The sequence below is a fragment of the Martes martes genome (genome assembly GCF_963455335.1).
Source record: "Martes martes genome assembly, chromosome: 1".
Classification (NCBI taxonomy): Eukaryota; Metazoa; Chordata; class Mammalia; order Carnivora; family Mustelidae; genus Martes; species Martes martes.
Genome location: NC_137888.1, coordinates 108,367,087 through 108,438,747, shown reverse-complemented (window position 1 = coordinate 108,438,747; position 71,661 = coordinate 108,367,087). Strand labels below are relative to the sequence as shown.

The window sequence follows — 71,661 nt, the reverse complement described above, 5'->3', positions numbered from 1 at the left end:
CAGTGGAGTCACGCTGACAGGATGTGAGGGGATCAGGAGTCAGAGAGAGGGAGGAGTTAAAGATGATGACAAGATTTCTATCGTGAGAAGCTGGATAAAAGGCAGGGCCCTTCACTGAGATAGAGAACCCATGAAGAATAAAAGGTTGAAAAGGAGGAAAAACGCTGGCTCGATCTGGGGCATGCTGGGTTTGAAGTTCAGGTGGGTAATCCAGTCAGATGATCTAAAATTGGGAGTCTTTAGAATCTAGATAGCAATTAAAGCCATTAGAGCAGATAAAATTTGCCTGGGAGAACATGTGCAGTGAGAAATGAAAGGGTCAAAGAAAAAAAAAACTTTTAAAACCTGAAGAATGCCAACATTAATAGAGGAACAGAGCCCAAACAGTCCTTCATTGGGACTGGGAAAGAGCATTTAGGATGATAGGAAAGAAAATCAGTATAGTTTGGTGTCAGAAACCAAGGGACATGATCTAGTGAGGACAAGAGTTTCAAATAATTAAGAAATGTCGAGTGCAATAAAGATGGGAGTTTAGACAGAGCCTGGACAGCTTTGCTGTTGCCTTTCATGACATGATGGCAGCTTGGGCAAGCAGAAGGGAGAGAGCTGAAGCAAGGTGCAGTATGTGAGCCATGAATGGGAGATGAAGAAGCCAAGCCAACGCAGCCCATGTAGGAAGGGACTGGGGTAGGCAGGACAGCCGCTCAGAGGGGTGGAGGGAGCTTTCTGTTCTTTCCCTGTCTTCTTTGGAGTTAAGAGAGATTCGATCATGCTTCTACATTAACTGGGAGCAAACAATAGTCTTATTTTAATCAATCACTGGAAAAACTTGACTTCCACAGAGGGCTTCACGTATTTTGTCCTATTAGACAAAAAAAATTCAGTAGCCCAGGGTGTTCTCTTTTTATACTTCGTTTCCAGGAAGCTTGGAATCAAGTTCAGTTCCCCTCGATGTCTGGTAGTATTTCATGCCACTTCCTTCACTTGCTTTCTGTTCTGTTTTATATCTAAATACCTTGTTTTTAAAGAATAATTGTTGTGAGCAGGTTACAAGCTTATAAGCACAGCATCTGTCCCTTATTCTTCCCATGCTTTCCTGAGTGCCCACTGTGGTCATGCCCTCTGCTCCAGGCAGCAGACACAATGTGAGGGGAACAAGACAGTCGCTGCTTCCACAGTCCAACAGAGGAGACAGACGTGAACCAAAGGATTGTGTTCATAATTACAACTGTGGTGAGTGCAGAAAAGGAGAATACTGGAAGCCCTACAAATCTGAGGGATCAGGAGAAGCATGCTTGAGGCTGAAGGATGAACTTGGAGATGAGCACAGTAACCTCCGTTCTGAATGGATTCTTTTCTTGGGAGACATTGTAAGTGATCGTTCATCTCCTACATGAACACTTGTGGTAGTGGGAACCCATGCTGCATTTTTGCACAGTGCCAACAGTCAGGGCAGAATTTGACTCATGCAACCTCCACCCAGATGTCTACACTTGAATCCATGCAAATAAGCTGAACTTCTGTCTCGTAATGTGCTCCGTGACTGGAGATGGTGGTGATAAGCCCCACCTACATATACTTATAGGTAGATATCTGTTTTCTCACAGTTAAAAACAGGTTTTCCAATTTTCCTTTTCCTGTTTCCAGATGATGTCATGTTTACAGAGACTTCTAATGGTTTCCAAATATCCATTTGGAGCTTCTATAGAAATACAATTCCTTGTTCCCATATACAGAATTGTTAGCTAGAAACATAGCTGTCCAGTAAAAAAAAAAAAAAAAAAAAGACTACATCTTCTAGCTTCTCTTGCAGCTAGGTGCTGTGGGTTACTGGTAAATTTTAGCCAGCTTCTCTAGAAGAAAAACACAAAAGCCCTGATTATTATCTGTAGTGTTAATTCTCCCATAGCCAATTTTAAGCAACTCAGCAAGACTCGCGGAACATAGAGCTGGGAGGAAATGTGCACACCAGGCCCTCACATCCCACAGGAGTGAGGACGGTAGTACAGAGCTCACTAGGCAGGACCACACAACGGAGTTCTTAATGGTATATGAGTGGAAGTAATGTATGTCACTGCCCAGTTGTGCCTTCAGTGGAAGTAGGGGACCTCTACTTCCCCTTCTTCTTTTTCCAATGGTCTGGGATACAAACAGGGTAGATAACCTGGTTTATACCCCGTAGATAATGACAACATACTAGAGATAACTGAGCAACAAGACTGGAAAAGCCTGGCTTCCAAATATTATAGCGCTCCCTGACCAGACCTAGTCTCCTTGTGGGTGATTTTTTATGTAAACAAGGAAGAGATTCCTAGCTTGTTTCAGCTATTATCATTTTAGGTCTGTGTTAGAAACAGCTGAACCTGTATTTGAACTGACAGACACATCCATCACAGAACGGCAACCAGACCGTGGCTCTAACATCATGCAAAAACCTGCAATTCACAAGATGCAGGATGAGCAGGGGAAGTAGACACTCTCCCTGCTCCGGGGAGCCCAGCCTGGGACAAGAGATGGCACGTACTCAAGTTGCTGTGAAGCAAGGGGTAGGTCAGGAGTGTTCGAAGGCAGTGCGCGGAGGCAACCACACAGAATTACTATTATTCTGAATGAAGCAATCTTTGAACTCAGTCCTCAAAGATCGTTAGAATTTTAACGAGTAGAAAGGAGTGGCAGAGCTTTCCAGGCAGAGGGATTTTACTTCTCCTTCAGATGGTAGATTCCAATCATTCTGAAAATGTGATCCCTCAAAAAAAATCTCTAGACTGTTATTTCCCCCTCTTGTAACATAACAAATTAATATTGTAAAACTATGACAAAAATGTTTAAAATAGTGAAGAGAATCAATTGTTTTCTGAGTTTCTGATCCCCCTCATTTACAAAGAAGCCCTTGATTTGTTCATTTCAAAGCATTTTGGTGGATTAATTAAAGCATTCCTCTAAGTGTTTTCTGAGGCAGCATTTTCTGGCCTTATTTTGAATGACTAAAGGTGCATAAAGACACTAAAGCTTCACCCCTTTAAAAAAAAATCTATAATGCAAACTTTTCACTAATGCACACAGGCCTCCTTTCCAGTTACTTTTTCCTAAGGGAAGAAATGACATGTTTCTTTTCCGTTGTTTCATGATGCTCAATATAGCAGTGAGCACAAGAGAAGGTCTCAGTAGATATTAATCAGTGTGAAAAGGAGTCACAGAATTTGAGACTATGAGGGAGGACGCTGAGATTGTAGGTGAGGAGAGGACTTCCTAAAGGGCCTGGAGATGGGAAGAACAAGTCTGGTAGGTGCATGGTCATCTTAGGCATGAGCCTCTGAGATCCCCCAGCAGATCCTGCCAGCAAAGCCCCAGTCTCCTCTTCCCTTCTTTGCCCATGTCAGAAAGCCCAGAGGCCCTGGGGAGAAATGGCATTGATGGAAGTGTCAAGGCTACTACATCCTAGAGCCGGCTAGCTTTCTAGTGCCTTTCCAAGTTCACTGATCCTTGTTCTCAATTTGTTTTTCAAAGTTGTGGTACCCAAAAACGTAATTAAAAGAATCCTATATAGTTTTTGGCATGCAAATTCATACCGTGTTCTTTCCTCAGAATATTAAAGCACAAATAAATATATAGTAGTGGGAACAAAGTCACAAATTGAAATTCCAAGGCTTGAAGATGTAAATCCTTTTCATGGGGGAACAAAAAGAATGAAGTTTTGGGGTTCTCCCAACCCATCAGTATATCAAGGTGCAGGGGCACCTGAGTGGCTCAGTCAGTTAAGTGGCTGCCTTCAGCTCAGGACATGATCCCATGGTCATGGGATCGAGCTCTATACTGAGCACAGCATTGACCTCTGCTTCGGGGCCCTCTGCTCAGCAGGGAGCTTGCTACTTACTCCCTCTCCCTCTCCTGTTGCTCTGTCCACCAGTGCTCTCTGCCCTCACTCTCTTTCTGTCAAATGAGTAACTAAAATCTTAAATAAATAAATACATGAAAGACTATTCAGGTGTTTCCTCCTTAAATTCTCCCTCTCTGTAGAGTGAGCAGAAACAAGCCAGGCAGATGGATTCCCCAAGGAAAAGCAGACAGAGCTGAAAAGCTTGAATTCCCATAGAGCCATGTGAGGATAAGAGTGTAAGTCAGAGAAAGAAGAGCTCAAGGAACCAAGATGGTGTAGTCAGGACAGCATAGATGGAAGCCAATTCTTGTGAGGTGCTGAAGGAATGGACAAGCCTGGGGTTCTTAATTGGAGCAGCCATAAACAATCTACTTGAACCCCTCTAATATATTAGCGACAAGATATGTTTATAAGGAAAACCTTTTTTGGAGGAGGTAACATGTGAGCCACGTTTGGATCACGTTCTGGTCCAACTTTAGTAACACTTGGAGAGTTTATCTTCTTTGAGTCTCAGTTTCTTTATCAACAAAATGGGTTCTCTTCCCAGGCTAGTGACCTGTGCCTTTTTCATATGTTTAAGATAACAATATTTACATTCCTGAGAGAAATTCAACTTTTCTGACTACAGTTACTCAGCTTTATGATTAACATCTGCAGTCCTGAGAGTTATTTTCTTTTGCTTCTTTATCAACTTAACAATTGGCTAAATTATTCAGTTCACAGCCCATTTAATGATTCAAGTCATACAAGAACCAAGAAAAATGATATACAATGTGACTTTATTTTTCACAGTTGGAAGGAAAAATTGCCTATATACTTAGCAAAGATAACATTTATTTGCATTACTCTAGAGAGGTAGAAATAGTCACATAATTTAAAATTGGGTGAGTTTACATTTTCCTGAACTCTCATCCATAGTTCAAGCCTTTAAAGACAAATTATCCCTAAATTTGGCCCAGAGATTTCTCTCTATTTTGGGCCAGTGGCATAGACTATTACGGTCCAAGCCACTGTCATTTCAAGCTTAAACTCGTGGAATAGCCTATTTATACATCTCCCTTCTCCTCCCTATACCCACCTCCCTTCGCTGCCCACCCCATCGAGTCTATTCCCCACATAGTAGCTAGGTGCCATTTAAAACCCAAGTCAGGTCATGTGACACCTCTGCTCAGAATGCTCCAGTGACTTCCTGTCTCACTCAAATTCAGAGCCATAATCCCGATCAGGCCCTGACATGCCCAGTAGGCTCCCCTGCTGCCTCTCAGACCTCATCTCCTACCGCTTTCCCTTCATGGACTCTGCTCCAGCTACAATGACTTCCCTGCTGTTCCCAGGACACTTAAGCACATTCCCACGACACAATCTTTACAAATCATGTCCTCTCCACCACTTCCCCTCCAGATGGCAATAAGGACTAAGGTGTGCTCTTGCCCAAAGACCTTGATTTAAATCTCACCTCTACTGAATAGTAACCCTTCACAACCATGGCTTTTTATCTCCCTTCCCCTGTTGCATTCTTCTGCATAGCACTCAGCACCCCGTTATATTTCCTATTTGTGTCTTTTCTGTCCATTTCATCCCACTAGAATATAAACTCTATGGGCTCAGAGATTTTGTCTATTGGATTCATCCTTTCTTATATCTCTAGTGTTTAGAAAAGCATGGCATATAGTAGACATTCAATAAATATTTATATTAAAATATTCAGAGTGAACTACTTCTCTTCACATATTGACTATTTTATTAGACAATATGCCATCTCTCTAACACAATGTTTTGAATTAAAAATTTATTTTTTCTGTCAGATATGGAAACAATGACCACAAAAATGTCCCTCTGAGATCATTACCAAGAATGGCAACTGTGAAAGGGCCAAATGAGCAGTCAACTGGATGAATTTCAGGAAATATGAAGGGCCAGAAGTCCTATTGCATCATCCATCATGGGGCCTTTGCTACCAAGTTGTAGAGCACATACAAATAATGGATGTTTACCTGTCCTCTGGGGAAACCGAAGCAATTTTACAGACAGAAGTACTAACTGTCATCCATGAAAGTGATTATAGTGATGGGAAGATCTTCTTTAGATAGGAAGGGTGTCATATTATTTTGATTCTAGGACTGTTCCCATCATCAGATGGCTTGGGCGCAGGCAGTTTGTATCCTTCTTCAGTTGGCTGAGACATTGCGAGGTGTCAGAAGGACACATAGAAAAAGAACACTGAGAACAGGGCCCAGAGCTTCCGTGGAAGATTTCCAATCTGAGCTCAGCCACCCCACAATGGGTGAGCCCAGGCAAGCCACTTAACTTCTCCAGACCGCAGTCTTCTCTTCAGCAAAATGTGAGTCACAAACAATTCCTGTTTTGCCACCTCATGGCATGAAAAAAGCAGTGTGAGAATTTCTCTAGGTATATAGGACTGCATACTAAGAACTCCATAAATGACTAAATGCCATTACTTGAGTCCTTGGGCTGATTCCTGAAAAGATGGATGGGCATGTCTAAGTAAACGGTCCCACCTTGCCCTGCCCATCACCAAAAGAATGGAACTAGGGAATAGAGAAGGCCCATCTTACAGCATCAGATTTTAGGTGCTCTACCTGGGGATTTATTTATTCACTCACAACACATCTACAGAGCACCTACAATGTGGGAGGTGTTGAACCTCAGATTTTGTAGGGAGAATAGATTCGAATGTAATCTGGTCTTGTTCTTAAGGTGTTCGCACAGAATAGTGGGGAGCCTATCATAGGACATAGAAAGAGAATTGTTAAAAGAAATACCCCTGGAATGAAATCAGTTCATATGGCCTTGGCAGTGACTTCAGTTCTCTGGGCTTTAGTTTAGTATAATAATCACAGGGGGTTATAAGATCAAGATGGGATATTATTTTGTTTAGGTGCTTTATAAACTGTGAGTTGCCATCCATGAGTCGGTTCTCTTGTCTCTCTTCCTCTTCCTCCTCCTACTCTTTCTTTTCCTTTCTTCCACCCACTCTGCTTCTCTCCCTCTTGCTCCTTCTCCTTTTCTCTATCTTCGTTTCGGTAGGAGCCCCACTGTGCATCACTGAGATTTTCTCACAATTAGCTGGATCTAGTGTGATCATTAAAGTGACAGCCCAGTTGAATATCTTTGATCCAGCATGTTTCCTTATTGTATCACATGATAGCTAAGATGTTCATGGATCTAATCCTGGCCTGCTTAGATGACATTTTTTTCCTAGTCTATTGCTAAACATAAGGTATAGAACTGAATGAAAGTGAATAATGATCCTTATTTCCTAAGAGTTTGAATATAATTGGAGGTGGGGGAAGGGTTTAGACTCAAAATGTAAAGTGCTCAATATTTCAAATTAATTAGCATTTAGGGAAAACACAGACACACCTAAAACTTCTGATTTCAACCCTTTCGTGTTTGTTCTCTTCCTTCAGTGAGGTCCTGATTGCTTAAAATTTATGACAAAATATCAAAGTAGAAAGTAATCTTAGAGATCAGAATATTTGATATCTGTCTGTTTTTCAATGGTCAACTGTGGCTCAGGAAGGGGAGCAATCTGACCAAGACCATACAATTGAATTAGCAACAAAAAGTCTAGACTGCAGATCTTCTGATTCTCATCCCATTCTTTTTCTCTACCCTCTCTAGCCTCCAGGTCCAATGGGATGGGTAGCCACAGGCTTGTACTCTTTCTGTAAGTGACTCCTACCCTTCATTTTACCTGGGTTTAAACATTCCTCCCACTTTCCCCGCCCTTACTCCCCCTTTTGAGTCACACCTTCTAAGAGCTAAGACTCAAGTTTCGAAGTCGGGTCTGTGGATAGCCAGATGTCATGTGCCCTGTGTTCCACATTTCTGTCCACACAGTAAGCACTGTTTCATTTAATCTTCACAAAAATCGGCAAGGTGTCATTATTCTGACCTTACAGACTAGCCAACTGAAGCTCAGAGAGCTGTCTTACTTGCCCCAGGTTATACAGCTAGAAAATTGTAGGGCCAGGATGTACATCAGATCTAATGCTGGAACTGACTATTGCCTTATTGCCCCTTTGGCACAGCTCTGATCTTGGAAAAGGAGACCCAGTGGTTTAAGTAAATACCAAGGGGTAATTGACTCCTAGCTCTTCTGCTAGCGGGGGAAGATGACACAATGATCCTGGGCTCCTGAACAGTTCTGAATCTCTTAACTATGTACTGAGCAATAAGAACTAGAGTGAGTCACTTTACTCCCCCTCAGATAGGATAAGTAACAATGCTTCCATAACAAGAGTTGTGAAAATTAAGGATTACAATGGATAATGTTTGGGAAAATATCAGGTAGTCTGCAAAGGACTATATAACTATTTGGTTTGAATAAATAACTCATGATTTTCTTAAACCAAATGTTAATGATGATATTATTTACACTATTTTGTTGTAAGCCTTTTCAAATACTTTGATTAAGTGGGCAGTCTAAGATAATAAATGTATGAATAATTAAAATATTTTTATTAGATTTTTTTGGTCTCACCCCTTACCAAAAAAGAAGTTGGCTTATAGCTTATAAATGCATACATATCATGGTGCCATTCCATTTTCTTAGACAAAAAAAAAATACTGTTGTCATCTTAACAAACATTACTGAACACAAACTCCGTGCTCCAAGACTGAGGTAAATACTCTGTTCCTCATTATTTCTTTTAATTATAAAGAGGTAGGTACCATTACTATCTCCATCTTATAGATGGGAAAATTGAAGCTCAAAACATCTAAGTGACTTGACTAAGATCACACAACTAACTGTTAAGTGAAAATGACAAGTTTGTAGAGGCATATTCAGTATATATGACATAACTTTAAACCACATTTGTCCAAATAAAACTCGTCAAAAACTTGGGTGGCTGGTCATCTAACAAAATAGAACATAGGCAAAATATTAAAAACTGACTAGTAATTTTGTGTGTGTGTGTGTGTGTGTGAGAGAGAGAGAGAGACAGTTAGAGAGAGAGAGAGAGAGAGAGACAAAGAAGCTATAGGAAACAGGCAAAGACACATAGAAACTCATGTGTTTCTGTGAGTTCTATTACAGGTAATAGACCACAAAGTGTAGGTCTGAACTTTTTCACATAGAGAGACAGTGCACACTACTAACTGATTCATTTACCGACAAATGATTGAGCACTTACTATGTACAAGGACAAGTGTTCAAGTTTACAGAATGAGAACACAAAGTCACCGAACCTCCTCCTTGGACCTCATGAACTCCTAGATAAATTGTCAGATAAATACACTTGAATGTGTGTGTGTGTGTGTGTGTGTGTGTGTGTGTGTGTGTGTGTATACCACTTAAGTAAATTGCCTCTGGGGTGTGCTCAAAAGTTGATTCTTATCTGAACTGTTCTTTTATACAACTGCTTAACAAAAGGAACAAGGGAGAATGTCCAACATTGGGAAATAAAAGAATAGGATTTGGAGAAGAAGGTGAGTTACTTAAACTGGTCAAGACATTGGGACATAGATACTTTTATTTTCAGTAGAACTTTGAGCTCTTTGAAAAAAAAAATCCAATGTCCTGAAAGCTAAATAAAGCAAACTGGGCCTCTGATTCCCCAAGGTTCAGATTAAGAGCCCAAATCTTCTGTGGAGGACGGGAGGTATAAGAGACTGGGTTTCCATTATAAATAACCCCAGAGTTCAGTCAATAGCAATTTCTTTTGAAGCCTTTTAAGAAACCTGGGTTGAGGCCAGCAGAGAGGTACCCACTGGGCCAAGCCAGGAGAGAAGGGAAATATCTATAGCTGATTTCACTTTGCATAGCTCTTACTGCTGCATCACAGCAAAAGAAGGCAGCCAGTGGTGGCAGAAGTGTCCTCTGGCTAGAGAGCCCTGTCATCAAAATTTCTCTCCTGCACCACTCAGACAACATGCCCTTGGCTCCCCTCTCATAGTATCTTCACATCCCTCAGAAAACAGAAAGTCTTAGAATTAGAAGACTTGACATTGACATCCCAGTCCACCCAAGCAGCTCTTGGCACAGGTAGGTCATCCTACCTGTTCATGTGCATTTCCTTGTCTCCCCATGTGGCCTACTTCATAGGCTACAGAGTCATTCAGGCAACATATCAAATGCTAAAGGACATTGAGAAGTGATCGAATTTGTAAACAAGAAGGAATAATTTAAAATGCAAAAGGTTTGAATACAGATGTCCATATCCACCCACAGTTGAAAACAGAAATGAAACTAGTGAATTCAGCGTACAAATTCACCAATACACACCCATCTACACAGAATGGAACCCAAACCCCTTGACTGGTTTTCAAAGTCCTCCCCAACATATTCCCAATCCTTCTCTCTATGTAAACTTTATGTCTCTTATAGTCCTGTCAAATTAATCACCAGTGACTCAAGAGCCCAGATTATGGGCTTGTTCTTTAATACTTCCATTTATTAGATATGGTATCTCTACCTCCTAAAATGTCTTTGCCCTATATGGCTATACATCCAAACCTGCTTAAAGGCAGCCTCCTTCAGGAAATAAGTTATCTGTGATTTCCTCCATTGTAAGTCATGTCTACTTAATCAGAGCATCCCTAGCATTTTTATTTGTGCCTCATATTCTAATAATGTATATGCTTGTGATTTGTCAGTTTCCTTGAGAAGGATTATGTCTAAGTCTTCTTCATTTCACCTACCAAGGAAATGATGCCAGCCAGTGGCTAAGATTTATTGAGAACTTAACATGTGTGACTTCTTTTATCCTCACAGCTAACTGAGGATGTTGATACTTATATTTCCCTCGTTTTGCAAATGAGAAAACAGGGAACCAGAGAGGTTAAGAAAGCTGCCCAAGTACACAGATATTAAATGGTCAAGTAGGAAAATGGGTATTTCCAGTAGGAATCCATTTTTTCATGTCTATGTCTTCAATTATTGCATATTCTTAGCATAGGGATTACCTAGTAAATAATTAATAGAGTAAATGAACAAAGGAAGAGAGGAAGGAAGGAAGGAAGGAGGGGAGGAAGAATCGATCTTTAAGCATAAACATTCCTATTCCACGCACAGGATTTCACCTTCTCTTTCAGAGAGTAGCCACTCAGTGAACATTTGCTGAATTAATGACTGAGGGAATTGGTCCTAGAGAAGATGTCTGGGGACTGTTGAGTCCAGAAAGCTCTTAAAGGGGAGTCATTCACTCATTCTTTCAATACTTACTCATCATCCATTCATTCTTTCAATATTTATTAAAGGCAGCTATGTAAAGAGCAGATGGTATAGGAATAAAAAATGAATCATCCATGAGCACTGGTCTTTGGGTGCTTACATTTTGACACCATGAGAATCGACTGGTGTTTTTCAAATCTAAGAACAGACATTGGCAGAGTAAAGATAACTGGAGCTCAGGGAATGACCGATCTAATATTTGGAGGCAACTGTTAAGAGTAAGTCTGGTGCCAACCATGAAGAAGCCTTCCCTTAAAGAGGAAATTCAACTAAAGATCATGAAGAATAAATAGATGACTCACTCATCAAAATAGGAAGCTTTGTCTGGTAAGGAAGATGGTGGCATCTAGGTGGCAGAAACCACAAAGATCCTGCTCAAACACACACCACAGCTTCACCCTGCTCCTTGGGCTACTGTATGTGGAGTGGAGGACTTACCTGTTCACTAGCCAGGGCTGGACAGAAACAGGGCAGCATTGTGGTAGAAGATCCCAGGCTCTGGGAGGCACTGCCTCACTCTGAACAAGAACTCCCTCGTGTAGAAGCTGTGCAAACTTGGGCATATATAAAAGTGGAAGTAATAGCAATCCCTCTTTCACAGAGCTGTAAAATGCATAGGGCAATGCCTGGCTCATAGGGAGCACTCACAAAACATTGGTTATTTTTACTGTCCTCTATCATTGACTCTAATTGTTTTTATATTTTAACTGAAAAATTCCCAGTGATTTTTAGAAGGAAGAGAAGATGCTCATATTTCACTTGGGTATGAAATTAGAGTATAAGTCATACGTCTTGCATCTTATGAAAACTTTGTTCATAAGAAGATAGTTCTTCCATCAGCCAGAGGCTGGCTTCTCTGAACTGCCATATCATTGTTCCCTACAGCAGAATTCCAAACGGATCATGATGTTTCCCATTTGTGTACTTTAACACAAGACTTTAAGAGGACCATAGAGTGATTCGGCTAAAACCGCTCAGTTGTATTTTCTTTTACTGTCCCAGACCATGGCTCCTATCAGGATCCACGATCCATTTTTTTGTATATAAGTGTTACTCTAACTTAGAAAGTAGATATTTCTTTATTAAGGCAAATGTTGACTTAATCCATGTATTTTTTTCCTATTTAAAAAATCAAAAAATACATTTAAACATATATGCATTAAAATTATTTATACAAAGAATTTATAACCAAGCTATAGATATAGCTTTACTCTAAAAAAGTTCTGATTTTAAATTTTGCAGCTACTCTTTTTTTTTTTTTCAGGGATTGGTTCTATTATACACACAAAAAAGGATCTCTCATCTTCCATAAGCTTTGATCAGGAAAACAATGGTTCTCCTACTGGAAACTCTTAAATAGCCAAAATTAATTTCAAAGACATAAATTCAAAAGTAGCAACACAGCTCTTTTGATTTCTTGCAAATCCTGTCAAAGAAAATACAAGATTTTCATCCTGTATATTTTTTATGTTGCTAATAAAGTCTGGTTTTTTTGTTAATTCAATACTTCTGTTGCAAAGAATAAGAATCATATACTAGACAACTCAGACGCTATCTCTTAAAAGATTTTCAGACAGTCTCTTAATATAAATATATTTTAATATAACAGTTTTAAAAATTAGGACTAATGAATAAATACTTTCAGAATGTTATTATTTCTATTTGTTTATTTATGTTTACATATCAAACATTGTAACCTACCAGCAAATGCCTGGGTTTCCCTTTGCCATGTTCTCTATAAGATGCGTTAGATAAGAACACGCCAGTAAATGGGGGAGATACTTCCCAAGCTGACTGATGGGATAACTAAATTGAGTAGTCAAGGAATTCCATGCCTGTATCTCAAATTCATTCCACCAGTGGCAGCCATCTGAAACGTCCGGGGCTTGTCAGTAGGTTGGGCACAGGTGCGGATTTGAGATACGCTGTAGGAAGGTGGTAACTATGGTGAACATGGCACTGGCTTTGGAACCAGGAAGACTGGGCCCCAGTTCTTGACCCTGCCTCACTGGCCCTGTGCCTTCTGAGCCTCAGTTTGTTCACTTGAAAAACCATGATATCAACACCAGCCTCACAAAGTCATTAGGAGCATCAGAATATAGTAGGTGCTCAGTAACTGGCAGTTCTTATGAGGGCGATAATTTTGGTATATTCATGTACAGATGTAATTAAATAGTGTTTGCAGTGTGTTTATGTGTAATGTATAGATTTTTTTTTCCCAAGGTTATCTTTTTTTCATAACATATAATGTATTATTTGCCCCAGGGGTACAGGTCTGTGAATAATCAGGCTTACACATTTCACAGCACTCACCATAGCACATATCCTCCCCAGTGTCCATAACCCAGCCACCCTGTCCCTACCCCCCAACCCCCAGCAGCCCTGTTTGTTTCATGAGATTAAGAGTCTCTTATGGTTTGTCTCCCTCCTGATCCCATCTCATTTCATTTCCGCCCCCACCCCTCACGACCCCCCCAACCTGCCTCTCAAATTCCTCATACCAGGGAGATCATATGATAATGTATGGATATTTTAAAAAGCATGTTACCAATCCTTACTCCACTAGGTTGCCAAATGAAATACAGAAAGGCTGGCACATTCTCTTGTTTCATAAAACTTTCTCTGGTTCCAAAGCACACTGGACACACCATCACTCTCTGTGCATACTCAACGTATTACCTGGGGTTTGGTCCTGGCTCCAGGACCAGGACTGTGACTTGAGCTCTGTGACCTTGGGTCAGTTGCTTCCCCTCTCTGGGTGTCAGTTTCCTAGTTTAAAGATGAGGAAATCACCAGGAAATCTTCTAGTTCTAAAACTATTACTAGGCACCCAAATCTCTGATTTTCTGACTTAGGCAGAGGTTCAAGAAGAAGAAAACCAGTAGAGATGACTAAGGTGTTGGGAGAGATAGACTCATCATCTCATGTCTGAAATAGTGTGATACTGATCTGATTTTTACATGTTCTCTTAAAAGCTAAGATTAAAGTAGATCAGATCAAGTTCCTTTTCTTGTGACCAATGATGACAGGGAGTTGTTGCAAATGCTTCTCTAATCCTAGCAATAGGTGTACACTACGGCAGCATACAATTTTGTCTGTTCACAGTCCTAACCAAGGCCTTATATACGCATTGGAATTTGGAGTATAGTCTGTGGTCATGGATCCACTGAAGTCACCAATCACACATAGCCCCAAATATCTTTGGTAAGTGCTATTTTGATGTGGTGGATCCCTTTCTATTAGCGACCATTAAATAAATCCAAGTTTAAATGGTCCAACTTCTTATCTAACCAACCATGCATGGAATGGGCCACATTGGAAGGAAAGAGCTCCCAGCCTGGAGCTCTCTAAGAAGGAGATCAGTGAGTACTTAGTTTGGCATGTTATGTTGGTGATTCATGGAGTGATGATGTGGAGTGATTTCTAAAGACTTTCTGAATTCCAAAATTTTATGATTCTTCTGGTTTTATTGATTCTTACCAGGCAAATTCTGGGAATGTGTGGGATGAGTTTTACCTTCATATTTACATTAAAAAAAAAAGAAATGAGTTGTTCAACCCTGTTGAGGAAGAGAAAAAAGCCAACTCTATACATAGGGTAGTTGAGTGTTTTAATGTTAATGACACCAATATTCCAGGATTCTGAGCCATGGGGTTTTGGGTAATAAATTTTGATTAAATGTGGATGGCAGCAGTGTGGAAAAAAAGTTCAGTAAAGGTGACTGACATGCCCAAACCTGGACTTGGCAAACGGGAGGGTGCAAGATCACCTTGCCCACATTTATGATAGCTGACAATTACTTGCCTGCTCATTTCTCTCTGGATCCTCTGAGAATTCCTAGACCTGACTCAGTTTGTATCCAACTCAGTACCCATGGCTCAAAGGATTGTTCTATAATTTAATCCAGTCCTTCTCCTTTTGGTCTGCTGCCTGCTCCAACTCAGAAGTTAAAAGGTTGCACTTCCTTAAAATGTAGTATTTCCCAACTGAACTTTCATCAATCAACCGAGTAGTATAATTACACAGGCACTGCTCAAGGCTAAGCCCTGGCTAATGATCCCTGGCTTTGTCTTATTCCAGGCTGGTCTTTCTTGATCCAGCTGAGAACTGACCACTTGAAAGGAGGTGCAAGGGAAGATCTGAAATGCAACTGGGAGAACCCCACGTCCACCTGTCATAGTCGTTTGAAGGGCAAACTTTGCAGCATCTGTCCAGATCTGGTAAGTTGGTGGAGTCTCGGTTTGAACTGCGGGGTGCGAAGAATGACAGAGTGACTCAGGATATAAAGAATGTCATAGTAAAGGAGCTACTGAAGGGGTTTCCCACCTTAACTCTCTCTTCAGGCTCTTTTGAATGTCCTGTAACTCCTGTACCTTCCTTTTGCTGGTTCCCGTCACTCACTGTGGGTTTGTGTTGATTTGCCGGGTTGGGTTAAGGAGTAGTACAGTCTGGTTTGGTAGACACGGCAGCTTGGTCTGTGTGGATCTGGAGGGTTCATAATCTTTTCAGGACTCACCCTGGATCTAGGCAGAAGAACCCAAGGCCAGGGAGATAGGCCCATCCCTAGAAGGACTGTATCTGAAAGGCCAGGTCCATGCTTGCTGCTGTAGAGCTGGGTGTGAAGGCCTGGATCACTCCAGCATTCTCTCTGAAGAACCACAAATGGGTGGTAACACCATTAGCTGGAAAGTAGGGCTCATGTTTCTGCGCCTGTCTGCTCCTGTCTGGGATTGCTGTGAACTTCTTTGTTTGAAGAAAACTATTTGGCTCTAAACTAAACTATAAGTCTCCATAGCCAGGCTCTTTCCAAAGAGTACAGTCCTCTCTCTCTCTTTCTGCCCTCGCTCCTCTCCCTTCACCTCTGTCTACCTTTTGGTTTTAGATTATGGTACATTTTCAAGCAGGGGGCTTACATGTTTCATGAACATTTTGCCAGAGTAGCCCGCACAGAAGAGTTTTGAATCTCTTAGTGAAAGAAGGGAAGCGATACCAGCCCTTGGGTGAGTGGTGAGATCACCGAAGCCTGTGTTCTGTTCCTTGCAGTATGGCTGGGATTTTTCACTCCAAGAAGAGGATTAAATAATAGAGCTTTCCAGGAAAAGAGAGACTTTCATTATTTATTTATTTATTTTTTGCTTCTAACTTCTTTATCCAATCCATTCAGAAATATAAACAAATGATATCTGGAGACCAACTTCATTTTGTGGAGAAAGCCGATGCTATTGAAAACTACCACTAAAACTATGAGGAATCCAAATAATAATACCTGAACGTTTTTTATAGCCACTGTGTTGATCCTATGAATGACACAGCAGGGTTTGAGAGGACAGGTATGGACAATATCACCATTTGTCATGGAGAAAAGCAGGGCCAGAAAGAGAAATGTCTTGCTCAGGGTCGTACACCTGATAGACAGAAGTACCAAAACAGAGCCACTCTTCTGACCTGAGGCTCAGTATATTTTTTTCTACACCTTGCTGCCTCTTCCCACACAATAATCTTTTAAGATTAAGTTTTTGGGCTTGAGAGTTGGGTCCATGGAGTTACTAAAAGGACTAAGAAAATGAAGCTTTGAAAAGATTATGTTCTCATCCTTCTTTCTCTGCACAGTGTCTGAGTATCAAGGAAAAGGATTATTTGTTAAGACTGCTTTGAAAATTCTCTGGCCCATGAGTACTTGACTAGTGCCAGGAGTAAAATTCTGTATATCAAAACCACACTCTTTTTGGCTTTTCTTGGCTCATTACTGTCTTAGCTGAGTGGCAAGCTATGTGTGAGTTTACTGGTAGGAAGGTTTTCTGGGAGCAATGACTGGTTATGAGGTTTCTGTTGAGATCTAGGTAGCAACTTCAGGCAAGTACACATCTGTTACCAGTGAGAGAATAAGAGATAGAACACACATCAAGCAGGTTGGCTCTGCCCAAAGCTTGTCTAGCAAAGTCTAGACTGGGCACCACTTACCTCGATCACCTCTGGAATTCTGGGAGAAGATATAATGATTGTTGATCAGAAGCTGGGTCTACTACTGGGGGAAGTACAGGATCTTGAAGGAAACTAACAAATTTTATGTTTTCCAATTTCTACCAAATAAGAATAGGATTTAAGGGCACTTCCTCCCCCTCCCTCCTCCTCTCTCACTTATTATCAGCATCATAAAATCAACCAGGGTGAGACCCCGGAGAGATCAAGGTATGGTGGATGGCATACTCAGCTGGGATTATGAAGTCCCTGCTTCTCTCCCAGCTTTGCGTGGTCTCAGACAAATGATTTGACTCTGTGGGGTTTAGTGTCTCCATTTATCAAATGGATAGTTGAATTGCATGGTCTTTGATACTTCCAAGCCTGACATTCTTTGATTCCCTCTAGAATATCAGATTCTGGTCTAAACCTGCTTGACCAAGAATGCCAAAAAAATGCCCAAGCTTCTTGTTTTTGATTTGTCTCTTTCTTACCAGAATTGCTAGGATGACATGAGCAGGGGAACTTCCCCCCTTACCCATGGTAGTTAGGTAGAGGTCTCACTGTGATCAACCAGCATCCCCCCAACCCCAATCCTTCCCTCTGCCAGTGACTTTAAGCTATGGTAAATGAAACACACAGACACAACAGGAAAACCCTGATGTGGAGGGCTTTTATTTTAGAGAGGAGAAAGGGAGACAGAGAATATAAGACCCAGTCAGTCCCTGAGATGGGCCTTGATTCTGTGTGTGTGTGTGTGTGTGTGTGTGTGTGTACGCTCACATTTTTTTAAGCTCTCACTTGAATAATATCTTCTTTCAGGACTCTCGGAGTCCAGAGGATTAAGTTTACTAACTTAAATACAGTGATTATCTACCCTGTGTTCCTACTCTGTGTCTATTCTAACTCTTTTTGCCGCCATGCCTCTTTCCCATAATTAGCTTTATAATTGTAAAGTTATTTTAGAGGAAAAAAAAAACCTGTTAGGTAGAGTAAGAAGTAAATGAGCAATAAATATTAACAAATCATTTCTGATTTGAATGTCAGTGTAGTGTAAAAATGAGAAAGCAAATAAGTGGAAGTAAAAAAACCTCTCGTGATCCCATCACTCAGATATACCACTGTGAACATTTTGGCGTTTCCTTCCAGTCCTTTTTCTTATACATACGCGTGCACATTTACTATCAATATTTTGTCATTGGTATTTCAAATGGTTTTTAGGACTTCTCATCACTACATACCTTTGGTCTTTTATCAGTTGTGTAAGATCTAATTCCTATAATTCCATATCATTGTGGTGGCTCTCCTTCCTAGCTGAACCCTGTTTGATACAGAATATGTTGCTAAAACATGTGAGATCTGAATTTTAGAACTGGCTTCCCCACCTGGACATACTCTACAGAAGAATTTTGAGGCATTGGACAGTACGTTCCAAAATAGCTCCAGGGTTTTTAAAAAGTCACCCATTGACTATTACATTTAACATTTATTGAACATCTGCTACACATGGCCAACATTATGGTAAGTGGTATAGATTATATTACTTAATCCTCACTCTCTGGGGGTAAGTATATCTTTGTTTCCATTTTATAGATGAGGAAACTGGGGCTTAGGGAAGCCACACGGCCCAAAGTTGCAGTGCTAGTAAGTGGTACAATCATGCTTCAAACCCACAGTTTGGTTCCAGAGTCCATGCTCTGAGCTCAAAGTTAAGTTACTCACTAACACACCAAGCTGGAGGTGCCTCACCTCTTGGTATGAGGGCAGGGTCTTGGGGCAGTCACTTGGACTGTGGGTATACATGACCTTGTGAGATGAGGCCTGCTGACGAAGGCATCAGGTGTGCTGGAGCGAGAGCACTGGACTAGGAGTCCAACAGACCTGGGCTCCAAACCTACTCTTCTAACATAGAAGCTATGTAACCGTGGCTATGTCACTATTCTGTCTGAGCATCAGTGTTCTCCTCTATAAAAGGGAGATAATACTATCAGTCCTAAAGGTTGTGGTGAGGATTAAGAATGACAACATCTAAAAGCACCTGGCATGTTTCCAGGCATATAGTAAATGCTCATAGAATTTAGTTGAATCTGAATCTGAGCAGAAAGTTTCGAGTTGAGACCTGGTTTTTAGCCTTGGATCAAACACACTTGGTATGTGATTTTGAACAAAGATCCTGGAGCCTTTCTAGACCCAACTTCCTCATCTTTCTAAGAGGTGGTTGGACTAGACGATCTCTATGACCCTGTCTAGGAACGGAGCCTTCAGTTGGTCTTTAGAGAAAGACATGTGGCTGATGGTGTCTTTTCTTCTCCTATTACTCAGAAATAGGAGTACAGGGTTCTCTGAGTACAATGTATTTTTCCTTAGCCCCCCAGCCCTGTGCATGCTCTCGACTAGAGCCATGCACTTGAAGCTTTCTGAAATGTTTAAGGTCTGATGAAAAAAATCACAAATATTTCTTAGAAAGAAGGGGTGAGGTTGTGAGTGTAGGTTGTATTAGCCCTTTTGGGAAGGAGGGTCACAGCTTTACAGCTCTCAATAGTTCTCTCAATAACGAGTGAAAATAGCTCCTTGACTTGCTCCAAAGAATACTGTTGGGAAATCACAAAGCCAGACTATTCTTTGGGTCTCTTGTACTCGGTCATTTTATGATTCAGTTGGAAGACAACCACTTGAGTTTTAACTGAAGGGCTCCTAGGTGCTAGGCTCTGTGGTGAGTGGAGAACTGATAGGAGTCTCACTCTAAAGATGCCTCTCATTTGTCTCCACCAAGGAAACTTCAACCCAGACCTGAAGAGCATAGACACATCTTGTTAGGATCCCATAGAAAAGACAATTAGGGACTGGGGGGCTTTTTTCCCTATTTCCCTGGCCATGTATCATTCTCCTTGGAAGGTGCCTCTTCCTCGCCCAAACCTCTAACTGAGGAGTGTCCCAAGGCTCAGCTATTGGACGACTTCTTGCTCTGTGCTCACTTCCCTGGGGATCTTATTCAGTTTCATAGTTCTAATAAAATCTTAACACTGATAATTCCTGGATTTCTCTCTCCAGCTTAGATTTCTCTCGGGGGCTTCAGCCTCAGAAATCTAGCTCCCACTCAGGCACCACTTTCTGACTGTCTATTTGGGTGCTCTAACTGAGCCATCGAAATTAGAGTTCCTCATGTGCCCTGAACTCCTTCAATTCTGCTGCACCTGCAGTCTTTCCTTTTTGGGTAAATAATAATTCCATCTGTTATAGTTGCTCAGACCAAAGAAAATGAAGCCAGGCTTGATTCCTGTTCCTCCACAACCCACACCCAAACTATCAGGAACAGTATTGGATCTGCCTTAAAAATTATACAGAATACTCCCCAACATTTCCTAGTCCAAGTCACCATCAGCTCTCCAAGATTATTGTAATAACTCCCTGAATTCTCCTGATGCTGCAGCCTTGCCTATCTGCACAGAGTGGCTAGAGGGATTCTGTGAAAATAAACTTTGGATCCTGTCCAAGCCATCAATGGTTTCCATCACATCCAGGGGAATAGAAAGTACTTCCAGTGCCCAGTGGAATTTATATAACATGCCATCCTTACCTCCCTGTCCTCCTCTCTCACTGTTCTGCCCTCCTTCCCTCTGTTCTAGTGGCACTACCAGCCTCCAGGTATACAGCCCCCTTGCTGTTCCTCACACAACAGGCATGCTCTGGCTCAGGGCTTTGGTGCTCATAGTTCCCTCTGCCTGGTACCTCTTACCCCAGATATCAAAATGGTTCTCTTCTTCATCTCTTCTCAGTCTTTTGTGTCACCTGCCTAGTGGCACCTTCCCTAGCACCCTATTTCACACTGCACCTTGCCCAACACACGCCCTGCCACTTTTCCCTGCCTTCTCCTTTTCTAGCATTTATTATTATCAAAACTATTACATATTTACTATGAGTGTATTTTCTGTTTCCCCCTCCTGTTTTAGAGGAAACTCCAAAGCATAGGGGAGCACAGTGCCTGGTATTCAGTAAATATTACTTGAAGAAATGGGTGGGGTGGCTGGCCAAAGGCTTTATGGAAGAACCTGAGTTTGAGTGACCCTCTGAATCACAGGATGATATGAGTGACCAGGGACTGAAAAAGGGGTACTCAGGAGACAGGGATACTGGGCAGAGGCTGAGTGGGGCCCCATGGGATGGATAAGGCTAGGCTAACTGACTCGTTCTTTATCAGCATGTACCTATCTGGTTTTATTTTTTCCAGAGCACCTAGTGTCTGTCTTTAAGTATGTAGCAAAAATCTCATGGCTGCTTGGTATGATAGAAGGCTCATGGATGGAATTCAGAGTCATAGACCTAAATCTAGAAGTGTGACCTTGGACTAGCCACTTGACCTCTCTAAATCTCTACTTGCTTATCTGTCAAAGAAGGAAAACAACACTGGCTTGTGTTCTCATGGTGGGGAGAGGGGCTGTTGTAAAGATCAAGTGAGGTAAAGGATGGAAAGTGCCTCACACTTTGAAAGCTGAACCATGTAGTAGGGATTAGTGAAATGCATGAGTGTATCACTGAAATAGTCACTCAGACTGACATATAGATTATCTACCTCAGTGACAAGGAAAGGAGGAGAGGGAGTTCCAAATTGGTGACTAATTCAAGAAACAGTTCATCTGAGCTTTTGAATAAGGGAGGGACATGGGAGGGGGGATTGGAAGATGCGCCTTCCTGAGCTCATGGCTCATGTCCAAATGAGATGCTATTTGTTCCCTGTGCACCAGGCACTAGCGATTATGTCTTCTTTCGTCCTTACATACATTTGTGAGTTGGGTATTATTACCACTTTCTTTAGAGATAAGAAAGCTGAGGTTCAGAGAAATTAAGTAACTTTCCTAGGGTCACACAAGTATTTGGTGTCACAGTCCAAAGAAGTCAGTTTTAAGAATTTGTTTGCTCTTTCCCTAAACTAGCTTTACAGAGACTTGATGCAATGAATTGAGCAGCTGCCTCAGTAGCCTGAATTTGGGCAAATAAATAACACATGAGTCTAAAACATCAAGGTCCCATAGAGATAACAGACCCTAAGCTATAAAACATAATTCAAAAAGTGAAAAGGAAAGTCCATGTGCCAAGTGTGAATCCAAACTCTTCTCTATGCCACTGTCTTCTGCTGTGAATGGTTTCTCACGGCAGTACATGGTAACCATTTAGAAGAAAACAGGATTTTGAGCTAACCTTTCAATAAGAGCAGAAGACTAATATCACTGCGGAACAGTGATCTTCTTAAGGATTGGAATTTTTTTTTAAAGCAATGACATAAGTAATGACATGCCTAGCATCCCAGACTAAATTTTATTTGTTTGCTTGTTTGTTTATTGGAGTATAGTTGACATACATATTGACATATATAGTTGACATAACATAATAATGTTACATTAGTTTCAGGTGTTAAGACACTGTGATTGGACAAGTCTACATGTCATGCTATGCTTACCACAAGTGTGGCTACCACCTGTCACCATACAATGCTATCACCATACAACATACAATTACAGTACCTTTGACTATATTCCTTATGCTGTACTTTTCATCCCCATGACTTATTTTATTCATTTTAATAACTGGAACCCTGTACCTCCTACTCCCCTGTACCTATTTTGCCCATCTCCCCATCCCCTCCCTTCTAGCAACCATCTGTTTGTTATCCATAGTAATAGATCTGTTTCTGTTTTTTGTTTGTTTACTTATTCATTTGTTTTGATTTTGGAGTTCACATGTAAGTGAAATCATATGTTTTTGACTTTCTCTGTCTGACTTATTCCATTAGCATAGTACAATCTGGGTCCATCCATGTTGTTGCAGATGGCAAGCTCTCATTCATTTTCATGGCTGAGTAATATTCCACTGTGTGTATATATACATATATATCACATCCTCTTTATCCATTCATCTATCAGTGGCTACTTGGGTTGCTTCCATATCTTGACTCTCATAAATAAAGCTTCAATAAACATAGAAATGTCTATATCTTTTTGAATTAGTGTTTTCATTTTCTTTGGGCAAATAATAGTGGAATTATTACATCATATGGTAGTTCATATGGCATTTGTCTTTCTCTGACTGACTTACTTCACTTACTATCATATCCTCTGGATCCATTCATGTTGCAAATGGCAAGATTTCATTCTTTTCATGGCTGAGTAATATTCTATTATCTATGTATCTATCCACCTAACTAGATTACTAATTTTGGGGGGGGAACCTCCATACTGTTTTCCACAGAGGCTACACCAGTTTGCATCCCACCAACAGTGCAAGAGGGTTACTTTTTCTCCACATCCTTGCCAATGCCTGTTACTCTTTTTCTTTTTGATTCTAGCCATTCTGATATGTGTGATTTCATTGTAGTTTTAATTTGCATTTCCCTGATGATGAGTGGTGTTGAACATCTTTTCTTGTGTCTGTGGCCATCTGTATGTCTTCTTTGGACATATCTATTCAGCTCCTCTGCCCATTATTTAATTGGATTGTTTGGTTTTTTGGTGTTGATTTGTTTAAGTTCTTTATATATTTTGGATATTAATCCCATATCAGATATATCATTTGCAAATATCTTCTCCCATTCAGTAGGCTGTCTTTCATTTTGTTCATGGTTTCCTTCACTGTTCAAAGGCTTCTTATTTTGCTGTAGTCCCAAACATTTATTTTTGCTTTTGTTCCCCCTGCCTGAGGACACATCTAGAAAAATGTTGCTAAGGCTGATGTCAAAGAAATTACTGCCAATGTTTTCTTTCTTTCTTTTTTTTTCCCCTAGGAGTTTTATGGTTTCCTTCTCACATTTAGGTCTTCAATCCATTGAGTTTATTTTTGGTTACGGTATGAGTAAGTGGTCAAGATTCATTCTTTTACATGGAGCTGTCCAGTTTTCCCAGTATCATTTGTTGAAGAAACTCTTTCCCATTGTGTGTTCTTGCCTCCTGTTGTAGATTAACTGACCATATAAGTGTGGGTTTATTTCTCTCAGTCTAAATTTTAACTGGTGATACTTATGCAGTAATTCATCTGTTGTCTGCCACATAATGGGATTTAATCAATGTTCACCAAATATATGCAGGTATCTCTGTATGTATGTATAATATGGTAACAGGTTTGGTTTTGGTAATTATGTATTTAAATTTATTTGGGTCAATGGTGGGTATACAGATGGATTGATACTGGGCCCACAAGTTGGAGAAATGCAAAAAGAACCCTCAACAAAACCCAAAGAAAGTTTATAACATGCTGATAGTATACTTGCTTTAAACATTTATGTGCCAGAAAGTTTATTGAGCACCTACTGGCTGCTGGTGGAAAGATATGGGAGGCATATCACTTCGCATTGGCCTCAGGCAGCCATAAGAAAAATATACACAGGATTTTAAATAAGTGATTTTTGTAGATAAAAATTACTTGGATTTGGAGGCAAAGGGGACCCATTGCCCCTTTGGTGTAAAGCACTGATTCCAGTGTTAGGAATGAAAGTGAACTAGGTTAATCCTGTGCACTTAGCCTTTTTAGATTGAAAGATTGAACTTCATAAAAGGAGGGTTACACAGTGATTCATAGACATATCTTTTATATATATATATATATAATTTATATATATAACCCCTACCCTAGCCACTACCATTCTCTGTTGGTCCTATGGAAACCCTGAAAAATGGGTCTTCGCAAGGAAGCAGAAAACGTGGTGGGATGGTGTAAGGCCAAGAGCATGGGCTTTGGATTTAACTCAAGTGGGATTTTAATCCCCCTCATCTACTTATTAGCTCTTTGATCTCAGGAGGCTATTCCCATTCAGAACCTCTGGCCCTTGCCTTAGGAGATGAAGACACCTGCCTATGTCTCCCAGTAGTAAAAAATAAGGTTTTGTTGTAAGGGGCTCAGCAGAGCAGCTGGCTCATAGAAATTCTCAGTAACTCTCCGCACCCCCCACCCCAAACACTCTATCAGCCTTGAACTTCCTCGACGCCCTTGAGTAAAGGCACTTACTGTTTTCTCCCTTCCCCTCATCTACCACATTCAGATATCTGCCAGAGGTTCTGTCCAATGATACTAACTGTCTAGTTCTATTTTTTACCATATGGCTGGGCTAGCCAGACTGTACAACAGCCTACTTTTTACACATTTTATATTAATGAGCCATTGACTGTGCTTCATGGCATTTAATCCTCAAAAGAATACCTTGTGGTAGCAGTAGCCTTCCCTTTGTACAAATGAGCAAACCAAGGCAAGAGGCACAGAAAAAAATCATACTAGACCTCTGGTTTGTCATCCAGTTTGCAGAGAAACTCTTTTAAAAGGGTTGACAACAGCATTACAAAACAAAGCCCTTTATTATAACCCCGTCCTTGAAAATCAAGTTGAAATGTCCCAATTTTCACTCCATCCATTCTCCTTCCTCTTGCTCTGAAAGCTTAAGTCATCTTATCTTTCTTTTTTGTTGCCTCTTTTCAATGACGCCATTCTAGGCTAGGATCGTGACCCTCCTAAGAGTCTTAACCCAACCCAGAAGGCAAGAGGGCTGAACACAGAGTCTTCCATACCTGGTTCTCAGACTGAACATGCACAAATGAGGAGGATGCCCTGGAATCTAGCCTCAGTGCCCAAGTCTATGGCCTGGGCTGTGAATTTTAACTGGCTCTTGCCTGATTGTCTTTCTTTGGTATTTGACATACTTGTCATTGGATCTCTGGTAAAGCTGTTCTCTTTCTCTAGCCCCTGATTCATACTCCCCACAGAGGGGCTAGAATTATGCCCTACACAGCAGGTGTGCGCTGAGCTGGAAATGGTGCCATCAGCCAGATCATTTGCAGATTACATCGAGCCTTTCCATGATTGGGATGCACTGTGGGCCAGCCTGCAGTGTCTGGTCAGCCTTCTTCCCAGCCTTCTCCTCTTAGATTCACAAAGCCCAGTTTCAAATAATTCTTAATAATGCAATTAAATTTTTGGAAACCAAAGCCGAGTTTCATATTTAAATGTTGACTTTCAGCACACAGGAAAGGTTGGCCAAAAGCAAGACTGACTGAAGATTTTGGCAAAGAGATTAATTGGGATTTTCCATTCTCAGTAAAGCTGCATGTATTAACCCACAGGTAATACTCTGTCCTCAGGGGTTCCCAAGGACCAAAGAGCAGGCAAAGCATGAAACTGAAAACCAACATGCCTCATGGGAAATTGTTCTTAAAAAAAAAAAAAGTCAAGTAGAGGCAGACTTGAACTGTTTCCTCTTTTGAAATGTAACAACACCTACCTCTCAGGGCTCTTGTGGGGATGAAATTAGAACATATATGAACAGGCTAGCACAGGGCCTGGCTCAGGGGAGGAGCGATGAATGTATTTACTTGCTAATACTTCAGTCCATGAAAAGGCACTTATCTGCAGTTAAATGACCAGATTTTGAACCTCAAGCTATAGCTACCAGCCCAGCTGGTGCCTTCCCATTCTGGGTCCCCATTTACTCCTCTTTCTAATTAGAATAATAATCATGGCTTCACAGGGTCATGAGGAGAAGCATATTCAGGAAAGGCTGAAGAAGTTCTCTGCAAACTAGACAGCTTCCTAGACAAAATAAAGTACTGTTATGTGTACACCTCATCTCTGGGCCATTCTTTTAACTCTTCTCTGTCTGGAATACCCTCCTTCCCTATACCCCCTCTCTTTAACCTGCTGTAACTCCCTCCTAACCTTACCCATGTGGAAGTTTTGCCCTTTATTTGTAAGGCAGTACAGCATAATGGCTAAAAGCAAAGACTTAAATCCCTAGGGTTCAAATCCCAACTCTGCTGTTTGTTAGCTGCTCGATCTTAAGTAAGTTACTTGACCTTTCTGTGCTTCAGCTTCCTGGCTGTAAAGTAAGGATGACAATACCACCCCTTTCACAAGGCTGAATTAAGTAAGTTCACAAGAGTGAACATGTATGTATTAAAACAGTACATACTAAGGATCATATATATCTAGTGTTCATTATTTCAAAGCTATGCTTATACTTTTGATGTCTATGTCAAGAATACATTCATTACCTTACATTATTTTGTTTTCTTGTTTTTTTTTTTTTAATTTATCTATTTTCTTTAGAGAGAGAGAGAACAAGGGGAGGGGCAGATGTCCCACTGAGCATGGAATCTAACACAGACTTCAATCCCACAACCCTGACATCATGACCTGAGCTGAATTCAAGAGTCAGATGTTTAACTGACTGAGCCACCTAGGCGCCCCTACATTATTTTATTATGATGTTCAAATTCTACCCCTCTAAGAAACTTTCCTAGATCTCTTGGTTTGAAGCAATCATGTTCCCATAGTCAATCAAAAGAAACCGGTTGCTGCTTAGTGACAGCCCTTATCATTGTGTGTTTGTCGATATTGCTCTCCTGCACTGGTCTTAGAGCCCTGAGTGACAGAGGCTTCCTTTTGCACCTCTGTACATATGGTCGATGTGCGTTAAATATTTACTGAATTGGATGGAAGGTATGCAAATGTACACCTAAATATACTGGACAAGAGCTAATAACAACCCCCATATAACTGTATTTTAAAGACTGAACATGACTGCAACCTTTTAGCACCATATCTGACACATAGTATGTGCTTAGTAAATGTATTTCCTTGGAAGGATGGAAAGACTACTAAAGGTAGGTTGAGTCTAACAAAAGGCTTCCATGGATTGGGTCCCTCTCATTGAAAACATGTATTAAATGGGTAAGTCACTTTTCCTAGGAGCCAGGGCTGAATTAGGATACCAAGGAGAAAAAAAGTAGCTCTTGAAATTCAGGCACTCATATTCAAGAGGAGAGAGGGTCCAGTTGCTAAATAATCACAGGGGCTGTGGGCGCTAAGCTGAGTAGGCTGGAGCTTCACAGGGACATCCCTTCAGCCCCTTGGTCACTGCTCTAAGCCTTAGACTTCCTCGATATTAAATTGCACAGGTATGTCCACTGGAATGGTGGCAACTTCTTTTTCAGTAAGTAGGGAACCAGGAGAAAAGGTTCTATGTTGGGTGCCTGGGTGGCTCAGTTGGTTGGGCAGCTGCCTTCGGTTCAGGTCATGATCCTGGTTTCCTGCATTGGGCTCCCAGCTCCACAGGGAGTCTGCTTCTCCCTCTGACCTTCTCCCCTCTCATGCTCTCTCTCACTGTCTCTCTCTCTCTCTCAAATAAATAAAATCTAAAAAAAAAAAAAAAAGGTTTTATGTTGGCTAGAGGAAGAGGGGAGCAAGTTAGTAATGAGCGTGGGTGGATCACATGCGGCAGGTGAGACTATAAGCTAGGGGAGGTGACACCATGAGTCACACCGATAGAGCTATACAGATTCCTTAGTCTCAACCATTTTGATGTCAAATGTTGACAAAACAATGTAAAATAAACCAACAAAAGTGCTAATCCCGAAGGAAGAATTAATCTATCACTAACTCTACTTCCACTGATAGCTTTATTTCTTTAACTTCCTGTTTGCTATGGGGTGAGAAGTGAGTTTGGACTGGACTATCTCTAAGGGTCATTCCACCTTTACTGGTTTTTTTATTCTATTTTTCATGCCTGGCCTGATATGAAAACCAATCCTCTCTCCCAGCTTTACATACTATGTCTATTTTGACGAATCCCAAATCTGTACCTCCAAACCAGACCTATCTTTTGGGTTCAGACCTTGCATATCCAACTCCCTACCTTGACATCAGAGACATCTCAGATGTACGATGTTCAAAACCAAATTCTTGATTCCCAGCATCTGCCATGCAGAAACTTTTACTTCGCAGTGTTTCAACTCAGTAAATGGAAACACCCACCCAGATGCCCAAACCAGAAGCTTGGGATTTGTTCTTAGTAACCCTTCTCTTCTTTACCACCCACTCTTGATCAATCCAATCTTTCTTTCAATCTTGTCAATTCTACCCTCAACGTATACCTCAAATCTTTGCCCACCTCTCCACCTACACCGCCATCTCCCTTCCTCTCTCACCACGACTCCTACTGTAGCCTCTTAAAGAATCTACTCTCACCCCTTTCTAATGCACCTTCCATGTGATAGTTGGGGTGCTTTTCTCTAAATATAAATCAGATCATGTCATCACCTAGCCTAAAAAACTGAAGTGATTTCTCAATATACTTAGAATAAACTCTCAATTCCTGCCCATGGTCTACAAAGGTCCCTGTGGTTTAGCTCCTGTTTCTCCCTCCAAATCTTCTACCGGTCTCTCCGTTTGTGCCATGCTGGCATCTTGCAGGTCTCTGACCATGCTGGGGGTTTAGAGGGTTGTTTGACCTCTGTTCACTCTGCCCAGTACACTTTACCCCTCACTCTTGGCCTGGCTAACCCATCCTTCTTTTTCAGCTTAAAGCCTACTTTAATAGAGAGGCTTGTACCCTGAGCAAATGATGTCCTTCCCCCACTTCATGGTACCGTACATATTTCCTGCATCTCAGTTATCATAATTTATAGTAAATATTCCTCTGCGGATTTACTTGTGTGATGTTTGTTTCCTCGACTAGACTATGGGCTCCTCCAGGGACAAGTTTGTCATTGTTCTTTGTATATGCAAAGTCTAGCCCAGTGCTTAGCACACAGTAGGTACTATATTTGTAATTTTTGTGGTTGCATATTGATCAGACCTGAAAATATCAACAATGCTTATCCCATGCTAAAAAGGTCCAGCCAAATGGGTGATAAGATAATGAAATATATCCAACTATGTCCTGTTTCTTCAAACTTTTTAGTTTGCTAGAACCTTCCAGCACTCTTCCATTTTCTTACTAAAACTTTCCAGTTTGGGGAGTTGAGAAGTATTTTGGTGTTATGTTCCTTTACTTTGCCTCCCTCCCCTCCCCAGACACATTTAGTTTTGTGAGGAATGTGGCTTCTACAGGTATGGTTGGGTGAGAGGTGTTGGGAACAGGAGGGGTGGAAAGGGAAAAAAAAGGAATCGTATGGGGGAGGTGGCTGCCCTTGCACAGCTTGGACATCGTCCCAGCTCACCCACGTTGGAGTTTTTTTTTAATGCCATATACATCCAGTATTCTCTTCTTCCCACCTCTAAGAATCCAAAAATAAATGAGCTGTTGATCAAGGGCTTGGTGCTGGCAAAACTGGCAAGTACGGGCAGACAGGCTCCCAATTCTAGAAGTTTTCTCTTGCCACTACCACCCGCTGCCCCCGGCCCTCTGTTGAGATCGTTGAGCACCTATTTCTACTAAGTCCACTGGATATTTCGTTCCATGTAGGTTCCTATTGTTATAGACTGCAGGAACCAGGATATGGGCTTTTGAATAGTTTTGACTTTAACAAAGGTCTGTTGCTTCATCTGCTGAATTATTGCTTTGCGCAGTTATTAGAACGAAGGCCTTACTTCTCTCCAGCACCTGTGCTCCTATTTTTCTCTCCTCCTCCCTATCAAGGACAACTTGCTCCAAATCCCTTTTTATATTCATCTCATCATTCATGGATCCACTCTGCATTTGTTATGGAGATGGGAGGGCTAGATGCAGGGATTCTCTTAGGAGGATGTCATTGGCCCAGGGCTCCTCCTGTCACTCGGGTCAACCCTTTGGTAGAAAGTTATCAATCATCTTGTTGTAGTAACTCGCCCATCAACTCAATTGCTTGAAAAATGTATAGAAATCCACCTTGTTGATCCTAGAAAACAGCCCTGATTCATTTGGACTTTGTTTATACCTTTTGCTAAGATTGAAGTTAACTCAAAACAAATGATTTTTTCCATTTGGGTGCAGGGGAGGGTTAGGGAGGGGCTAAGGTAGAAGGAGGAGGAAGAAAGAGGAAGAAGGTACTGAAAAGGAGGATCTAGTACTGGATTTCAGTTCCCACTACTGGGAAAAGGTTCATTTCCAATTCTGCATTTCAAGAACAAAAAGACTTTCTGATGATCTTTTTTATTCTTTTTGGATCAGTATGAATCCTTAGCAGTTAATTTATGTCTTCCTGAACTTAAAAGGTTAAAATATTTTGGGAAGTGAAATGAATATATTTAAGGATGGTTACAAAGTCAAGACAGGGCACTTTAAATCACTGTTCCCCAGACGTAATCTGAGTCACAGAATCTGTTAGGGAATAACCTGAAGGTTTTACTTAACTATGATAGTTCACTCATTAGTTTGTCCATTCATTCAACATTCAGCAACTATTTTGACCTGTGCACTGTAACATCCAAAGTACTTTTCCCCACCCCATTGTCCTTAATTCTCATGAGAACGCTGTAAGGTAGTCCTTTAACAGAAATTACCATTTTAGAGAACAAGAAACCGAGACCCACAGAAGTTAGTCAGTTATGGAACTTTAACTGGAACCCAGATCATTGGACTTCGCATCAAATTCTCTTTCAGTTCTACCTAACTCGAACTTAACCAGCATTTCTTAAGTGAGCAATGTGTTGGGCACAATTGTCGGAAAACAAAAATGAGATACTCTTACCCTTGAGGAGCACCTAGCCTATTGAAGAAAGGCAGAGATCGAGGCAGGGGTGTGGGATGAGGTAAGTGCATGGGTCCTCGGAGTCTGGTGTAGAAAACGGTTGTAGGAGGCAAGACTGGGAAAAGTTAGAGGGACTTAAGCACTTGATTTCTCGATTTGCCATCACCACCACCAATTTTTCTTAATCTGCCGTCACCAAGTGTGGCTTTTATTACTATCAGAAGTTATCTTTTTCTGTCCCCGCTTTCTTTTGAGTATTTGGTTAGCATTGTAGTGCCAGTGTCTCCAAAGAGTAGGGTTATTCTTGGCACCCTGAAGTTTCCTCATTGAATGCTGCTAGGCTAACTAATGGTAAGACTGCCGCAATCTTGTCTGGCGGTGTTATGCGTGTATCATTATATCCAATCCATCCTTGCCTGGCCACAAAGAGGAAACGGTTACAACCGCCGGCAGATAGGCCCAACCCTGGGTGGGCTGGGTCTTGGTGACGACAGTGCTATGGAAAGTGGTCTGGATGCAGGGCTGGCAGCTGGAGAGATCATCTGCCCGTTTATCACGCAAAGGTCTGGGATGGCCGGAGCGAACGTGGGCTTAGAGTGAAGCAGGCATCAAGGTGTATTAGGTGTGCAGTTCCTGCTAGGGATGCTGTTGGGTTCTGACATCCAGGCTGCAGATGTTACTGGAGGCTGTGTGCTCTGGGAGAGGATGATGCTGGATGATATGACCATTCATGGTAGAACCTGTCAGTTACAAGAAGATACAGAAATCAGGTCCAGGCAAAGCTCTGGCCTGCAGACTGAACCTAGCTGTTGATTGTGGTGGTGAAGATAGCCAAGGCTCATGGGGATCTTCCCACGTGGGGTATTGGGTATTGCTGGATGGTACATTGAGATGGCTGGGTTATATCTGTTCTAACCAATATGGGGTGAAAAATTCAGAGAATGAAACTGCTGAAGTGGGGATGTGAATGCCCACACTGATGGCAGAGTTGGAGGTAGGACACAGCACCTGAGAAGAAGAGTTTTGTTTGGTTCAGAGTCAGGACACCCTTGGGGCCCTGTCCTGGCTCGGGGACTACCTTTTGTATGACCTAAAGCAAGTTTTAGCACTTTTCTGAGTTTCTGATTATTCAGTAGGTTCTGTGCCCCCTGGGGTATCATATTGTATTCATATTGGTTTCCGAGCATCTAACGCAGTATCTCCTTTACAAGAGACGGTCAGTGAACGTGCACGAATGGGGTGAGGAGTGTGAGGAAGGACATTAGTTTCAGGGAAGTGGGGCTTCTGAGAAGCATGGTTCTCACCCTCACCCCTTTGATTCTGATGTCTACCCCCAGGCCCTTTGCCAAAAATCAGTGATTCAAATAATAGTATACTCCCCAAAGTTCCTAATAGACTGATTCTCCGAAGGAAAAAAAAAATTGTTTTGCTTTAGCATTCACTGGTCAAACCTGTTATAAGAATAAAAAATAAATGGCCAGTAGCCCCCAGAGAACTCCAAAAGGCAGTCTACCCACCAGGAAAACTCTGGGGATGGCCTCAGAGAGACACCAAAGTAACAAGAAAACCTCTTGACATTTGCAGATGCTGTGAAACACCAACAAACAGGAGAAGCACACTAAGACCCAGGGGGCAGGGATAGATAAAAGATTTACAGATCACCTAATCTCATTTAGGTTAACAGGCTCCACAAGGGTGCTATTTGTTGTTGTGGAGACAAGTGTCTCCCAGAGTGAAAGGTCTTCTCTAAGAGTGAGTGCTCTGCTCTCACTTTTGCTATAGGTCCTAAAGATGCGGACAGCATTAACTTTAGGCCAAACATTCAAGATCTGTGAATTAGGCAACTAATTGCATTTAAAAGAATTCACTTAGGGCGTTTTGGTGTCATAGGTGTGTGCTTGTGAGATAGGGAGATAGATAGATACGAAGAAGATAGATATCAAGCTAATATATAAACATTGCATAATTTAGAAGATAAAAAAATAAGGGAGGAGAAAAGTATTCATAATCCTACTACCCTAAGACAACCAAAATATTTGTTTATTGTGTATTCTTGTTTATATCCCATTTATTTCCTATGGAGAGTATTTTTAAACATAGCTATAATATGCCATATATATATATTAAATATATATATCCTACTTTTCACTTTATTTATTACCATAAGTATTTTCCAATTCCAATTTTTAAAAATTAGATTACACTTCATCATTCTCCACCCAACACCTTTTCCCTCAAGTCAGTCACAACAGGACGTGTGGAGGTTGTGCCTATTTGTTGTTGTTAGATATAACACTTAGATACCTATATTCATTCAACGACTTTGACCCTATATGTTTGAATTTTTTCCTGTATGTTGTATGCACCTCAAAGATGTGTTCCTAGAAGTAGAATTACTAATTCAAAGGGCTGAACTCTTTGATTCTTGAGACATGTGACCAAATGGATCACTGAAAGAGTCACGCTAACCAAAATACAGTACGACAGGATTCAATCTCACTGAATTTCACCAAGAATTATTTAAATGTCAGCCTCCATAGTAAACATAAGTATTGGTCCAAAGATTTTACAGCCACTTGGCAGAGAGGTTGATAGATGTGGGAAAAGATAGGGAAAAAAGGAAGAGACACTTAAAACTCAAGTACTGCATTGGAACTAGACACCTGGTAACTGACAACTAGTTAGAAATTAATGAGGCATTCCTGAAGTAATGTACATCAATGTAATAGCAGCTTTCAGCTTTCCAGAGTGGCTACAGCTGCAAAATAAGTGATTCAGGGTGGACTTGTTGATGGGAATCAACTCTACCACTAATTTTGGGGGTTGTCTTTGCAAACCATTTGCCTCTCTGGACCTTTCAACTGCAGAACTAATAGGCTGAAGGCTGAGGAGAGTTTAGATTATAGTGTCAAATCCAGATGATGAAGACAAAGTCACAGAGTCATGGGTCCAGTCAGCTATTTCCCCTAGACATCCAGAGTTACAACTCTGATGAGATCAACAGTTCTATCAGAGTTGTACAATGAAATAGTAGACATCCTGGGAAGCTCCTGGGGCTCCCCCTAACCTCAGTTATGAATCTGCAAGTTCTGTATGCCCCATTTGGACTGATGGCAAAGATTCTTCAGGGCCTTGTTTTCACAGAGAATGTTGAATAAGCAGATCAGGGAGGTGGCTTGAGTCATCGACCACCAGAACGACATTTGGCCTTTGGTGCCTCCCTAGTGCTCTCCATCCAGATGATGACAAAAAAAATTAGCCATACTGCTTTCAATTTAGTAAACTGAAAGAATAAAGGCAAGTTCCCTCATTTTCCACACTCCATTTTGTGGGCAGGACCTCTCAGATTTCAAGAGAAGCCTGGGTCACTTTTTGGAGGCTTCTAGTATGGGGGGAAAAAGAGAGAAAGAGAGAGAGAGATTATATATATGTGTATGTGTGCAAATACACACACACATATATATATATATATATACATACACACATACACACACACACACACACACATATTTGTGGTTTTGTAACATAAAAAAATGTGAAGATAGTAAAGAGAACAATCCTGTACCCAGTTTCCCCCATTATTAACATTTCACCTTAGTATGGTACTTTTGTGACAATTGATATTCACACAATATGATTAACTAAAGTCCATCATGTATTCAGATTTGTTTAGATTTACCTTCTGTCTTTTCCCATTAAGTACTACTTTACATGAAGTTATCATGTCTCCTTAGGCTACTCTTGGCTATGGCAACTTATCAGTGTTTCCTTGTTTTTGATGACCTTGACAGTTTTGAGGAGTACTGGTCAAGCATTTCGTAGGACGCCCCTCTACTACAATGTGTCTGATGTTTTTTCATAAACAGACTGGGGTATGGGGAAGACCACAGAGCTGATGACCAATTTCACTACCTTATATCAAAGGTATATACAATCAACATGGTTTATCATTATTTGTTTGGTTGGTTGTTCGTGGTTTATCATTGTTGATATTGACCTTGATGTCCTGGCTGCTGTAGTGTTAGTCTGGTTTCTCCATATAAAATTACCTCCCCCACTCCCCTTATTATACTATACTCTTTGGAAGCAAGTCACTATGCCCAGCTCACACTTAAGGAGAGGGGAATTATACTCTCCCTCCTTCAGGGGAGAGCATCTACATAAATTATTTGAAATTCTTCTGCATGGGAAATTTGTCTCTTCTCTTCCATTTATTAATTTTTCCCATATTTTATTTATATCTGTGTAAATGTGTAGACATTTATTTTATACTTCAGGTTATCATCTAATATTATTCTATATTGTCACTCAAATTTTGCAGCTTTGCCCCTTGGAAGCTCTTCAGGTAGTGCTAGTGTCTCTGAAATATTGCCCAGCAATGTAGGGATTTTTGTGTATTTGTTTGGTGTCTTTTTCTTTTTCCTTTTTTTTTTTTTTTTTTTTTAGCAAATCCTTATTTTATGGTACAATCTGGGTATTAGGTGTGTTCATTGCTTCTGTAGCATCATTGCTTCTAGTCCAAATATATTTTAAAATTTACATTTTAAACATCAACATACACAGGTTCTAATACAATCACATGATTCAGGACAACTCTAGATTTAGTAACGGTATGAAATCTCGGCACCATGGGAGACTAGGAAGGCTCCTACACTGGGTCCTGTAGCAGGATCCGCACACAAAACTTACATGTGAAGGTCTTCTTTCGATCCTGTCTGTGCACCACTAGGACTGAAGCAGAACCTCAGTGGAGAGCATATCAGAAGTCCAACTCTGAGGTCTGCTCTGAATGTAAGGCCACACCAAATGGCTCTTTTGCAGGGCTGCCCACCCTATATCCTCTTTCCATGATGAGCTATGGAAAACAACAACAACAACAACAACAAACCACAATGATTACAGAACCAGGGCATCAGAATTCTAGATTGGCTCTGCCAGCGATTCAGTGGATGTGGAAAATGCCTCCTGTCTGGGCCTCAGTGTCCAATTGTATACTATCGGTAACATTGGATTGGATGTTTGCTAAGGACCCTCCCACTTCTAGCACATTATAACTCAGGAGTTCTACACTGAGAGTGTAATTGACTCCATGTCTCCCTGTACATGGACAGCAATATTTCAGAGGGCCTAAGCCAAAGGAGAAACGGTGGCGGTAGGATGTGACTGCTAATGATTAGGGGCTGTTTTATTACTTCCTGAGGATGCCAAGGTCTGTCAAAGACCTTATTTCATCTAGACAGTTGGGTCTGAGAAGTTTAGACCTTTTGTTTTAAAGAATGGAGATTAAAAAAATATATAGGAAATACTGATTGAAAATATCTCTTTTATTGTCTTCAAGTTTGTTCTGGAAGATCAAGGCTTTTTTTTTTTTTTTTTTTTGGTAAGGGCAAACTCCTCATCTGTTATTTCCTCTAACTTCAAATCATTACTTTTAAGGCAGTTATGGCTGAATTACTTCTAAGTTTCTTACTAGGAATCTCTCTCTAGGTTTTTTTTTCTTTCCTTCCTCTGTGTGTGTGTGAATGTTAGGACATATTTTTCATATCCACATGGGGCCCAGTGGTTTAAAGACTGCCCAGTTTACAAGTGTCATCTCTTTCCTATCATTGACTGGGACAGTTTCCAAAAACAAACAGAAGGCGCAAAAAAAAAAAAAAAAAAAGAACGATAGTGCTGAAAAGACACTTGGGAACTGTCACAACTGATTATGAATGCTGGAGAGCAAAGGTACAAGGTCTTAGAACCTGTCTCCTCCAACTCAACGTCAAAAATCTTCAATTGGTTTTTGGACCCACTCAGCATAACCCCAGACTTTGGTCTACAATTGGTTAAAAATTGATAGAGGTGAGGATTCTGGGACTGCCTTCTTTACTTAGAAGTTTAAATTTTAACCCCTTCCCCCATGCCAGGTACACATATGATACAGCTCCTTTCCATTGCTCCCCCATCTTAAAGTTATGTAAATATGTATTTGGATATAAAGGTATAGAATTTAGAACAGAGACACATCATGCAAATCATCAGAGTTATTTCTGCCCAAGGCTGAGGAAACTGAGTCCTGACAAGTGGATTTGCTCTCCATAAGGGAGTTCCAGGCAGGACTGTAATTAGAAGCCAAGGTTTTTTTGGCAACAAATCCAGGTTTGTTTTTTTTTTTTCTTCCTACCTCACACCATGCCCCTGTGGAGTTTAGTGTTTGTGTGCATGTGTGTGGGTTTCTGTATGTACCTATGTTACATAGACACCGACATGTAGGAAACATGCACCGAGCATCTGTAGTCTGACCTCAGGGAGCGGTGTAATGACTCGAATTTCAGGCAGCTGAAAGGTTTCTGCGGGTGGAGGGTGAAATAAACAAGAAAAGCCACTGTGGAGATGTGAATGGAAAAGTACCGAAGCGCTCCCTCCCTCCGCACATTCTTCCGCTCTCCAGCTCTGCCTGCCAGTGAGCTGGCTTCAGATAGGCTTCTTCAGGGTCAGGTGTACAGAGGGCGGTGTGGAGAAGAAGGGGGAAAAATGCAGGCACAACACGCAAATCAAGTTTTTCCACTTCTAGCCTTAGGTAGTAAAGACAGCTAAGTACAGGCAGGCAGCCGCAGGGAGGGTGGGCCAGCTACCCAGAGTTTACAAACACTCAAGTGCTTTCCTCTCTTCATCCCTTCCTGGTCCAGCTGCTGCTTTCCTTCATGCTAGAGTTTCATAGGAAGTGAAAACCCTGCTATTCAAAACAGTGATCCAATGCAATAAACAAATGATTAGGCACACCCCCCCCACTTCTCTATTTTAAGCTCCCGATATTTATTTCCATTTTTAAAAAGTGAGAAAAGTGTGGAAAATCAGTGTTTTGGGGGGAAACTCTGAGCTAGGCTAGAAAAGGTTTCTAAAGAAAAAAAAAAGTCTCAGAATAAAACAGGCTGAAAGCAGGCAGCATATGGATCAAAATTAAACGTTGACACTTCTTTTTCAGAAGGTAGTAGCTGGAAATCATCTTCTGTTTTTTCTTTTATTGTCTCGAAACTTTCTGCTCAATTTCTGTAAAATATACCAAGAAATCTCTTTTCTCCAAGGATAATATAGGGACCGTGTCTACAATAACTCTAAATGAAGCATTTGAGAGAAAAGGAATAGGTAAAATTTTCTGCAGCAGGTGGACAGCACCACCCACACCCAACAGAAGTAGTGTCGAGTACCACAGCTTAGGTGACAAACATAACCAAACCTAAATGTCCACCAAAATTCAGTAGTAGCATCATGACCAGGAGTTCGTTCTGAAGACCAATTTACAGTTAACGAGGAACCCAAAGCAGCCTTGCTTTCCCCAATTCTGCCAGAAAAACAGGACACCCTCCTCCGAAGCGAGGCAGTCAGATCACCCTCATTCTGTGAAATGACGCAGGACTATCAAATGAGGACCCATTTTCAGTTGTGTCCTGGGGTCACACATGCCTGGGGTCATACACGCTCACATACACAGGGCCAGCCTGTCCTCTCGAAAGACAGAAGCCTGGCGGAGTTGTATGATTGATCGACAAGGTTCTTTCCCATTCTAAAATCTGTAATTCTGAAATGTGATAGTTCAAAGATCTACCAAAGTACCAGAAGTTCCTGACAGGTGAAACCGACTTCCTGTTTGGAGCCCCCTTGAAAAGAGGACAAAATGGTATTTATTCCAAGGAGCTTCCTTTTCAGCTATGACTGAATTGTGGGGAACTGGATGTAAAATCTGTCCCTTTCCTTAAATAGATGTAATATTAGGACCAGGCTATTTTATTTGTAACAAAGCTTATATTTACCCAGCAGCTGCGTTCAGGAACCTAGTACTATGCCCAGTCCACTGGGCAAAGGGAATGGCCTGGTCCTCTATTCTGAGTATTACTAGCCAGTGACCATTAAATAACAGGACTGGTTGATACATGGTCCCTCTGAGTCTGCGGAAATCACTCATAAGACCCCAGACACAGAATCACTCTTTAGAGCTTCTTAAGGTTGATTTAAAAGAATTTGAATATATTCAAGTCAATCCTTTCTTTAATCCTATAACATAGCACTGCTAGAGTAAGGGAGCCCACACAGTGATGCCAACTGGCTACTGATGGGGAGAGATCAAGAATGAGAGAAAGGAGGACAATGTGGAAGAAATTCAACAGGTATAAAATCCGACAGTTATGCTCCCAGGATTTGAAAGGAGGTTGAGAGAGGGGTGCACAATTTTCCTCACTGTTCATTTGGTAGAGAGAAAGGGATCTACCTAATTTTTATCGAATATTTTCAATATTTTTTTCCTTTTAACAGTGCCCTTCTGATCAATTTCTTTCAATGTAAACACTGATTTGGTTAAAAAAACAAAAACAAAAAACCACCATCATAGAAATGTGGGACTCTGGCACTTGGTTCCAGAAATAATGTGCTGAGAAGGTCTGAGTTCCGTGGTGGTGGGGTTAATTATCTATACATTAGGCCTGGTGGGTTTTCCTTCCAAGAGCTGCCTGCAAAGAATTAAAAAGGTCTGAGGTGCAAGAAGGGTGAATTCCTTCCCAGCCCCCATTCTGGCTAGTTCTACTGCCAGTGGGAGCAGATTTCCCTCTGCTCTGCAGCGCCCCCATGGGGCTAAGATTGGAGTGGCAAAGAGAACGCAGGAGGGACAAACCGTGTTTAAGGTTGGGGTGGTGGGGGGCGATGGCAAGGGACCAATGAGGCACGGTGGCAACTTTGATTAGAAAAGTGACCAAAAATCATAAAAGTAATCTCCACCATAGGATCAATAACAGAGCAGAGCCATACATTTCACATTCCAAACCGTATATAGATACACCTGAGAAACTTTGAAGTTCTTACTACTCTCAAAGATAGAAAAAATACCACACATATAAATGCACAGAGAAAATCACTTTGGCAAAATCGGGGTATCGTTTTGAATCCAGTGGAATTGATTTAAAATTCTGAAAAGGGAGGGGAAGGAGACAATAAAAAAGCAGATAGTCCGCCTTCTGGCAGAATGAATCTGCAGTTGACAATATCATGTGTCTTTGGGGGTAAAATGTTCATTTCAACAACAGTGACAGGATTAGGCCTATGTATATTTTTCAAAAATCCTTTACAAGACAGGCTTTTCTGCAGAGGCTGCAGTAATCCATCTGTCAATAAGTATTAAAATATTCAGATTTCATAGGAACAGACACTTAGACATATTTCCTAAGCTCCAGAACTTATGGAAAATAATCAACCCCTTTGGACCTCTTCTGGATCTAAAATTCCCAACACGGCCTTCTAAAAGTGGTGGCGGCGGGAGGGGTGCACTGACAATAACATTTTCAGCAACAGATCTGAACTTCTTACGGACTTTTCCAGGGAAAGAGATCCCAAATATCCCAAGAAACAGTCTGTAATCTTTCGTAGCTCTGCTCACTTCTCCATTTTAAACCCAAATTTGAGGTTGGGAGAGTTAGAGTATTTTGGGACATATCTTTTTTGGAAATTAACAAGTGCAGAAATTTTGTGGAACCTTTAAGAACTCATCTGTAATTTAATGAGTCGCCTGAAGGACTCTCATAGCCAAGGCTCAGAACAGCCTGACCTTTGAAAGCTGCTTCTGGTCCAAACATTTTGGGTTAATTCTTGAGGAATCTGAAATATTATTTTCCCCTCACACCCTTTTTTTAAGAGAGAGACATAAAAGAAACAAGAGTCTCCCTCATTCGGGGATGAGTAGGAGGGGAAAAAACCCCAACCAACATTTAAATAGGGAAACTGGCAGTTCTGAATAAACAAACCAAGGCCCACAGTGAAATGATTCTGCACTGCATTTGCCTTTAAAAAGAAAGGAAAGAAGGAAGAAAGAAAGAAAAGAAAGAGTTCCCCCCACTTCTCCTCCTCCTCCTCCTCCCAAGTGAGCTCTGGAGCTAAGGAGCCTGTGCTGCGTGCCGCGCGCTGTAGTTGTAGCACAGGCTGTTCTAAACACACGCAGTATCTGTGATACTGGCACGGCAGGCCTTTAGAATTCCCTCCGGCTGATCTCTTAAACACAGACAGAAGAGATTTTTTACAACGACCTTGAAACGAGCCGGGGGTGGTGGGGGGGGGGGAGCGCGAGGGATCGAGACCTTAAGAAAAAGCAAAACACAAACATGTATTTGGCTCACCTAATTTTGTAGAACACACGCGTACACATACCCAAATACACACACGTTTCTTTCAACAAGAAATGTCCTAACAGTCAACAATAACAGAAAGAGTAAACCCACCACTTGCTGTCCTGGAAAGAAACAAACCAAAACAAAACAAATCCTTTGAACATGTCCCTCAAGTGCAGGAGAGCCTCCTCTCAGTAAAAAAGTCCAAGGGAAAAAGCAAATTGCACCCCCCCCAAAAAAAGTGGGGGTTGGGATTGTTACATGCGATCAAAAATTGAAGCCGCTCTCAATAGTCTCAATATTAAAATAACACATCTTCTTTAAAACGATTGAGCGATTAGATAGGGGGGGAAAACAAGCACACACACACAAAACAAAATCCAACCGATGCGGGATCCTAGTATTTACGTAATACCACAAACTTGCAAAAGGCAAAAATCAGAAGAAAAAAATCCGAAAATCATCAAAATACAACCACCAAAAAAATCCCAAGCCACCACATCAACAAGGAAAAAAACAACAAAACAAAACCGAAAGACGTCCCAAATAAAATAAAGCAAATGAACCCACCGAAAACTGCTTGGCAAATATTTTTCTCGTGGTGCCTAATATTCTAGCTGGAAAGAGCTGTGGTGTTTATTGTTTTTTTCTCTTACTCGCCTCTAAAGCTACTATATATAACAGACTTTTTCCAACGGGTCGAACCTCTCTCTCCCTTTTGTGTATTTAGCTCGAGTAGCTGAGTTTATGGGTAAGAGAGGAGGAATTAGCCCCAGACCCCGGGAAAGCAAAGCGCACTCCCCCTCTTATGTCACCGAATAGCAAATTAGTTCTCAGAATTCCAGAGGCCGAGCTTTGCTACAGCGAAGACGCCGACGTCACAGAGGGGGCGCCCACGTGACGCTGGCGGAGCAGGCTGTACCATCGTGCGGGGCCCCGGGAGGGAGGGACGCCGTCTGGCTCCTCGACCCTCGAACCGGAACCTCCGAATCCGAGACGCTCCGCAGCTGAGCACCTCTAAATCTGCCGGGAACTGGAAAAATATTGTGGCTTTGAGGGCTTTCCATGGGCGAAGAGAGGCAAAAGTCCCGGAGAGCTGACACCGAGTCCTCCCCTGCCTCGTAGCAGTGGTAAAGTCCGCAGCTCAAATTCCGAGAATTGAGCTCTGTTGATTCTTAGAACTGGGGTTCTTAGAAGTGGTGATGCAAGAAGTTTCTAGGAAAGGCCGGACACCAGGTGATTATTGCTGTTGCTGCTGCCGCTGCTGCTGCTGCCGCCGCCGCCGCTGGTGCCGCTGGTGCCGCTGCCGCCGCCGCTGCTCATGATCATTATTTTACCTTTTAATTCTTTTTTTTTCCGCTCTTGCCAAATGCTTTGGCTCCAAGTTTCCTATGTGTATCTATTGATATAAATGTATATATTTATTTATTCTAGCTGTCAGGTGTTAAAATAAATGCCGAAGATTAGTCCCACGTCTCTCCCACTCTAGGATATAGATTTTTATATATTTATTATTTTATTCTTGTTGTCTTTGAGTGAATCGGCCGGTTTGGGGAGGCTTTTGCCACCCTCCCTTGTGTTGTTTTGGTTTTGGAAAAGGAGGTGGAGGAGAGGAAGGAGGGGAATTAGGGGGCGGCCGGAGCCGAGAGGACGAGACAGTGTTTGGGGGGTGCTCCGGGCAAGTCTGGGGGCTGTCTGGCCCCAGACGACGGAGAGGACGCGCGCTCGCGCTCTCGCTCTTTCTGCTGCTGCTTGCGTACGGCTTGTGATCTCGCTGGATTCGGGCGGCTGTGTTTTTTCCCTCTTTTCTCGCTTGCAAACTGCCTTCCTCGCTCCCTCGCTCCTGCCTCCTCTTCCCTCCCTCCCTCCTCCTTTCCCTCGCCTCTCCTTCCTTCTCCTCTCCCGTCCTTCTTGGTGACTCCGGGAGGCGAGGAGGGAGGCTGCCCGCTCGCTCGCCCCGCTGGCTCCCTTCCACCGGCCTCGCTCCTCTAGATTCCCTGCCTCCGAGCCGAGATTTGGGAGGAAAAATGCAAGCGAACTCCTCGGGTTTTGTTTTTCTCTACCCCCCCCCCCCCATAAGCCCAGTTGAAGTATCGTTTCTACTATTTCCTTTTAGATCCGCGGTCTTCCTAACGATATCCGAGTGTTTTGGTGTCCCCTTTGGTGGACCCCTTTGGTGTCCCCTTACCCTGTGTTTTGGGGGAGGTTTAGCTTGCCTGGGGGCGGGGATGTTGAATACTTTGAAAATTATTCTTTCTTGGTTGCAGTCGAGGGAGTCGGGAACCCCCGCGCGCTCCCTCTCCTCATCCTGAGGGGAGAGGCTGGTGGCGGGACAGGGATTTGGGGGGTGGGTGGCAAAGGGGTGCGCGTTTGCACCTGCGGTGCCGTTTAGCGTGCGGGGACTCCGGGAACCTTCACAGGACGGCCCAGCGGAGCGGGAAGGTGGCGGGATTTCTGGCGGTCGCGGTGTTTGTGTTTTGGGCGCTGCGTGACTCGGTGTTAGCTCCCAATGGCTGTTCCCCCGCCTCTCCTAATTTTGTTTTATTTTTTCCCATGGTGCGAGCTTTGTAAAAAGACAACTGCAGACCGGAGAGTAGACGACGTCAGGCTTCAGGTTCCCGAGGTCCTTGCAAGGGGCGAGGGGAAAAACAAACAGCTCCAGCCCGCGTTCCTACGTGCAAGACCCGGGAGGAGAGAAGGGCACGCTGTGGCCCTGGATGAGGGACCCGGCAAGGGAGGAGGGGGCGCGGGCAAGAAAGGGAGATCTTTGTGAGTGATTTTGCAAAAACGTTTTGCGAGGTTGGTTGGATTGGCAACCTGTGGCTCTCCTCGAGGGAGTAAGAATGGGGGAAGGCGGCGGCGGCGGCGGCCCGGGGCGGGAGCGGGTGGGGAGTTGGATCCTCGGAAATGGGCTTCGCTCTTGGGCAGCGGGAACTAGGGGCCACCCCGCTTCGAGAGGTAGTGACCGCGGTCAGTGTCTTGAGAACTGTGGATTGCATTGCCTTTATGATGCCGTGTTATTGGAACTCTGGCGAAAAATGGATCTAGTGTTACAATAATGAGTTTCGAAGCTGCTCCACGGAAAACAAAAACACAACCCAATAGATTAAAAAAAAAAAGGGAATGAAAAAGACCCCTTTTATGGGGCCCCTTTTTGCAGTGGTTAAGAGTTGGTGGTAGGGGTCCAGCAGCTGAACCTGGAGAAGAACCCCAGATAGGGTACAGAAAGTCCAGAGTTGTTCCTGGGTCCCTGTCCATCACAGAGAGAGAGAGCTGGTCATCTCCCCCACCACGAGCAGCAGCCACAGGAAACTGATTTAATCTTCTGTGGATTTTTTTTTTCCATTCAGTTTATAGTTTCCAGGAGGAAAATGTTGTGGCTCTTTACTTTTTTTTTTTTAAGAAAAGTATCAATAGATGCTTTTTTTTTTTTCTGTCAAAAAAAAAAAAAAAAGCCAAAAAACTGGGGCAGGACAGAGGGAACCAGGGAAAGGGCTGTTTAGAAATACAGTTTGTGGCTCTGAGCGATGCCACTGGCTTCCTCTACAGAGACTGCCAGTTTCCCTTTTTCTTTGCAAGGTGTGTGTGGTTTTAATAAATATCTTAAAAAAATAAGAGGGGGGCCGGCAAGATCTGTCAGGAGACAGGTATCTATTTTGCTCACTATTTACTACCAAGAGCCTTTGGCACTGGAACAGAACCTCGTAAATCTGCAGCCCAAGTTGAAGTTCATCTGGCCCTAGTCCACACGCTATTCCTGGAGGTAGCAAACATGAGCTCAAAGGAATGAGGTGAAATCACATTCTTGCTTTAAAATATATACCTTTTTTTTGGTTAAGGAGAAAGAATATTGTCTCTGGGGCAGACGGAAATGGAAAGAAGGGCGCCAGGAGATGGGCATTCCCTTGCTAAAATGACTCCAGTTGGGTCCTCAGGCTGAAATAGAAACCTGTAGATGGGAAATATTTCCTCCTCCCCCCACTTATAAATAGAAGTTTCCAATATCCTATTTGGAAGACTTTCCAATACTGCAGGCCCAGGCATTGGCTTATCTTAAGGGTCTGTTGATAGTGACAATAAGGCCAGAAGCTGTTGGTAAACTGGGGAGCTTGCAGAGAAGGAAGCCAGAAGAGGGAATTCTCCAGTTGGCCTTTTCTTCTGCGCTCACTTGTGCAGGGTTTTACCCCATGCTTTCTTGAAAAGACTCTCCAGTTTATTCTGGGTTTTCTGGACAGGGATGGGACTCTAACTCTTAAGCTGTCGTTTCCTGAGCCTTAAAGAGTTCCAGTTATTGGTTGAGTAAATGGTAGCCAGGACTAGATGTCAAAATCCTTCCTTCCCTCTCTCCCCTGCCCGGTAGCCACACTCACAACCCACTTTATTGTGAAAAACTTGAAGAGATTCAGAGGAGGTAGTGCGGCAGCGCCACCCCTTGGTGGGTGAAACTCTCTGTTTGCAAAAGTCAAATACTTGAAAAACATTGTGAAATGACCTTAGGAGGATTTTTTTTTTCTTTAGAAATGGGAGATAAAGCCAACTTTTAAAAAAAAGGACTTTGTAGTTGATTTCTCAAATGGGGTGGAAAAGTGTTGCTTTCCAGCTAGGATAGTGTCCTAAGAGGTAAAGAAGTTCCTGTGTGGGTATGTGTGTGTGTGTGCGCGCGCGCGCGCGCGGGGAGGGCTGCCTAGTAGACTTTAAGTAGGTGAGTTCTCCAGACGGCGGTAGCCTCCTTCCCCCTTGGACTTGACTTCTCAGAACACCTGAATTCTGTTGCCAGTCTGACACTGAGATAAGGAAGAATGTCTTGGTGTAAAAACCAACCAGTGATTGGAAGTCCTGTAGTTTTGCCGGCGGTGATGGTCGCGTCTATGGCGGCTGGGTTGGGGACGGAGGTTTGTGGATGGCGTGGGGCAATGGTAAGCTGGTCCGTAGCAGGGTTTGGAGCCTTCTGGGAGTCGAAGTACTGTGGCGCGTGCCGGCTTCCTGCACTGCGCAACAAGTGGGAATGCCGCCGCAGTGATCCGAGCGAGGGTGCTGTGTTGTGGCGAAGCCGGCCCCTTTCTCTTCGCCCCGCTGGAAGCCAGGAATGGCTCTTCCCAGTCCTCCCCGCCTCCCAATCTGACCAGCAGCCCCGCCAAAAGACCAAACTCACCCCCTCCCACTCCCCCCCCCCGTCCCCCGCCTTTACCGAGCGCTGTAAGCCTGGATAGAACCCTGCCCTTGGCCTCCAGGACCCCCTTTCTCCATGGGGATCAGGAGTTCATTCCCGACTTTCTTAGCTGTTCGACCAGTGTTTGGCAAGAAGCTCGCCTAATACCTTCCGAGTTCCGTTCTGCTTTTTGAAGACAAGCGCACCCTTTCCTTCCCGTCTAATACATTAAGCCTTTGGGGCTGGAAAAACCAACGTATAATAACGTGAACGCAGCTCCAGAGACCGCGTTGTGGTTGGTTGCTAGAGGAGTGAGCATCGGGAAGAACGGAATTACATCCAGTAAATTAAATGCTTTGCAGCGTTGCTTATAGAAGCAACCTCCTCCCGCTAACAGATTAAAAAAAAAAAAAAAAAAAAGTGGGGGTGGGGGGGCAGTCGGTTGTGGAAGGCTGTGGCTGCGCGGTGATTTTCGAACGGACCGAGTCTGCCACCTAGTGGTAGATCGTAGCCGAGTCCCCCGGCTGGGGCGACGGACCGACCCTGTCACCTTCGGGTCTCCAAGTATCCCTGCTAGGTGCTAGAACTGACAGAAGAGGGCAACATCCAATGAGGATGACATCTGACCTCCAAAATTTTGGAAAGGGGGATGACAATTCGGAAGTCTTCAGATGTTTGTCCTGCCCACCGTCGCTCAGCGAGTGGAATCTGCCTCCACTAAGAGAACCTTAATAAGATAACCCGTTTTGAACACGCTCTCTGTCGCTGTGGCGTCTCCCTGGGTGAAGTGGGTAGTGGAGAGACGCATGGAGGCTCTAGGACATAAAACTCTAGGACAGCTGAGAAAACAAGCGGCCTCATGAGGGGCGCCTGTTGCTGGTGACTTAGAACCCTAACCGGGACCAGAGTTTTACCTTCTGAATTCCAGGTCAGTGACTTAAAGTCAAAGGAAGTTTATCTCTGCTCCTTTGAAGTATCTAAGAGAAAGGAGCAGCGGTAAGAGAGACCCATGACTTTAATGTCTCAGGTCAGCATAGCTGGAATCAGTACCCCAGATGTCTTGGAGGAGTTTTAGAAAGTACAGCATAAGATCTTCAGTGACAGATAAGGGAAGCCTACCACAGTGCTCGGGGGTGGGGGGTCCCAGATCTTGAGTGTGCCTGTGTTAGTGGGTGATTAAGTCCCAGTCCCTAGACTTGCAGAGATGCACCTCAGTTCGCCCAAGGCTCGCATTTGGATTCTGAATCACCATCTTCCCCTTTCTTCCAGACTGCTTAGTGGCTTGGGCAGAGATCGTGTGTGTGTGTGTGTGTCGGGGATGGAAGGTTCATGTGGACAGGCAGGGTGTAATCCTAATAGAATTTGGGCCACAATAGCTGCTTATCAAGCAAAGTTTTATTTTCTCGGAGTTCAAAACTTAAGATGGCAAAGGCGCGTGGGGGTACCGGCGACCCCTAGCGACGGCCGCCGGCGCGCCCACTCGCGGGAGATGCCGTCTCTACCGCCCTGGTCTGAGGGAATCGAGTTCAGCCTCTCCCACCGCGGGAGCAGTCGGAGGCCGCGTCGGAGAAACGCGCCTCTGTTCGGGTTGGAAACGAATCTGGGGATGTGTTTGAAGAGCGGTCAAGTTTGACTCATCGCTTTCCAAGGACAGTTAGTGCCTTCCATCTTCATTAACGTGAATAAAGACCTTGGCTGACTTTTGTCCAGATCGGATTTTTAAAGGCATTGTTTGCTTAGGGACATCATGCCGCTCCCCTCCCCCGGCAGCCTTTTTGCAAAGGCTGAGCCCAGTCCAGCCTGGATGGCCGAGATATCTTTGCTCGGGGACGCGGTTTGCTGGCATTGTCTGCCGGCTCTTTCTGGAAGGCTGTCGCGAGCTGGGCGCATGGGGAGCGTCCCTTCAGCAGCTCCTCTTCAGATCTTGATGATAAAACACATCCCTCTATTTTATTGCATTTCCTAGAAGCTTGCAGGCTTGAAAGAGAGCTGTTGGCAGGAAACGTGATAGAAATAAAGTCAGGACATAATGTCCCCAACACCTCAGTCACCCAAAGCGACTGCCGAGCCTACCGTGTTATCAAATTCGCTTTCATTTACTGTCGTCTCCTCCGCCCTCCCGCACCTCCCCCCCCAAGAGAGCGAAGAGTGTTTCACCCTTAAAGCAAAAACAGAGGCGCGGTTTAACCCCACCCCCGTGGCTAAACTGGAGCGGCTAATTAGCTGAGCCGCTGCGCAGAAAGGGAGCGCTCCTGCAGGAGCCCTGATGTTGGTTTCACTAGGGCAGCTCCAGCCTTATCAAAATTCCTAGATCCTGCCCCTAAACAGTGCTTTGCGCTTCAAGATTCTCCTTCGGATTTCTCGGCGAGTTATTGGAGTTATTAGATTACCAATAATCCGGGGGCCGGCCGGGATTAGAGAAGGGGCGCGGGGGGGGGGGGCGGTTGCGAGAGGCATTCTCCAAATCTGGAGACTGTGTCTAAAGTAGGTCAATGGGAAGGAGAGGCGGAGCTACATGGGGGTTGTCGGTTTCAAGCCTTGATGGAGGGCTCTCTCTAGCGTTTAGTAGCGGTAAGACATGATTAGGTTTGAGCTCCCGGAACCACGGGAATCCTAATTTCCAATAAGCGCATGTACTTAATTTTCAGTTCCCTTCCTAGATACTCACCCCATTCCATATTAAATTTCAACCTTCGCTTTCCCCTTAATTCCACCGGGCGAAGGGATGAGAAAGTCTCAAGGTAGGGCTTTATGAGGCGGAGGAGGCCCAGTCTTTAACAACCGCCCTGACCCCGCCTCCGCTGCTGATGGGATGCGCGGCGCAGTGTGACGCCACCCGCCAGTTTTAGGACTGGACTGCGGCCTTACGTACTGCGTCTTTCGAAACACCAGCCCCGAAAAAGTCCTTTCGGAGCCCACTACTAGGACCAATTAGGAGAGGGCGCCCAGGGGTTATAACTCTGAGGAAGGCCCAGAGAAAGCGAGCCAACCTTGGAGCGCTCCCGTGCGCGCGCTGGGGTCAGCGCCCCTGCCTCTGCGGAATCCTAACCGCGTCTCTATGGTTTCGGAGAAATCGGATTCCGAAATCCCGAAATCTGGCCAGGTTCGGCCTTGCAGCTCCTATTCTAAAGACTTGGGCGGAAACCGATTCTAGCAGGGTTCCCCTATTTGCCAACGTAGGCGGAAGGGGCTTTCTGTTTGGTTTTCCTACAAGTGGTCTGGCGCGAGCTGGATGGAGACCCTCAGTCCTAGGGACTCCCGTCTTTTTGACCTTGATGCCTGGCGTAACCATCCTCTTAAAGGGGGCGGAGGCAAGCAAAAAGCAAAAATAAATAAATGACGCACCGGACAAACAAAGGCCAGAATTGGGCAATTTGAAGTTATAAAGTCTCAGATTGGACCCGAATTCCTGGGTTCTAGACTGACTCTGCTACTAACTTGTGCGACTTTCCCCATTTATAAAACTTTTTGGGAAGGGCTGGACCGGGTGAACTCAGAGTCCTGGACCGGGCGCGGGCGAGGGATTTAGAGGAAAGTGCGCCTATTCCCCGCGAGCCTCCCGGGGCGGCCCCCCCTCCCCGGGTGAATCCCCGGCGGCCCTGGCGGCGCAGGCGGCGATCCTGGCGGCGGTCGGGGGCCGGCAGCTTCCTGGAAAGTTACTTCTCGTTGGAGCCGGCGATAGGCAGAGAGTGTTCTGTGAAATCCGTTGAGCTGAGATCGACTACATTCCGGGAATGAGAGGGCTGTGCCATTCCCCTCACTACCCCCTGCCTTGACGGCGTAACAGGAAAAAAAAAAAAAGCACACACAATGTTAGCTACCGAAGTGCACGAAACGTTTTATTTGAATGTAACCAAATTAAGGGCTGACACGATCTCACCACGGGGCCTCCGACGCGCCTGCGGGGGCTTCGCGGCAGATGGGCAGCGGTCCCCGCAGAACGCCCGGGGGTGGGCGGTCCCTGGCGGGCAGGTACGGTAAGGTCGGGTGGGCGAATGTAGCCCGGGCTTGCGGCGGAGCGCAGGGTTCGGGTTTGTGTCCCTGTGTGCGCGCGCGAGGAAAGGGCTGCTTAGTGGCCGCCGAGTGGAGAAGCTCGGGAGGGGGGAAAGAATGGATGGAGCCTTTGGTATTGGCTCACTCTCGCTCTCGCTCTTAACCTCGCCTCTTGTCCTTCTCTCACCTCCTCTCTTGTCTCTCCATCTTCTGCTGTCTTCTCTTCTCTCTCTGACCTTTTTCCTTTCTTCCTTTCTTTCTTTCTTTTTTTTTTTAAAAAAGGAAAGGGTCCCTCTTTTTTTCTTTTCCAACTCGTTTGAAAGATCTGCCTTCTCCTCAAGGTGCCAAATTGCAAGTCCAGAGAGTTTGAAAAGGCAGAAGAGAGAAAGTGTGTGGGTGGAAAGACAACGTTTAGGTCTGGCTTGGTGGTTACTGCGGCTGGGGCGGGACTGGGGTCGAGAGAGTTCGGGTCCGGCCCTTACAGTTTAGTTGTCTCTTCGACAGCCCTGCTCTCTCGGCAGTTGTTTTGTGTTATGAGTATTGCGTGTAGCATCGGTGGGATGGCTGGAGCTAGGCGACGGAGTTTGTCCAGGACTTTGCTGGGGATTAGCTTTCAGTATTGGGCGAGGCTTGTCCGGTGGAGCCTCAGTGACCTTTTCAGTTAATCAGGGCTGTTACAAGGATCCCATACAGTAACAGATGGGAAAGGGCCAGGTGGCCAGTAAGAAGCAAAGCGGCTGCTAGGTGCTTCCACACTTGCAGCATCCGGAGGGAGACATGGCTTCCCACATCCACCATAACACAGGCTCACTAGCTGTGGGGTGTCTAAGCTAGAGCTGGTGGAAGAAAGAGTGGATTTAATAGGGATGTGGGCCTCAGTGTGTGTGCATTTGTTTTTGACCAAGCCGGGCAGAGGCGGAGGATGGAAATGGCCCAACCCCAGGACCAGGCTGACAAGTAGACCCCTGGGAATGGCGAATGTTTTGTTTGTTTCAATCTGCATATGGAATGAGTCATTGCCACTTGCCAAGGTGAAATTGCAAATCTGGGCTTCCAGTGATTCCAAAAGTCTGTGACTGGGAATTCACAAGCAAGCTGGTGGTTGAAGCTGGCTAAAGGTGAAGCTGGCCTTAGGTGTTTCAGAAGTGTTCAGGGACGTCTTTCATGGGGGAGGGGGAGATGGTTTATAAATGGAACTCAAATGTGTCTTCAGCATTCTTTTTCAACGGAGACAATCACTGAACTTTGGTTAGGACCGATCGAGTGTATCTCTCTTTGCCCATCTTGAGTTAGGATGGGAGAGGAGGAAATAGGTTCTTTCGTCTCTTCCTGTCCTCTCCCTTCCCCCATTCCCTTCCCTCATCCTCACTCACTTACATGCACACACTAACCTTGAAGCCGATGGGATTGAGTGACTGGCACTTGGGACCACAGAGAAATGTCAGAATGTTTGGTTACAGACTGAAGGAAACCTCTCATTTTAGAGTGCTCATTTGGTAAGATTCAGCAGCCTGGAATGGGGGCAAAGTGTTTGTGTGGGGGAAGGAACTTAAAAATGAGATTCACCCACATTAGGGTGCTGTCTTGCATGTTCTACAGCACGTAGGCTGATTTGGAAAAGGGACAGGAATTTGAGCCAGAACACCTTGGGCCAGGCCACTAACCATCTATGTGGCCCAACGTGACCTCCCTGGCCTCAGGCCCCTTTACCCGGAAAATAGCTCTAAAGGGCTATGCTTGTGGTGGTGGGGGGAGTGGAAGAGGATTCAGATATTGTTTTGTTTTGTAACCCACATGTAATCATAAGTGAGAGTCTTACACCTGTGCTTTAAAATCATTTTGCTTTAGAGAAACCAATTTGGAACAGGTACATATGTCATGAGTGCTACTGGGCCAGTTCTTAGCTAAAGCAGGCAGCTAACTCTTTGACCAGCAGGGGGAGCACAAGCTTGGACGTGTGTAGCCCTATATCTGGTCTTCGACCCCAGAGGGAAAGAAGAGGAAACTTTGAAAAAGACAAAGACACTCAAGGAAAGCATAGTCACGCCATCTCTGGGTGTATTCTGCAGATCCTGTATTTAGTCTTAAAAGATCAGACAGTCAGGAATTACTGCCTGACTTTTTGTCCTACCCAAGCCACTTCAATCGCTGAGCTTCCGTTTCATCACCAGTGAAATAGGGATAAGTGTATTGACTCCAGTAGATGTTGAGAAATCATTCTTAAACTCTAAAGATAATATTTTATCAGGTTTTGGAGATTGTTCAGAGTTCTTGGGCCCCCGAAGGATCATTCTCATTACTATTGAAAGAACCACTTTTCTTATATTTTTCTGTCCCATGAACACAAGTGGCCTTTGGATGGCATACATCTTCTACTTTGACAAAGGAACTCTATGTGTATATGTACATATAATTAATGTATGCAGTTGTGTTCCCAGTGCTCAGGGCAAAAATATGATTATCGCATAGCTTCGGGTGCCTGTTGTTTCCGTAAGAGTAGAGCTGGAAAAATGTTTGCTAGCTTGTGGTAAAACTGCTCCAGCTGGCAGGCTGCAGCTATCAAAGTAAAACTAAGTACGTGTGTCCTAAAATAAGACCATAGTGGACAATCTAACATTCATGGAATCAATTTCTGTTTGCTTTTTCCCTTCCCTGCAGATTTTAAGCAAAATTTTGGACTGTGAATCAAGGCGTTGGGTAAGTAAATCTAATTATATGCTTTAAACTTTTGTGGACAAACTGTTTCTTTTGACTTTGCCGATACATGTGTTGCCGTGAACTTGGCCACTTTTCACTAGTGGAGATAAAGGATAGCCGATTCCCTCTCCCTCACCCATTTACCCCTGTGTAAGACTATCTTAACTGTTGTACCATCATTCCTTCCCTCACTCATTTTGGAGTTCAGAGCCAATGTAGTCACCTACTATGCACCAGCAGTGTGCTAGGAGCTTGGAGTACATTCAGACAATTCGAGAGCCTAAAGGAGGAAGAACAGATGGTGACTGGGATAATGAAATGAGATCCTGACGAGAATAACTGCGATTTTTGAGAACCTACTAGGGACCAGGCACAGATCTCTAAATTTTACAACCACATAGGTAGTACTTCTCCCATTTAGGGAAACCAAAGCCCAGAAACAGTGAACGGGCTGCCCCAAGTCACGCAGCTAGCAAAAGATAAAGCTGGCGGGCTAACCTTTAAATCGTGGTTTCTCTCCCTGTCACACACTCACTGCCTCTCCGTGCTTGGCAGAGTATTTGGTATGTGGGAAAAGCACTCTACAGATATTCATTCACTACTGCTGTCCCCAAAAGGGCTTTCTAGTCCAACTTGTTAGAGAAAGATTATTTTCCCCATCTTACAGATGTGAACAGTAATGCGCAGAGATGGGCCCACAAATTGGTCCAAGACCAAGCACAAGCACCTCGGTGTGCAGCCCATGTATTAGCAGGCTGCGCCGTCTGTCTTCACCCCCCTGGTAAGCAGGAATCGGGTTCTGGAGAACTCATGAGATTTCGACCCCTTTCTTTCCAGGTGAAGACAAAATGGCCTCCCCGGCTGACAGCTGTATCCAGTTCACCCGCCATGCCAGTGACGTTCTCCTCAACCTTAATCGCCTCCGGAGCCGTGACATCTTGACTGACGTTGTCATCGTGGTGAGCCGTGAGCAGTTCAGAGCCCATAAGACAGTCCTCATGGCCTGCAGGTGAGGGTGGGGAGGGGAAAGATGGACGTATAAGAGGGCAGCGATGCTGTGGGCAGGCGGACAGGCAGATCGTGTGGGCCTTTTGCTGTGTTTGGGATTACGTCTCGTTTGTCTCCAGACTGCCAGCGTGTGGCCTGGCGGAGTAGGCTCCCAGGAAGCGAATGAATGAACACACGGTAGAGAAGAAAGAGTTTCTGTTCTGTGGGAAGAGAGGGAGCAGAAATGGTATACTGTCTCAAGAAAAGATGTGTTTAGGACAAACACAGAGAATAACTTCACTCAACCAGTGAAGAAAGGAGATGTGAAAGGGGGTTTTACAGTATTTGAAGCAAGGGAATTTGAAGTCTTTTGCCCTTTGATTCTATAACCGCATGTATTTTATCCTGTGGCTCTCTTTCCATGGGTGTTTCAGGCTGTGTGTGTGTGAGAGAGTTAGGGAGAAAGAGCCGGCCGATTCTTCCTATTGGTCGAGTATTTCGAGTTTTTGGAGCTGGTTCATATTATCTCATCTCCCTGGATCTCTGCAGTAGCCTTCCGTGTTACGGACGGAGGCTTAATTACTTCCCTTTTACAGACAATAAAACGAAGGTACAGATAGGTGAGCTGATGTAAAGTCGGGGATCGCTTTTGCCAGGAGAGGGCTTACCCAACATCTTACCACAAAACTGTGTTTTAACAGTGGCAAGAACAGAGGTTTATGGAGATATAAAAGTAATAGAAGATGCTAACCTAGTGCTTCCTCTGGGCCAGGCATGCACGACCCTGTCGGGTGGACGCTATTGTTCCTGCTTTGCAGGGAAAGAAACCAGGGTTCAGAGAGGTTAAGTATCTCACCTAAGGTTGCACAGCTCCTTACTGGTTAAAGCCTGGCTCATTTCTGGCAACCCATTCAGAACAAGCAGAACTGAGGTGCCAGCCTGAATCCTGACTTGTAATTGAGCCCTCTTTCCTCTACCAGACAACAAGGTCCCTGGAGGTACAGCCTGAGGATTAACTTTTGTCTCCTAGGAATATTGACCTTGGGAAAGTCTCCAGACTTGCAGAAAATCAGTAGACTGTAGACATAGGCACCATTTTATTTATTTGTCGTCGATACCCAAGTTGTTTCTAAAAACAGACAATAGCATTTTAAAAATAAGGATCGTGTGTTGGAACAGGAAGAGAAATGCTTATCTCAAAGTTATAGACTAAAAATGGTTACTGCAAATGAGTGCAAATTTCACTCTGGTAATCCATGCAGTTAAGACGATAAGGAAAATAGCTTCTGTGACTCTGAGTACGTCATTTGCCTTCTGATCTTGGTTCCCCCATTTGTAGAGGGGAAGAGTGGTAATATCTACCTTGCAAGGTTGTGAGGAACATAGGATAACGTATGTAAAGTGCTTAATGACTCTTTAGCATTTAGTAAGCCATCTGTAAATGGCAGTTATTATTAATTGCCGTGGAAATTCTGGAGCGAGGCCCAGGGGAGAGGGGACGAGCCTTGACACTGACTGTAATTGACCGCCAGTCCTGTCCGTTCTTGTGACACGTGTATTTGTGTTACAGTGGCCTGTTCTATAGCATCTTCACGGACCAGCTCAAATGTAACCTGAGTGTGATCAACCTGGATCCCGAGATCAACCCTGAGGGGTTCTGCATCCTCTTGGACTTCATGTACACGTCCCGCCTCAATCTGCGGGAGGGCAACATCATGGCCGTGATGGCCACGGCCATGTACCTGCAGATGGAGCATGTCGTGGACACTTGCCGGAAGTTTATCAAGGCCAGGTGAGGTGCTGCTGAGGGCAGAGCCCTTGGAAGTGGAAGGCATCCGAAATCCTTGGTAATGCATGCGTATCCTCTACGATACGCCACAGCCTACCGTTCCGCTAGCTTTTGTACACTTCTGCCTCCTTCATTCTTGCACTGCTATCCAGATGTGCCCTATGCATTCGATCCCCTCTTGCTTTCTTCCATTCCTTGGATGGGCCCTTTCCTCCCACCCCTCCTGCCAGGCCAAGCTTGGAAGCCGGCTCCTCTGTGGATGCTTTTACGATTGCCAGTCTTCCTCCCTCAGCTCTTCCTCTGTATCCCTGAGCCCTCTGCCTGTTCGTTAGAACTTCCTCCCATTTTAACTATTTGCATGAGTGTTTCAGTTCTTTCGACTTCTATTCTAACGATTTACATATGCGCCTTAGTTCCCCTTCCAGACTGTGCACTGCTTTCCTCATCTTTCTTGTTGCCCTGCTCCTCCGAGAGAGGACATTTATGGACTTAAATTGAGTTCACTGGGTCTGATCCCCTCTTTGAGGGCTGGTCAGACATGCCCATCGTTTAAGGCAGGCGGGGGTGGGGGTGGGGGGACCTGAGAGCCCAAAAAGCAAAACGCTTTGCTAAGTGGAACAGAAACTCGGGGCTTGACTTTTTTAGCATGTTTGATTCAGCTGCTCTAGGATGATTGCCTCCCTTCTGAAACAGAAGGATTTCCAGCCTCTGTTTGATCACCTCCAGGAGCCAGGAACCCAGTGTTCCCAGAGCCTCACTGTCTACCTCAGACTGTTAGAAAGCTCCTCTTTATGGCGAGTCGAAATCTGGCTCCCTTAACCTTCGCTCATTGGTTCTAGCTCTGTTAACTGTGATCATGTTGAGCTGACCTACTTTTCGCCCGCGTAATGTCCCTTCAAGTCTGTGTAGCGAGAGCTCGTTGTCTCCCGTGGGTGATAATGGTAGCGAGGTCATCATCGCGGTCATTTTCGAGTACTTTCTCTGGGTCAGGCCTAGTGCTTAGGGCAGTTAAGTAACTTGCTCCAGGTCCCATCGCCACTAAGTGACACAGCTGGGGTTGGAAAGCAGGTCTGGCTGCTGTCTGTCCTCCAAAGAAAACTGCCCCCAAGCCTCTAGGCAGCTTGCAGGGTGAGTCCTTTCTCCCACTGGGCACCGGTTCATCGGTGACCCTTTGAACATGCATTGTGTAACTTCTTCCTTCCCTGAGCCTCCATTTCCATGGGTGTAAAATGGAGACACTAATGCCTTTCTTCCCTTGCAGGATTTTGCATGGATGAAATAAGGGCTCTGAAAGCTTTACATTGTGTAGTATCTGAAGAATGACAGATTCACGCACATATACACAGAATGTGGCTTAAAATGGGGTCATAGGTCTAAGCGGGCACACATTGTGTGGCTGACTCGCTGCTCTTGTCTGGGCCCAGTCTCCCGCGCTGTGTCCCAGCTTGCTAGATTTCTAGCATAAAAGCCTTGTGACTGCAAGAATTTCCCTCTTCCCAAGCCACAGCCCTCATGTCTGGCTGACCAAGCACAAATGTGGCTACGTATGCCAGAGTCTCTCGGAAGGTCCTCTGTTCACCAGTTCTCACTTGGAGGCCCGTGTCTCCTCTCTGTTTTCTCCTGCAGTGAAGCAGAGATGGTGCCTGCCCTCAAGCCTCCCCGTGAAGAGTTTCTGAACAGCCGGATGCTGATGCCCCAAGACATCATGGCTTATCGGGGTCGGGAGGTGGTGGAGGGTAACCTGCCGCTGAGGAACGCCCCCGGGTGCGAAAGCAGAGCCTTCGCCCCCAGCCTGTACAGCGGCCTGTCCACCCCGCCGGCCTCTTATCCCGTCTACAGTCACCTCCCTGTCAGCAGCTTCCTCTTCTCGGACGAAGAGCTGCGGGATGCCCGGATGCCGGTGGCCAATCCCTTCCCTAAGGAGCGGGCCCACCCCTGCGATAGCGTCAGGCCCATCCCCGGTGACTACAGCCGGCCAGCCATGGAGATCTCTCCCGGTGTGTGCCACAGCAGCATCTACTCACCCAAGGAGGCAGCCCCAGAGGAGACACGCAGTGACATGCACTACGGTGTGGCCGAAGGTCCCAAGCCTGCCGCCCCCTCGGCCCGGAGTGCCCCATACTTCCCCTGTGACAAGGCTGGCAAGGAGGAAGAGAGGCCCTCCTCAGAGGATGAGATCGCCCTGCATTTCGAGCCCCCCAGTGCGCCCCTGAACCGCAAGGGTCTGGTCAGTCCACAGAGCCCCCAGAAGTCCGACTGCCAGCCCAACTCGCCCACGGAGTCCTGCAGTAGCAAGAACGCCTGCATCCTCCAGACCTCTGGTTCGCCTCCAGCCAAGAGCCCCACCGACCCCAAAGCCTGCAACTGGAAGAAATACAAGTTCATCGTGCTCAACAGCCTCAACCAGAATGCCAAACCGGAGGGGCCTGAGCAGGCCGAGCTGGGCCGCCTCTCCCCTCGAGCCTACACGGCCCCGCCGGCCTGCCAGCCACCGATGGAGCCCGAGAGCCTTGACCTCCAGTCCCCAACCAAGCTCAGTGCTGGCGGGGAGGACTCCACCATCCCACAGGCCAGCCGGCTCAATAACATCGTCAACAGGTGCTTTCAAAGGCAGTCTGGGCCTGGGGTCAGGGGCTCCCACGGGGGTCACTTCTTCTGACGGATGCAAGGGCCATGCTCTGTTCTTGCCTGAATAGTGGGTACAGTAGAGGAGTGGAGTAAGCACCCATTGATGGAATTGGCCTCAGTAAGGAAGCATAGTAAGCTTTCGTGTATTTTGTCGTAGCAAGAGAGAGAACTCCCAGCTGTGGTAGAAGAGCGTTCCAGGAACCCCAAGGGCAGCTTCTTTGGTCTCAGGGTGGCAGGGTGAGCTCGTACTCACTTTGGACTGAGTGGACCAACAGACCGCAGTACCGAGGGGAAGACATTGACCTGGGTTGGGGTTTTGGTCTGGTTCGACAGCACCAGTGATCTCAGGGCTTATGCTGTTTGGAAGTGGGCTTAAGGATAACTCTGTGGCCCCAGATCCAGAGGGAGGCAGCCCAGCTCTGGCCTCTGGGTTCACCTGAGCCCAGGAAGGTAGGGGCAGCCTCCAGGCCGGGTGGAATGCTTTACCCTCTCCAGCTGCTGAGGCTCTCTTTCCTCCTGCCCACAGGTCCCTGACAGGCTCCCCCCGCAGCAGCAGCGAGAGCCACTCCCCACTCTACTTGCACCCCCCCAAGTGTACATCCTGCGGCTCTCAGTCCCCCCAGCATGCAGAGATGTGCCTCCATACCGCTGGCCCCACGTTTCCCGAGGAGATGGGAGAGACCCAGTCTGAGTACTCGGATTCCAGCTGTGGTGAGTCCCTTCCCGGAGATAAACAAGGCCCCTGCCTCTGCTCCGTGGGGTTTGCATTTCCGTTTCACTTATGCTGTTGCCCCTGATTGGGAGAAGTCCCCGACCAGAAGGTCACTGGCACATAGAATCACCAGCCTGTCATCCCACTCTTGACCTCTTGAACCAGGCTGACCAGAACAAGGAAAGAGGTATTGGAGTTAATCTGGGGTAACGGAGAAAGACCAAACAGCCTTTTCAGTGGCATTCCAGCCAAGGTGGTCTGTGGGACTGGCTCTAACTCCCAGAGCTTTCTCAGTTGCTCAGGACCTAGCTGCTCGGACTGACCCGTGTCGGCTCCCCCTGCCTTCTGTAAGGACAAGCAGCCAGCCTTACTTTTTCCTGCATCTCCCTTAGGTCCGAGAGAGTTTCTAACATGGAGTAGGTGCTCACCTAATGGTAGCTGAATTAGGTTAGTTGGACTGAATTATTAAATTGAAGTTTTGGATACTCTGTGATTGGCATCCCCTGTTTTCATTAGATAAAAAAGGCAATCTTTTCCCTCTGGCTGCAGTAGGATAGCCCAGTGATTCCTAATCAGGGGTGAGCCACCATGACTTGCCATTTTCAAAACGTTCTCATAGAAGGGAAAAATCAGTTACTTACACTGTGGGATTTGGCACAGGGTTGTAGACATGTAGTTGGAGAGCAGGGACTGTCCCCATCTGTCCCCCTGGCTATTTGCCTTTTCTCTGCATCCAGTCCCTTCCCTCTGGGCCGTTTCTACTTCCGTTCTTGTTGGCTCTCCCAGTCTCATAGAAGCGTTTGGGGATGTGGAATGCAGAGAGGCACGGGGTGACCCTGTTTACTTCCTCCTTTAATGGCCTCCACGTCCTGTTGGATTTTCTACCTCACATTCCTAGAACGCTTTGTGTCCCACAGTACGCTCCTCTGGGTGTGCAAACAGGGGTTGACTATCCTGATTTGAAGACAGAGACGGAGATAGGCTTAGTGAGGCTCAGGATCTTGCTTGAGGGCTCCTGTGTACGGATGTAAATAAAACAGTGAACCGAGAAGAGAAGTCCATTCTCAGGGCTTTCTCAAGAAGGAGGAGCCCTGCTGAGCTTCCCTGAAGCTGGCACAGGCCATACGGGCAGCTGCTGGTCTGAGCTTCCCCTCTGCACCTCAGTATTCAACTCTGTCTCCTTTCTCCTCCATGATATAGACTCTAAATGCTCAGGAAGATAAAATGCCCACAGACCCCGAATGTCGGGTGGGTGGAGCTTGGGGGTTCCATGTGGTGCTGAAGGCAGCTGCAGAGGGGCGTGGCCTTGGAGCCCTACCTCCCTTCCACATTCTAACGGTGGCATCCCCCCCCTACCTCCAACAGAAAACGGGGCCTTCTTTTGCAATGAGTGTGACTGCCGCTTCTCTGAGGAGGCCTCACTCAAGAGACACACACTGCAGACCCACAGTGACAAACCCTACAAGTGTGACCGCTGCCAGGCCTCGTTCCGCTACAAGGGCAACCTCGCCAGCCACAAGACCGTCCATACGGGTATGGCCCTACCGCGCCCCGCCATAGCTGGCCAGGGTTCCTGCGGGTGGGATGGGGGAGGACCCTAGGGAAATCAGCGTGGAGCCTTGATCCCTGGTGGGCTGAGGCAGGGAGCAGGCCCTGCTGGGATCCGGATGTGGGCCTAACCCTGTTGTGTCTTTGCTTAGCGACCCAACCACTCCCTCTATTCTTTGTCTTTTCTCGGAGACACTCTGTCCTGCTTCTCTACCATTGCTGGGGCAGAAGTGTTAACCCCAGCACACATGTGAGGCAGCAAAGACCAGGACGGTGAAGCAGATTGGGTTTTTGCAACCCCAGAAAAAAATTAAAAGCCTCTTGATTTCCTCTCAGGGCTCACTCCTTATCAACTCACATTCCTTTACCAGGTAGCTTCTAATGGCCCAATTGTTGGCCAAAGTTGACTCTCTCTTGGTATTTTAAATGTGTCCATTATCCCAGAAACTTTCCATGAGGGCAGCCTCAGGCCTTCTATTGGCTTCCCCAGCCTGAGCATCTACTCTGACTCAGGCCCAACCTTCTTGCAAATGGAATCCAGCTGTCGTTGCCACAAAGCGGAAAAGCATGTTTTTTTCTGAAAGAGAAACTAGAGCATCCTGATTGTATCTTCCTGGTGAATGGCTTGATTACTGAATCAGTCTAATCCAAGGGAAGAGCTAGAAGAGCCTTACTATGTCATCTAAATTCACCCCTCTAATTCCAAAAAGGGAAACTGAGGTCCAGAGAAGGAGAGTGACTTATCGAAGTCCGCAGTTAGATAATCCTAATGACATAGCTGTTTCAAAGGCCTCCTGGAACCTCCCTCGCTGCTTCCCTGTCCCACCCCCAGTGTGGTATCCTCTCTGCCCCAGCCTGCTCCTTCACCCTGGCCGCCTGCAGCCTGTGGTGGTATGTGTGTGTTTGGCGAGGGCGGGGAACTGGCAGGTCCCTGCATCCTCTATCAGACATCTTCCAAAGGAGAGAAAGCTGAGATGGCCCAGGAAGGGCAGGTGGCTTTGAGATCCAGGGACCCAGGACTGTGGAGACCTCCAACAAATATGGCTTTCTTTGTTCCCTTTCTTTCGGGAATAGGTGAGAAACCCTATCGTTGTAACATTTGTGGAGCCCAGTTCAACCGGCCAGCCAACCTGAAAACCCATACTCGAATTCACTCCGGAGAGAAGCCCTACAAATGCGAAACGTGTGGAGCCAGATTTGTACAAGTGAGCAGGGCCACGGGGAAGAGACCCCTCAGTCTCTGTGTGCTGATGAGGGACTCCAGGGGGCGGTGGGGGAAGGGGGCCCACAGCCCACCCCAACAGAGCCTCTCATGCTTCGCTTTTCCATTCAGGTGGCCCACCTCCGTGCCCACGTGCTCATCCACACTGGAGAGAAGCCCTATCCCTGTGAAATCTGTGGCACCCGTTTCCGGCACCTTCAGACTCTGAAGAGCCACCTGCGAATCCATACAGGAGAGAAACCTTACCATGTATGTGAGCCTCTTGTGGCTGTCAGCTGGCCTGGGAGGGGCGGGGTTGGGGCAGGGCTGGGGGAGGGAGAGGCGGGCAGCAGAACTGTTTGCTCCAATCTCAAGCACACAGTGGGGGATGACCACTGAACTAATGGTCATAAGACCTGGTTTAGGACTGGTTGTCAGACACACTGCTGGACATTGGCTGTGTCTCAGTTTGCTCATCTGTAAAGTGGGGGTATTGGGCCAGGTGATCTGGGCCCTAGGAAAGAGGTCCAGACTATAGATATATCGATTCTGGAGTCATCCATTCATTCCACACTAAGTGGCTTCTTACAGTATGCGGCTGTGCTGGGCGAGATGTCTCCTTAAGAAGACCTAAGGTGTTTGGGAAGGGGCAGCCATGAGAGTGGGAGGAGACTCAGAAAAGTGTGGTGATATAAGAAAAAAAAAAAAAAAAGACAGGCAAAAGGCCATTATAAGAAGGAGCAGATGACCAGCTACACGACAGGGTACCATGAGTGGGCCATTGGAATCCTAGTGTTCAGGAGGAGGGTTTCAGCCAGACGTGGCTTGCAGGCTAATTTTTGAACATTTCATAAGCTAAGAATGGTTTTAATATTTTTAAGTGGCTATAAGATGGATAAATAACATTTTGTGACATGTGCAAATTACATAAAATTTAAATTTCAGTGTCCATAAGCAAAGTTTTATTGGGACATAGCCATGCTCATTTGCTTACATATTATCCCTGGGGACTTTCCTACCACAGGGGCAGAGTGGTCATGGTGATATATTCACTGTCCAGCTCTTTTCCAGTTAAAAATAGTTTTCCAATCTCTGCTACAGAGGAGAGAGATACTGGTGGGCAGCTGGGCTATCCGGTTCTTATTCTGACTCTGACAAGGACCCTTTTTAGGGCCATAGGCAAGCTGTGACCCTCTCTCAGGGGACCGCAGTTTTCTTTCTCTATAAAAGGATGAAGATGCCTTAGATGAATGAACAGTGTTCAGACTGTGCTCTTTCAGTCAACCCTACCGCCTCTTTTACCTTTTGAGTTTCTGTTGAACTTGAAAAGAGAGTCCCATGGTTTACAAGCGTGGAAACCACTATGATCGATGACATTGACTTGGGTGGTTGTATGGCCTCACTGTAGGTAGTGATGGATACAAGAATGAACCAATGAATGGTTAACCTGTGTCACAGATGGGAACCTGCAAATGGAGGTATTTTTATCCACTTATTTAACAGTCCCTGAGTGAATATTTTCTCTCTTGCCTTTTGTTCTTGGGCAAATTAATTCTCTTCTTTTTTTTTTTAATTTTTTTTTAATTCTTAAAGATTTTTTTGATTTTTAATTTTTTAAATTTTTTAAAAATTCTCGTGATACCCTTATTTCCTCAGCTATAAATGAGCCTGATAATAGTACCTTCTCCATGGAGTTGTTGTGTTATGATAAAAAATTCGCTCAAGTGTCAGGATAGTCCTGGCACATGGTAAGACTACAATGAGTATTTGCTGGAAGTTTAGATGCACCAGTGTCCGGTGAAGGTGACCTTCAGGGTGTGTCGACTCAGTCTTTTACTGAAGGGGAAGCCAGGGCCCATGGAGCGAAATGAGGCACTTGGCTCAAGGGAAAAGCAGGAGCAACAGTTCCCCACTTTAGAAAAGAGGGAAGGGGCATTTGCACAACGCTTCCTTATCACTTAGCTGGAGCCAGAATTCTCAACCTGGCCTCCCAGAGGGACGAGCTGCCCAGATCTCTCCAAGGGAGAATCTCCTTCTCTAGGTCTTTGGGCAATGACATGTCCCTGGGGTTGGTGACAGCTAATGGTTCGCCTCTGGTTTTCCTTCAGTGTGAGAAGTGCAACCTGCATTTCCGTCACAAAAGCCAGCTGCGTCTTCACTTGCGCCAAAAGCACGGCGCCATCACCAACACCAAGGTGCAGTACCGCGTGTCCGCCACCGACCTGCCCCCGGAGCTCCCCAAAGCCTGCTGAAGCATGGAGTGTTGATGCTTTCCATTCGAGTCCCTTCTCAGAATCTACCCAAAGGATACTGTAACACTTTACGACTTTCATCCCATGACGTAGTGCCTCTTTCATCCACTAGTGCAAATCATAGCTGGGGTGGGGGTGGGGGGAGGGGCGTGGGGATGGGGGGCCAAGGCAGCTTCCCTTCCCCTACTGCCATAAAACATTAAGAAAATAATATTGCTTCTTCTCCTATGTGTAAGGCAAACCATGTCAGCAAAAAGCAAAACCATTTTATATATCAAAGTGGGGGAGTAGGCAAAAGTTCTGACTTGACTTGGTCTGCAAAATGAGGAATGTATATGTTTTGCGGGGACAGATGTTTCTTTTGTATGTAAATGTGCATTCTTTTAAAAGAAGAGACTTCGGTATGTTATCAAAGAGAGGGCTTTAATTTTTTTAACCAAAGGTGAAGGAATATATGGCAGAGCTGTAAATATATAAATATATATATATATATAAAATAAATATATATAAACCTAAAAAAGATATATTAAAAATATAAAACTGCGTTAAAGGCTCGATTTTGTATCTGCAGGCAGACACGGATCTGAGAATCTTTATTGAGAAAGAGCACTTAAGAGAATATTTTAAGTATTGCATCTGTATAAGTAAGAAAATATTTTGTCTAAAATGCCTCAGTGTATTTGTATTTTTTTGCAAGTGAAGGTTTACAATTTACAAAGTGTGTATTAAAAAAAAAAACACAAAAAGAACAAAAAAAAAAGCTGCCGAAGGAAAAATGTGTAGTTTTGTTCTAGTTTTCGGTTTGTATATACCTGTACAACGTGTCCTACGGTGCCTTTTTTCATGGAAGTTTTCAGTGATGGACGAGCGCGCCATCCCTTCTGAAGTGTAGGCAGACACAGGGACTTGAAATTGTCACTCACTAAGCTCTCCTTGGGAATGTTTGTCTCATCACATTCTGCGTCATGCTTGTGTTAGAACTACTCCGGAGACAGGGTTTGGCTGTGTCTAAACTGCATTACCGCGTTGTAAAATATAGCTGTACAAATACAAGAATAAAATGTTGAAAAGTCAAGTGGGCTCGATCCAGAGGTCTTTCCTTGTGTGGGGATCAGGACTTGAATGGGTCTGGTTTCCTCTGCTCTGAACCGAGCGGGATGGGCTTGTGGAGAGGAGTGGCTGCTGGCTGCTGGGGTCTCGGGCAGGCTGAGACTGGGGCTGGCTCCTGGAAGCTGGGCAGGGACCCACTATTGGCTCCCAGACCAGGACAGGCTACAGGCTCCAGACTCTGGTCAGGAGGAGCTCTGACAGGGGATATGGGATGGACCACCTCTCACCTCTTTTTCTGGCTGGTTCTCGCTTCTGTTTTTCGCTCAAAGCTCTAGGCTAAGCTTTTGTGACTTCCCGTTTAGCCCTTCTGACATGAAGGTATAGGCGTCCTTTCCTTCTCCATGTCTTGGAGAATTTGCCCGTTCTGTGAAAGTACCTCTTGCTTCCCGGCTTCATAAACAATTTCTCTCTGCTAGGGTTCAGGGGACAATATGAAGGCAGGTCTGGCCCTGTTATACATTTCTCAGCCTTGGTGCCTTTGGAGCATTTCCGGTACCTGATGTGTGATTGATGATTGACAGGTATGTATAGACTCGGGTCCAGCCAAGCAAATCTCCATCCCTGGAGAAGTGCTCTTGGTCCAGAGAACTCTGGTGGAAAGCAGCCCTTTCCTCCTCTGTGACTTGGGACAACCATTTCCCCTTTGTGTCCCTTTCCCAACCTGTGCATGAGAGGATTAGATTAACTAGATAATTTATAAGTCCATGATTCAGACATTAGTTCACCCCAGCTTGCTTTGGCATCCAGCTTTGTTTTACCTCAAAAAGCCCCAAGGAGCAAGTTTGATTGATGAGACCTAAGAGCAGTGAGGACAAGGATGGTCCTGGCCCCCGGCCCAGAGGAGAAAGTCCGCACTCGCCCTCTCCTGGTTCCTGGGTGGCCGTGGGGTGGGGCTGTGGAGCGGAGCCCCTCCCTGGGCCCTCTGGCCAGTGGTTGGACAGAGGTGGCCCCTGGCAGAGCCTTTGCAACAGGCTCCGGGCACGTGCTGAGAGGTCTGTGGGGGCTGAGCACCCAAAGCCCCAGAGAGAGCCTCACAAAGTCACACCACCCTTTGCCAGCCACATGGCCTTTTGGTTCAGGTTTCCTTTGGAAAATGACTTTAGAGGACTTGCCAGCTCGAGGCCTCAGCTCACCCTGCTCTTTGAAAAGGGAGAAGATGATCTCTTCGCTCCCATAGAAACTTGGCAAAAGAACTTACAAAACAGAAGGCTTCAGGAATGACAATTCACAGGCCTGAGGGAGGCTGCCCCAGGGCCCCTCCGCTCCCAGAGGGCCTCCAAATGAATTCGTTTATGTGTCATTACTGTTTAATAGAGAGACGGTGGGCCCAGGGCGTTGGAGTTCAAACAAAATGGAAGATCAAAGAGAAACTGGAGCCAATTGACTAAATAAAAAGCAAACATCTCTAAAGAGATAAGCTAGGCCAAGGGAATAGGGAATTTCTATTACAAAAGCAGGGCACGAATGCCACATTTTACAAATACATTACTTAGAGAACGGGGGCTCATGATCTTCTCTATATTGTTGGCATTTTAGGGAAAAGTTTCTGGACACCAGGTTGGTGGTTGGGGGCTAAACTGGGAGAGGCAGGGCACTTAGAACCAAGCGGAACTGCGAAGAAGCTGGAAGCTCCCTCTGTCAGCTCAAATCTGTCACTGCCCCATGAAGGGACTGAGGCCGGAGAGCAGAGGGAAGTTGCCTACTGACTCCTTGCTTTGATTTTCAAAGCACCTTTGTATCAATGATCACATTCAATTCTCACAACCTCCCCTCAGAGTAAGGTCACAGAAGGCTGGAAACCACACGCCCGCATCAGACACTCCCGGACAGTGGCCCCCAGAACTACAACTCAACCTAGAGGTCCATAGTAACACCTCAAGCTGCCCCTGCCCACAGAATTTTCCCGAAGATACTGCTCTGTCCTCAGCCTCTGGAGAAGAGCCAGAACTTGGGCAGCCATATCCCACATCAGGCAACCCTACTTCCCTGAACACTGATTTGTCTGAGGGTAGACAACGGATCCAAGGACAGCCACTCCAGGGTTTCTCAGACTTTGGTCATGTGTGACCTACCTTCATGATTTTGCTATAGCATCCCACCCTGACTATTTATGTATTGATTTCCTTTAAATTGATATACTTCTTAGGTGTGCATTTTCCCCAAATATAAATTTGGGGACTATAAATATAAAAATAAATGAAGTACTAAGTGCATTCAAAATAAAAATGTTCACTCATGCGTCTTCACTTTTGCTGCCTCGTGTTCTACCAGAAGCATGCCTCAGAGAACACTAACGGGGAAGAGAAGCAGAGAGATGCCGACAGAAGTGAATCCCTGGAGAGTAGTGGGGTCACATTAGCCGCACAGCACTGGAGTGAGGTCCCCAGAGGAAGCTTGGAAGTAGAATGACCTTCTAGTACCTGGTTCTATGAAGCTTGTCATTGAGTGTCCAGTCTTAGATTTCTAAAAGATTCCAACCCTCTTATAAGCACTTTTCAATCAGGTCCCTGCCTTCACTGCTATACCACCCACCATTACTTGAACTGGTCTCTGTGAGTCCCTGTTTCCTGGAATCAGAAGAGCAGGATTTACCCAGCTGCTCCAGCCTCTGGACTATCTGCCATTAAGAAGATCCTTAAAGACTCTTATATCAGATCCAGGCTTCTTCTTAATGGAGGCTGAGGCATGCTGTGATCCCTCAGAGGTAAGACAAGTGAGCTACTCAAAATACTATAGCCCCAAGGAGAGATAGCATTGTTCTTCCAAGCCCCCGAAGCAGCCACAGGCGGCTTCTAACAGGCATTCAGGAGCCCAGTCCCGCCATGGGCATGAGGTCAGGCACACGCAGTATAAGGAGGAAGCATCAACAATCACTAAGGGAGAGGATTTATAGACAGGTGGGTGTTGAAGTGGAAAGCCCTAGAGTCTAGGAAGGGGACACAGTGGGGCTGGGAGCCACTGCAGTACATACTGACCCCTGAGCCCTTGGGGTCCAGCCCTCTTATTAAATGAGTCTGACACATTTAACCCCAAAAGGCTGGCTTGTCAGCATATCTCAAGATGCGTTTCCTGAGTCTCCCTTCCTTTTGCGTCCCAAGCAAGCAGGTTGGTTAAATAACAAGGATGCTAAGAGTCAGAATCACAGAATATGGTGACTAGATGGGGCCTTAAAGATTATGCACCTATCTGTCAGATGAAGATACTAGGTACAGAAGGGAGAAGGGACGTCCCTAAGGTCACACCAAGAATTTTTTTAAAAGATTTTATTAGAAAGAGGGAACACAAGCAGGGGGAGTAGCAGAGGGAGCGGGAGAAGCCGGCTCCCCACTCCGGGCTCAATCCCAGGACCTCAGGACCATGACCTAAGCTGAAGGTAGACACTTAACTGATTGAGCCATGCAGGTGCCCCACACCAAGAATTTTTATCAACGAGGGCCCCTGACTCTCACTTTGCTTTATAGCATCATCCCAACATTCAAGGAGTGTGTGGTCACATTGGGAAAACAAAACATGGACAAACGTGGAGGTAACATCACAAAGAAACACAGGGCTACAACATTATGGCTAATGAGTGACAGTCCTGAGCAGCATGAGGTTCAGAATGTCAAGTTGTTCCTTGAACGAGGCAGACAGCTTTCTGAGCTGGAATCCAGCAGGAACATTCTCAGGGCTTTCACATGTCCCCCTCCTTCCTGTGGGACTGCAGTGCCTCCTTCTGTCTAGAAAGAGCTGTCCTCCTTGATGCCACCCGTAGGAGCTGCCTCCGGAGTTGGCTCAATTTCTTACAACTGCTGTCACATAAACTGTGTGGCCCAGACAACAGAATGGTATTGTTTCACAGATCTGGAGGATGGAAGTTTCAGATCAAGGTGTTGTCAGGATTGGTTTCTTCTGAGAGCTTATTCCAGTCTTTTCCCCAGCTCCCAGCAGTTTGCTGGCAATCCTTGGCACTCCTTTGCTGGTGGAAGCATCACCTTGGTCTCTGCCTTCACCTTCACATGCTCTCTGTGTGTATGTCCCTGTCTCATCTTCCCATTTTTATGTGGGCATCGATCAAATTGGTGTAGAGCCCACTCTAAGAACCTCATCTTAACTAATTACATCAGCAACGACCCTATTTCCAAATCGGGTCACATTCTGAGGTTCTTGGGGTTAGAATTTCAACATATGAATTTTGAGGGGACACAATTCAACCCATGATGGGGATTGTTGGTAGGAGAAGGAAAAGTGAGATGCTCTCAGAAGTGACACCATCCTCACCTTCCCTTTCCACTTTCTCCCTGCTGCCAAAGGCAAAGGGAACCGAGATTTGGAGGATGTTCTCAAGGCCAGGCACTGGGCTTTACGCCCATGATTTCAGTCACCTTCACCACAGCCCATGGAGCGGGACTCGAGTGACCTCTTACAGATGAGGAGGATGAGATGCAAAGAGACCAGGTCACTTGGCTGAGGTCAGGCAATGCTTCTCCACTTCTCCTCCACCCAACTGTGCTCTTCATATCATTGGTGGGTCTCACATCAGAAAAACATTAGGGGACACAGTAACTGTGCTCAGTAACCACACTTCAGTTAAGCATAAGGGAGAAAAATCTGGATTCACATAGGTCCCTATGGAATAGGAATTGCCAAGAATGTGTATCCAAGACTATTACAGGTTTGATAAAAGCCCCTTAACAAGAACTGGAGACTAAGAGTCTAATCCAGAAGCTCTCGCCGTAAGGAGCATTTAAGTGTTCTGCTGACTGCTCCCCTGGTTACTCTCACGTACAGCCAGGGTTGGGAATCTCTAATCTAATCCAGTCCTTTCATCATGCATACAAGAAAGCCAAGAGACATTAAGCAAAGACATTCTATGAAGGGGAGGACCCAGCTCCCCAAATACCAAAGCCAGTGTTCTTTCCACTAAAACCCCTGTCTTATGCTGACATGGTTTTGTATTACCAGAAACCTTAGTGCAGCCCCTAAATGATTGCCTTCCTCAAATAGCTTCATATTTCTAATCACTTCCTTGGTATGACCCTAAAGGAGCAAAACTTGGACCCATGGGTAGGAATTATAAAAAGGCAGAACTCCATTGGGTAAAAGACAGAATTTCTGAATGGATGTGTAAGAATGGAAGGGGCTTTGAGTGGGCTCCTGAGCTCACTGCTGAGGTGAGTACACAGAAGATACAGAACCTGTTGACAGCGATGATGTGGGGAAAGGTTTGGGCTAAGTGACCCTAAGGACCCCTTTCAAGCTCGAGATGCTCTCAGGTTCCATCCCATTTTGAAACTTGTTTGGATCATGGGAAGATGTCAGGAGGAGGGGTCTGCTATGACTCTCAAGAAAGAAGGGCATGGTCACACAAGTCTGGGGCCATTTTGTATATAGCTGGACAGCTCCTGTACCCCTGAACTGAGCTGCATTCCAGGGGTGGCTTCTGTCCATCTCCTTCCCAGCCTACCCTGACTTGGGGTTTCATACACATCGTTTCCTGATAGTGCAGCTGTGTCTCACCTCTCACTACTTCTACCTGGGTCCCCTGTCTTCCAGTCGTGTGGGGAAATGCGTCACCTCCCCGACAATGCAGGCCGCAGTCTGTGTATACACCATGCCCTCTATTTAGCATGTCCTTTTTCTCCTACTCTCTCCCAGCACTCCACCCTGGGAACTCCTTCAGGACCAGCCATCCAGGAATTTCCTCAGCCGGAACCATCATGGGCATCGGTACAGGTCTGTTGAAGGGTGGAGCTAGAGAGTGAGGGGCGATTAGGGTTCCAGTTGGTCTGATTGCTCTTCTGGGACCTACGTGTTTGAGGCAGTCTAGCAAACAGCCACAAGGTGGCAGGGTATACCGCACGCGAAGGCTCATGCCCTGCTTACTGGTTCCAGGGAAGCGGGAAGTGCCTACGGTGTTAGTGCTGTCTTCTAGTTGGCTGCCTGGGCCTTTGTGCCTGCTCCCTTCCTATAAGTCCTTTCTTCAGCTCAGCGAAACCATCCCATGGGATCGGCTGGTGGCCTCTA

General features: G+C 44.9%; 1 protein-coding gene across 3 annotated transcripts; it reads left to right on the top strand.

The window, feature by feature from the left end:
• Positions 1-15,218: 15,218 nt before the first annotated feature.
• On the top strand, positions 15,219-64,666 carry BCL6 (BCL6 transcription repressor). 3 transcript variants are annotated; one of them, XM_080796708.1, is made up of 10 exons: positions 15,219-15,298; positions 53,390-53,428; positions 54,266-54,437; positions 55,986-56,207; positions 57,831-58,802; positions 59,359-59,543; positions 60,910-61,077; positions 62,167-62,297; positions 62,426-62,563; positions 64,402-64,666. In XM_080796708.1, exons 3-10 carry the CDS (start codon positions 54,277-54,279, stop codon positions 64,543-64,545), a joined length of 2,121 nt encoding a protein of 706 aa, XP_080652834.1. In that variant the 5' UTR covers positions 15,219-15,298; positions 53,390-53,428; positions 54,266-54,276; the 3' UTR covers positions 64,546-64,666. The 3 variants fall into 3 exon arrangements, with proteins under 3 accessions (XP_080652834.1, XP_080652832.1, XP_080652833.1); XM_080796706.1 differs by lacking the exon at positions 15,219-15,298 and adding an exon at positions 42,767-42,825; XM_080796707.1 differs by lacking the exon at positions 15,219-15,298 and adding an exon at positions 51,763-52,227.
• The last annotated feature ends 6,995 nt before the right edge of the window (positions 64,667-71,661 follow it).

Coding starts and splice junctions, on each gene's coding strand:
- BCL6 (XM_080796708.1), top strand. CDS start 54,277: ATGGCCTCCCCGGCTGACAGCTGTATCCAGTTCACCCGCCATGCCAGT. Junction 59,544..60,909: donor GTACTCGGATTCCAGCTGTG/GTGAGTCCCTTC, acceptor TACCTCCAACAG/AAAACGGGGCCTTCTTTTGC. Junction 61,078..62,166: donor CCACAAGACCGTCCATACGG/GTATGGCCCTAC, acceptor TTTCGGGAATAG/GTGAGAAACCCTATCGTTGT.